Source organism: Benincasa hispida, chromosome 4, assembly GCF_027475165.1.
Source record: "Benincasa hispida cultivar pf3 chromosome 4, pf3_genome.v1.1, whole genome shotgun sequence".
NCBI lineage: Eukaryota > Viridiplantae > Streptophyta > Magnoliopsida > Cucurbitales > Cucurbitaceae > Benincasa > Benincasa hispida.
Window position 1 is genome coordinate 21977624 of NC_143481.1, and position 60948 is coordinate 22038571.

Sequence of the window (60948 nt, forward strand, 5' to 3'; positions counted from 1 at the left end):
ACATTTTAAGATAAAGAAAGAGATAGAGAATCAAGCTGTGGTGTGCAATGTCTTGCTTCCTCAACTCTAATGAATGATTGCTTCACTCAAATATTGAACAATAGAGCTCTTCTTCTTCTACAAAACACCCAAGTTCTAACTGGGTGTTTTTATGGCTAAACGAGAAGGGTTTTTTGACAGAGTTTTCTTATCAAAAATTTTGTATCTCTGTATGTCCTTGTATGTCGATTGCATGGGTATTTATAGGCACTTGAGGATGACATCTCTTCTCTGACTCATGATTATGCTGATAAAGTGCATTAAATTCCTTACCCTAACACGCTGCCTGTAACACGTCAGAAGTTCATTGAATCTTCAACGAAGTTCTCTGGTCAGCCACCAACTCAATTTGAGATTTGCCTTCCACCGCCCATGTCATATCATGCTTCATCACCTAAAGTTATCGACTTAACTGGTTATGCGATCGTGTGTTTGTTTTTTATAGTTCTTGTTTGACCGCATCATTGGGCGTTCTGCATTAAAATAACGACATTAGCTCAAAATCCAAATAGATCAAGCATTGAAGATGTATGGTTGCATACTGTGATTACTTTATGAATTCTTGAGCAAAAATGTTGTACTTTCGGAGCTTTTTATATTCTTTTAGATGAGTAAGATAAAATAACTTATATTTCTACAAGTTATCAATTGTCCATGCACCTTATGGATAGATTTGCTTATTGAATTTCTCTTTTCTGATCTTCATTGTCCAAGCGTTTCTCAATATCATTGCGTGACATTGTTCTTTACCTGAACTTTCCGCATTGTGAGAAACCTCAGTGTTGCTTGGTAGTGATCCTTGTGGTCTGTTTTTCTATTCTCCTACGTTCTGCTCTATTTGATGTTCAAGATTTCGAATAGAGGACGCTTGACTTTGCAGAACCACCTCATTTTTCTTATGCACTATTTTAATAGATTTTCTAGAGGTGAAGTTGCTGGTTGTTGCGATGAGCTTGACACTTGTTGGTGTCCATTCTATCTTTGACGGAACTCAGGTGGTCATCTCTAGGGGCACCATGATGGTCGATGTTGATTTCCATCCTAAGAGAAATTTGGGTGGTTTCGCCAACTAGGGTTATAGGTGTTCAGAAATGGGTTATTCTTGACAAAGAAGACAAATTGCAGGTTATGCGGGCATACCTCAAATGAGTGAGCTTCTTTGAATAAAAAGCATCTCTCGTTAGCCACCTGAGTTACCACATTCACTTACCCATTTTTGCCGCTAGATTTTGTCATTGTCATTGCTTGTAACAAATTGGTCATCGCAGTATGAAGCACAAATACTTCATATGAGGCAAAGAATCAGTATCAGACACGTATCGGATACCGATACTTCCACATACTTCCTAGATACGTATCTGACACGCGATTTGACGTATCTATACTTTCAGATAATTTTCAGATACGTATCTAACACATGATTTAACGTATCTATTTCTATGCGTAATTTTTTTTTAAGAAAAAAGACATGTAACTCACCTAATCTTTCCTGGTCTAAAATTAGGCAACCTATTTAAAAAGCTCACTACTCGAGTCTGATGACATGCAAAAATGCATGTCATCTTAGGCCTTTCACTTAGAATTATGAAGGTTGTTAGGCAGAATATGCGTCAATCATGATAGGAATTCATGAGAAAATGAGCTTGCATCAATCATCATGTTGAATCTCAGCTAACCCATTATTTTGCGTTATTATGTGTTCAATGTTCTATTTTTGTAGCTAAAACAGGAAATGGACGCAAACGCAAAAATCGGACCACCGCATGCGGAGAAACACTGCATCGCAAAGGCAAACGCATCGATCAACGCATGGATGTTGTGGTAACCAGCCGTATACATCCATTACATGGGAGTTGCACTCGTCAAGCGATTGTAGTCATCATGTAGAGTAGCGGTATTAAGCGCATGCAATCATTGAATGATTGTAGCTATGCGACAACGCATGCTAATGGGATCAACGCAAGGTTGGTGGAATGAATGCATCAACGCATCTACCTCGAGAAAAACCAAAAGATGATGTTGACATTTCATCTACCACGCCGTTAGTGGCAGAGGTTCAGAAAGGACTAACGCGCGAACATCAGACTAAGAGCAGTCCAATTAATGCTGTTGACGACCCAAGCTCCATAAATAGAAGTCGTTGAGAAGAAATTCAAGTTATCCGGGGATGATCCTTGTGATTCGGGGATTTTCCTCGTGATCCAGACAAACTGCATGAGAAGATGGCTGAGAGTTCTTCACCCCTTTCATTCATTCCGAGTGACGACCAGAGCTAGATCTCGAGAGAGTCAGCTCTTTCGCCCATCCATGGCACTACCGGTAGAGCCTTGACGCACATTCGCTGGAAGCAAGTCTTTGCTTCCAGCCGGTCATTTCATTTCCTTTCTTTTCTTATATTGTATTGTATGACATTTTGTAATTAAGGAATTAATATAATTTGTTTTCAATGCATTTCTCTGTTCGTTCAACTCCATCTCCATCTTCTTGTTTAGCATTTTTACTTTCATTGCAACACTTAGTGGGATTGCTTGGGTATTGCATACTTAGTCATGTGGATTAGAGATATGAAGCATGTAGCAACCCATCGAAAGGTGTGCGTTGCGTGAGTGTGTGAGTAACTTTATTTGCTTAGTGTGAAGCTGCGACAACGCCTGTCTATAGGCTAACGCATTGCTTGTCTATGAGTAAAGTCAGCAACAACCAATTGTCTGAGAGGGTAAGTGGTTGATCGCATTAAGCAATGTGTGCATTGTTCACTAGAGATAAGAATAATCTTAGGTCAGCCAAGTTCATGTGATTACCTTGTTCTATGAGCGTATCATTCATCATTTAGGCATACTTGAGAAAGTAGTCTAAAACCCAAATCTAAGACTCGAGAGAGTGGATTGGAACGCATAGGCAAGAATGGGGATCTTAGAGATAAGCTCTGTTTGCTTCACACAGCGTATGTACCCTACAGATTGGATTCACATGCGTCCAGGAAGTAGGACAAGGGGTTATGCGGCAGCCATGCTCATGTGGCGAGAGCTAGTGAGTTGGTTATGGAGGTCTAGGCAGGCATAGGTTTCTCGGCAATATTGCAGATACACCGCATATGTTCTAGAGTTAGGTTCACGTATGTGTAACATGATTGCATGGCTTGCATTGACTAAGGTTGCCCTTTGCGGTCACTCTTAAGGGTTGCAATGAAACCATCTCCGCATTTTATATATTTTCCCATACATTTATTTCATGTCAAGTGTTGTCGTATCTCTACCTCTCATGTATATTCTCACTGCGTTGTCTGTTAGATAGGAATAGGAGTAGGGTTAACTTAGCAACCTCCCTTCCATTCTTTTATTTAACCGCTGCATGCACATCACAACATACATATAGCTACAAGTCCCTATGTTCGACCTCGGATTACTCGAGAAACTTGCATTCATGTTATACTTAGCGTGAACGCAAGAAAACTTGTGACAGGACGCATGGTCATCGCATACATTTGTTGGTGCATATTCATTCCAACGCATGACCATCGACGCATGACTATCAACGCATATCTTAAGAACATGCATTGCATACCGCGTCCAAAGGATTTTAGTTGTCAAGTAAAATTGACCACTAATTTCCCGTCACCAAGTTTTTGGTGCCGTTTCTGGGGACTTGGCAGCTAAATGTTTGTTAAGTTTTGTGTCTCTGCGAGCAATCTTTTTATCTTGGGAGTATTGTAGCTTGTTCGACCAGGTTGCAAACAATATTGAAGTGTAGGCTATGCGCTGAAAACCAATGTTGACCCCAAGGTAGGAGGGCAATTCGTCGCAAAATAGCCGAAGGCAGTTCTAAGCACATGACGGCCGCCAACGATTATCAGAAGTTCCAATGGTCAAGGCAACTAGCCCAAGCAATTGAGAGCCATCTCTTGCATAGAAGACTCCTTGCGGTGACAACACTCCTATTTTTCCAAGAACGTCTTCTACTCTATCTTTACTTTTCTTTCTTAGTATAGGTTATTTTTATTTTTTTGTTATTTTGGATATATGGCCGCTTCCTTGGTTGTGGCACGCTTTCTCTTGTAGGTGCAACAATAAGTCACTTCGGTTCGTAGTTCAACGAAAGAATTCCTTTTACTCTTCAATGCATGGCTTCAATCGCGTGAATTCCAACGGATGATCGCATGCGTTGTTCCGCCTTAGGTCTTTTCCTGTTATCTTGTATGCCTTATCCTTTTGAAATTCTTTCTTTCCCGATTGCGTTGTTTTGCGATGTTTCTATGATGGTACGTATAGTTCACCGCATCTTCTAACTAATCAACGCAAGGCATCCTTTACTTTTATTAGCTTCTTCAAATTTTGAAAGTCTTAAGTTTTATTTTGTGCAAACCTTTGTTCAAACATTTATTATCGCATTTTGTAATTTTGTTTTTAGCTTTGCAGTGAGAACGTTGTCAACCTCTAAGTTCGGGGGTGGCAGCGATCTCGGAGAATTGCGTTCATTGCATTGCGATCATTTGAAAAAAATATGAAGTGAGATTTTGAGAATAATAACTCCACTGTCAATACAATGGGGAAACACATGTTGATAAGAGTTAAGCTGTAAGAGGCACTTGCTCGAAGTTGGATGTCCATATGACACACGTGGGGGCAAGCCAAAACGAAGGCAAGTCGCCAGGATCAACGCATAAGCGCAACTCCTCTGTCCGGCGCAAGCCAAAACAAATGAGACAAGAGTTGAGTTGAATATGGAACACAACCGAAGTTGGATGCCCGTATGACACACGTGGGGTAAGCCAAAACGAAGGGCATAACCAGGTTTAACACCGCATTTGAATAAGTCATCGTAAAGTTTTGAAGTATTTTTTACGAATGCATTCTCAAAAACTAAACGCAAAATTGCAGTGAATGAATAAAAGTTTTTGAGCAAAGGCTTGCCGGATCTAAACTTAGAAAAGATCTTTTTGAAAAAGCAGACAAAGTGGAAGAGAGCATTGCGGTGATGGTCAAAGGTGTGTGTAAATTATATTCTGAGAAGCTGGTCTTCGCAAAGGAAAGCATGAAGGTGAGTTAGAATTTCTTGGTCACTTGCCCATTTTTGCCGCTAGATTTTGTCATTGTCATTGCTTGCAACAAATTGGTCATCACATCTATGAAGCACAAATACTTCATGTGAGGCAAGAATCAGTATCAAATACGTATCGGATACCGATACTTCCACATACTTCCTAGATACGTATCTGACACGCGATTTGATGTATCTGTACTTTCAGATAATTTTCAGATATGTATCTGACACGTAATTTAACGTATCTATTTCTATGCGTACTTTTTTTTAAGAAAAAAAGACAAGTAACTCACCTAATCTTTCCTGATCTAAAATTAAGCAACCTATTTAAAAAGCTCACTATTCGAGTCCAAAACTAAAAAAATAATAATAACAATAAATAACGGACCAAACCTTAGACTACATCTTCACATTTGAATCCCCACAACGTCTACCAAAATATAAACCATTTGGATATCTTCAACAATAAGTTCTTTGTTTATCTTCATACTTCTCTCTTTAATCTTCTTCTTCTTCTTCTTTGCAATATGAGTCACTTTTCTATTGCATTTTATTAACTATTGTACTTCAACATTTTAGATGTTGTTTTTTTTATTGTATTTTAGTGTTTGTATTTTATTTTATGCTATTATTATTAACTTGTATGCTAAATTTATCTATATCCTAGATTTTTTTAAAAGAAAAAGAAAATGTATCTTCAAGGTATCAGTATCCTCGTTTTTTAAAAATATATATATTAAAAAAATGACACATCCTTAGACGTATCCGTATCTTAGTTTTTTAGAAACTGACGAATCGTCGTATCCGATCGTATCCGTATCATGTAGTCGTATCTGTGTCTGTGCTTCATAGCATCGCATTCTCATGCATTTGTAATGATGTGATAACATCGTTGCTATGTGAACTTTCTTTTCTTACTCTATCGCTCATTCTTGAGTCATATTTGTTCTCCTTTCAATTCTCATGGTTCTTTGAAATGCAATCAAATATATTTTTTGCTTCAATATAATTTTTATCCAATAAACTGCCTACTGCAGCAACATTTGCAGCAGTTTGAGATGCTTCAATCTGGCCATCATAAAAATTCTCCATTTGCAAAAGTCAGGGAGTACATTATGTGGACAATTTCTCACTAGCCTTTCGAACCTTGCCCATGCATCGCTCAATGTTCCATTATCTCTTTATTAAAAATTTGAGATTGCCCTTCTCCTTCTTGCATTTTATGTAGGTGGGAAATATTTCTTCAAAAAAATTCCACGACTTGCTCCTATGATGTGATTTCACCGGGTTCAAGTGAATAGACCTATTTTCTGGCGTCTTCACATAGTGAAAATGGAAATAAGATGAGCCTAACTTCTTTAGGAGTAATGTTGAGGAATATTTCATGTGTTGCATATTTCGATGAAACTTCTCAAGTGAGCATGGGGGTCTTTGCCTGGTCTCCTTCCAAATCATCCAGTTGTCTGTATCATCTGAAGCATGACATGTTTCATTTCAAGTATGGAACCATCTAGTGCTGGATGCATAATTCTAGGTGAGAAATCATATAAGATGGGCGAAGCATAAGCTCTTATTGGTCTATTATGATCATTAACTAGAAGAATGGGTTGGCAAGAACAACCACATCATCATTTCCATTGTCTCATATATTGATTATTGCATTTGGCTTTTCAAAAGTTTTTTGGTGATCCGCCATCTTCCTAGCCTTGTTCCTTTGTTTTCTTTCCTTATTTCTTCTTCTTCTTCTATGAAAAGTCCTCTTGATTTCTAGATCGTATAATGGCTCAGGCGTTGATCCTTTGCTCATAAAATGTTTGTACCTTTTCCACAGATAGAGATACAATACGCCAACATGCGAGACCTATGAAAATCATAAACAATAATTTAGCACAGGTTTAGTTACCGCAATCCCCGACAACGGGGCCAAAAACTTGATGCGTTTCTATAGATGCGATGAAACGATTCTATGCTTTGGTTTCCTTAAATGTGTAAACACAGTGTTTTATCTAATCAAACCCAAGTGTAAGTTTAACATTTAACATACAATACGCCAAAAACTATAACATTTATATATAAAGATAATGCATGAATATGCTTAATGCATGCATAAATATAACTCTTATATTATATGATGCATGAGCATGCTCTTATGTAATTTAATCATGTAAACTACTATATCATAACTCTTACAATATAGAGACGATGCATGACAAAAGCATAACCTATGGTGAGATTTCAAACTATATGGCATACTATATGACATATAATAAAAACATACATCTCATGTACATTCACCAAAAATTAATGGCTGGGGTGATTAGCGTAAAAAACTGGAAATAAAATCTATCTATTACATTAAACCATCGAGTAAACCAGTTCAACAATTGAATCAAGTCTTGAACCGCCCGGGCGAAGTCTTCTTTGTGATCGTTTAGAAAAAGTGGTTGAATAACCACGATCGTGTAGCAACGATTGAGTACCTTTGACTATGCGATGAAGCATGAAGGCCACTCGATCGTGTAGCGCACCAAGTTTAAACGCAACTCTAAACGATCATGTAGACGACTACTATGCTATGAAGCATGATCGTCTAGACGATCGAAGAACAAACGCTGAGTAACATTTATCGAGCGATCGTGTAGCCAGTGACTATGCGATGAAGCATGCTGGCCTACACGATCATTTAATGCGCATGCATCTACCTTGCAATGAGTATCCCATACTCAATGATCGTTTACCCCCATCGTCTACACGATCTGACCAACTCTTGGTGTTCTTCTTCCTCGAAGTAATTTGCATCTCCATGCCTTGAAGCTTCATCATGAGCGACTCGAACAAACTAAAACTTATTGATTTACAGACTCGATAGCAAGTTAATATGCCTAAAAACACAAGGGCCTTTACAATTAACTTTGAAATGTAAAAGAATTCATTAACAAGAAGTAATCATCCCAGAAACTCTATTAATCCACATCCACGAACACATTTAACACTTAAACAGAATGCAGACATGCTTAAACACCCACCAAGAAAGTAAATGCAATTCTACATAGCAATGGATTTGGAATATCAGAACCTGACTCTGATACCAATTGAAGGAACTTTTATTTAAGAGAACTAGTGAGCAGAAAAAAGATCTTTTCGAGTCCATTGGGAAAGAATTAAACGCATTCACAAACATATAGAATAGTTATGCATCTTAAACAAAATTACAACATGCTTTCTTAGTTAAAAACAAAAAGAATGAGAGACATATCTTTGAAAAACACTTCTTGTATAAATCTCTCGCTCTCATGAAGAATTAGACAGCAACCTCTCGTTGTCGTTAAGATCGCCTAGCCAATCATCTAGTAATCATGAACTGTTTGATCCACGCACAGAAACCCCTCAACACAACCACTCGGTAACCTTGGTATTCTCGGAGTGAGAATCCATGAGGTGTAGGCTCTGTGTGAATTTGGTAGAGGGATGGAGGAAGGAAACAATCGAACTACACAATCAAGTAAATGGGAAAAGGTTCTGTCGATCACATAGACTGAGAATGCTTGATCGTTTAGTAAATCTCGCTAGCACATGATCGTTTAGTAAATCACGCTAGATAGTTTACACGATCATCAAGTAAAACACGCTAGATTGTTTACACGATCATTTAGTAAAACACGCTAGATCGTTTACATGCTCGTTTAGTAAAAGTCGCTTTATCGCTCAGTCTCTCGTGAGTAAATGATTAGTAATGCACTAAATGAAGCGATCCCCTAACAAAATGAAAACACTTTTCATTTTATCCTTCAGTTATCAAAACTGAAAATAACCTCCCACCTTCACGGTTAATGGAAAAAATAACCAACCACAATTATCATATAATTGTTTTAATTAAAAATAAATATAATAACTAACTTATCATATTATATTTATAATCTATAGTTTTAATATCACATCATATGTAATATTTAAACCATAGTTATTTTCTTCTTTATTTAATATAAATCATATTTATATCAATTCCTCCAAATAATGTATCTCATACATCATATCAATTATATCACATATAATTGAACTAATTTAATTATATTATATATAATCAAATTTTCTCTTGTTAATTTGAACACTTTAAACTACCCAAAAACTGATTCTCAACTTGAATCCATTGAGCTACCAAGGGGACCTTATGGATCTGTAGCTTGAAGCTCCAATAGTATTGAATAACTGACTAAAATCTTTAATCACAAAATCCACCATCTGTTAATTTTCAGGCACTTCACTAAAGACCAACAGCTGCACTCTTCTCAGTACAAATATATTTCTGTGTCCATTGGATATAACTAATAAACAATACGATAATCCTTCACAGATCATTCGTAAGTACAGCTGGGCTAAATTACCATTTTGACCCTATAATTACATTTAACTCCTTAAGTACCACTGATTCCTCTAATGAACAATACATCATAGTCCTACTATGAGTGAACACCTCTTAGGCCATGAGAAAGTGTGTGGCGTCATATCGTTCAAGCCCCGAAATCAGCCCTTAACGGAGCAATCTATCTGCTTACCCCTGCTTCGGGGAAGAAGTGAATTCCATCTTGTGTAGCTGAGTTCCCAGCTCCCCAATCAGACGAATCCCCAAAGTGGCAGGTTTGAGTCGACAATCTGACCACTTGCACCCATGCAAATCAAAGGACCACCCTCATAGGCAAGAGTTCCCAACTCACTCAGGATTAACGTTATGTTACCTATGGTCATCCTAGTGAAATGAAAGTGCCTGTCATGAACGGTGTTATATAACGAGAATAAACATTTTGTGGTTCAGTCTTATACAAACTCTTTTGTATAGGACACCCTCGCTTGTATGTCTCCACATGAATGATCAAGATTAGACTATCAGTAGTACTTTACAACACTTGTAACATCTACAAAGCGGGTCGTATCCGTAGTGTCACAGGATAAGGTTTCCCTCCTTTATCCATATACTACAGACCATTTAGGTTATCACTTATGGAATGATCCATTTGTATGTCTCCACATACATGCTTAAGTCACAACGATAACCAGGGATCTTAGTTTATTGGTTTGTGGTTAATGCAACTAAAATATCTCATATTTCATAGACAACGGTGAAGAAAATATCTCATATTATTACATCACAAGCGTTTGTTCATACAGGTGTTTACAAACTACAAGACCCTACGAGATTTAGGGCATCAACCCCAACATTCATGCCTGCTACAAACTTTGATTAGACCTCCACCACTCATGCACCAATTGTATTTAATGTCTTGTCTCCTCTCGTCGCATTGAATATATGCAATTCCATTTTGGGCTTGTTTTTCCATGCGCTCCAGCGACAACAGTTAGTTCATCACTTTAAGTAGATTTTTGCGTTCAAAAAGCTCAACATAATTTATAGAGATTATGAATTTTTGTATGCTAATGATCGCGTAATGTAATTAATTATATGATTTTCATGTGAAGCTAATGCATTTTCGATGATTTTTCCTTTTCTTTTTAAATAAAAAGAGTTAACTTGTATTTCTACAAGTTATTAACGATCAACAAAGAAGAAGTATTGGATTGTACAACTATGCATGTGATGACGAACAAAATCAACAAAATGCTAAACCTCACTAATAAATCTAACTTGACCTGATAAAACATTGAAAATGATAAATAAATATGTTTCAGTTCAGGGGAGGTAAATGCCAACTTCGAGAACTTTGGATATGTCTTCATAAAGCGCAAATGTCTCAACTAGCTCAACAAATCCACCCCAAAACTTGAAAGCTCTCCATAGATACCATAGTCGCTCACATCACATCACGAACAATAGACTCAAGACCCACGTCACTGTCAAGGATAACTGCATCAAACTTCACTCTAAGAGGGGTGGCCATCCTCTAATAAATCAATATTTTTATTGTAAATTTTATTTTTAGTGAAACGTATTGCCGATAACGATATCATGTCATAGGTATGGTCATGAAATTAGCTTTCTTTTTCTTGTTAAATGTAGGATGAAATGAAATCTTATCTTCAAGGTTGACAGTACACACACTAGGTCAATTAAGCTAGGTTCATTTTGACATGAAGTTAATAATTTTTATTCATAACATATAAAATATTTATTTGTTGATTTTTATATATATATTCCTTGAAACCTTGACATTTCTTTAGGTATACATTTTAGTCCACGATTTTAATTAAGTTAAAATATATTTGACTCTCTAATTTGGTGAGGTGTCGTCTTATGCATAAGTTTCATAATTGACATATACTTTCTCAATTATAGTCTCATACCTCATATTTATTGTATTAATAAAAGAGTTGTCACACAACTATATTCTAAATAATTCATATTTTTTTTTTTTTTTTTAAGAATAGGTGATATTATTATACAACAACAAGGGGGATTCCATAGCCCGGGATCAAGACATCAAAGAAATAAAGCACAAGCAAAATAGGATTCTACCGAAACAAAGCCGAAACAAAAGCAAATAACACCATCCACCTGGGAGAAAAACAAAGTAAAGGAAACAAAACCCTACAACCTGGGGACAACAGCAAAACAAAGAACAACGACAAGAACAAAAAGAGGAAAACATCTATAAACGCATTAGATAAGACCAAGAAGATCAACCCGTTAGGAAGCAACACGAATACGAACCATAGAGACCATAATGTGAAATAGAGTAGACACGTCCTCGGATTACCCCATAAAGTCGCCGATTACGCTCCTGCCAAATGTAGTATATGGAAGCACACCAAAAGACACAAAATAGCTTACTACGCATCCCTTTACTCAACCCCACTCGGCACACCCAAGATAACCCAACATCCCAACTCGCCACTCGATGAGACGAACCCAACTGACGCAACACACCTGACCATACCTCTCTCCCAAACCCACACTAAAAAACTAAATGATCCCACGACTCCACACCTCCCCCACACAGAAGACACCCCTCCCCCCTGACAACACACCCCAACTCCTCAACCAATCCCGTGTACCCAACCTGTCCCTCACAGTTAACCATGCACAGAAGGAGTGATGCGTAATACCACCTCCAGACCACAAAAGACCTACCCAAGACACCCTAGGATGACGAGGGCGCAAACTTTCCCATGCATTAGCAATAGAAAACTGACCACTAGCACCTGGTACCCAAACCCAATAATCCTCCCCCTTCACCCTAGGCCCCACTGCCTGAATAAGACCTCACATCTCAAGCAACTCCCATGATACTATGGGCCACTTCCAACCTCCCTCACTATCCATAAACTTTGACAACTGTACCTCCATACTACTCTCTACATCATATACCATCATAGAACTATATGAATCCATAATCGCACCCCCCGGTAACCAAGGATCCCATTAAACAAAACATGACCTTCCATTACCCACCATCAAACAAACCAGATGCTTAAATCTCTCCTTACAACGCAAGATAGTTCTCAAACACCAAGACCTCCCAACCTCACACTTAATAGCCCACAAAGACCGCCCATGCAAAACATACGCCTCCACCCATGCCACCCATAAAGAGCCCGATTGAATTAAAAGAAGCCAGAGCAGCTTCATAATAGCAGCCTGATTCCAAGAAGTCACATGCTTCACACCCAACCCTCCCTCACCATTTGGCAAGCATACCTCATCCCACGCCACTCGTGCACCACCCCGACTCTCCGCACTGCCCTTCCATAAATAACTACGTAATAGACGATCAACCTCATAAGTTACACACGCAGGCAACACGAAGATGCTACACCAAAACACCTGAAAGGACTGTAAGACAGACCTAACAAGCTGCAACCTCCCAGAAAAAGATAGGGACTGAGCCGCCCAGATTCTAATACAAGTTGTAATCCTCTGTATCAAAGGCGCACAATTTATAGCCCTCAACCGACCAGCCAATAAAGGTAACCCCAGATACCTAACAGGCAGTGAACCAAGAGAGAAACCCGTAAAAATAGCAAGATCTTCTGCCTCACCAGAATCCATACCCGCAACAAACATGGAACTCTTCCCAATATTCGTAACTAACCTAGACAGCTCTGTAAACTCTGCCAGGCTCTGCACCACAAACTTCAAAGAACCCCTCTTAGCTGCATAGAAAATCATCAGATCATCTGCAAAAACCAAATGAGTTAGGCTCACACGCTCACATCGATCATGGAACCTAAACCACACAGGAGACTTATTCAACAACCTAAACAAGACCTCCATCACCACCACAAACAAAAAAGGAGACAACGAATCCCCCGCCTCAACACCTTCCTACCAGGAAAGAACCCCTCAAGGGAACCATTAATCATCACAGAGAACGTAGGCGAAGTAACACAAGCCTTCACCCAACTAACAAACTGAAGGGGCGTACCTATAGCAATCAACACACCAAACAGAAAATCTCAATTGACCGAATCATACACCTTCTGAAGGTCAACCTTCAACACACAACGCAATTTCCCTTTGCCCACCTTATAGCTCCCCACAAGCTCCTGACACAATAAAATTTTATAAAAAATTGACCTACCAGGAATAAATGCAGACTAGTTACCACTAATGAAAGAAGGCAACCACAACCGCAATCTCTCAACTAGGACCCTCGAGATACACTTATACATAACATTGTAACAAGAAATAGGACGAAATTCTTCTATACGTTTAGCTCTCTGTCTCTTTGGAATAAGAGTAATAGCAGTAGAGTTAACTCCACAAAGAAGATAACAGGACTTAAAAAAATTCAGAACTGCATCACGAAAATCATCCCCAACCACACTCCAAGAGGCTTTGTAAAAATCCACCTGAAACCCATCAGGCCCAGGAGCCTTCCCAGACTTCAACTAGAATAAAGCCTTCTAAATCTCATCCCGACTCACTTGGTGGCCAAGCACCTCTACCCCTTTCACGGACCAGCTGAACTGCACAATATCCCCAATCCGGATAGTAAGATCTCTATATCCCACACGTTGAGACCCCAAAACTACTACGAAAGAAATCCACTGCCACTCTTGACACCCTGTCATGCACTGTCTGGCGAGTCGCCCCAGCATCCACAACTGAGAACAAACCACAGCAACTACGGCAAGAACGAACACAGCGATGTAAAAACGCCGTGTTCATATCTCCTAACTCCAGCCACCTCACCCTAACCTTCTACCAGAGCGACGTCCTCTCCAATCTAGCCCCTGACCAGAACACCTTGGTGCCCCGAGCTGCCTTCACACATACTGACTCTAAAAAAGGATCCCTTTATATTTTTTAGTACATAATTTTTTTGAGTTTTAAAAATACATTTTTTAGTACATAATTCATCATCTTAATTGTAACTGCCAAACTCTCATATTCCACAGTTGGAATATAAACCCTTTATATTACGGGTAGTTGGATACAAACAGCCAATTAACGATGAAGTCATTATTTCACATTTAATTTGTTCTTCATAAAGGTGCAATTATATCATATAGTTGGGTTTTTCTTTACATCGAATTTTCCTCTAGAGAGAGGAAAAAGAAAATACACTGCGACATAGCATGGAAGGATATATATCCTACGACGTGTCGGAACACAAAGAGTAAAAGCCATGCAACTTCGACACGTACAAACTCAAAATCTCCTCCAAATTCCAACGAAATCTTCGTCTCCTTCGCATTCAATATGTTCTAAAAAAACCATAGAAACCAAATCGAATTGCCGAGTCCTCTATTTTCAACTCAACCAATCCAAATCCACAGCCTTCCCCATCATCATCATGTCCGATCGAACAAAGCCGGTGACCACCCGGACGCTCTACCACACCACTCCTTCCTCTCGCCAGACCGTCAAATTCTTGACAGCGGCTACTATCGGTACCATCTTCCTCGTCTCTTCTGGCTTGACCATAACCGGAACAGTTCTAATGCTGATACTCTCCACTCCGATTCTCGTCCTGTTTAGTCCTATTCTGGTACCGGCGGTAACTATTTTGGTCTTGGCAGCTGCCGGATCGTTCTTCTCAGCAACTTGTGTGGTGGCAGCTGTAGCGGCGTTGTCGTGGTTGTACAGATAAATGACGGGGGCGGAGCAGCTGGATTATGCGAGGGACAAGGTGGAAACGAAGGCCGAAGAGACAACTACGCAAGAACAGCCTTAAATGGCTTCCTTAGAGTTATTTTTAAGTGCTGTAATTGTGTGTTTTACTTGAGCTTTTTTGTGATGGTTTGTTTAAGTTTGAATTAAATCAAAAATTTCAGATCTTGTAAACTGAAACTACCAAATTTTGTAACATAAGTGTCAAGTGAAGAGAAACGAGTGAAACTCAAATTGTCAGAATTATTAATCCAACCACTTCATTCGAGAGCACAAATTTCTCTGCCATTGCCATAGCCACTGAGCTTATTACAGTAAAAAATGACCTTTAAATCTTGAATATTGTAGTCAGTTGATTAGAAATGGTGAAGCCCAGGATTGTGAAAAAGAGGTACAGAAATGGAATTCAAAGGGCAAGAATAAATCCCAAATTATATACAACACTGTAGACAAGACGTAAGGAAAAGGAAAAGAAGATGCTGTCTTTAGGGGAAACAAAAAGAAATGGATTTGATTACAATTGTGAATGCCTCTTCTTTTTCTTTATCTATTTTGTTTGGATTTTGAATTAAGATTTTGATATTTGATTGTTATCTACTTCTGCCCTAAGAGTCAATTTTGAGTGTGGGGTGATGATGATGAAGCTGTATTTGTGGAGAAATGGTAGAAAGAACGCCTGCCTGCTGTGGTAAAGAACAACTTTCCCTCCCCCAGAAAAACAGACAAGGTAAGAGAAAATAGAGTCTTTGTCAAGATGGGCGAATAATAATCATCAGGACTGCCAGAACATATCGAACTCATTACTGGACAAGGATCGATCTTGGATCTCGAGATTCGCAACATGCCAATTAATGAGTCGGGATTGGAGAAATTTACAAGCAACCAATCCCGCTGGGAAAATCCACCATCCGCTTTCATCCCTGCAAAAACACAAATCACGTATTATCTATCCCGTCTCATCAGTTTGGGGTTCCAATGGAAGTAAATGGTACTTATTTTCAGCACATGAAGAACCTCACATGTTAATAGTCCATGGCTGATTAGCTTGGATGTTTCGACGATTGAGATTTAGAGTGAACATATCCACAGAGAAGTGCAACCAACTGGTCAAAAAGGTAAAGAAACCATCAGATGGGATTGATGAGGAAGTTAAGAGAGTAGTGAACACAAACAGGGTTGGCTTGAATGTTCAGGTAATGGAAGTGAGAGTTATGAACTTACAACATTGACCAAGGATGTGATGTTCCACAATGCATAGATACGAGCGAGGCCTGCAGAACGCCTAGGTCCTCGGCTGAATAAGGCATTGATTCCAGCAGGAACGGAAGGAGAACGCCGAGAGGCAAAATAAACAAAACTAAGGTCCTATGAGAATGAAAACATCTAGAGCAGAGTAAGCAAAACTAAGCTGAAATCCCAGAAGTAACATTGATATGACTAAATCAACAAATTGGAAAAAGAACCATCACCACATGTAAGGTCCTATGACACACCCTCCAAACTTAAAACCATACTAACCATGCGTTGAAGCTTGGACAACGTTGAGACATGTACATACCTGGTGATCAACAGGTTTTGTGTTGTGAAGCACATAAGATAGAAGGCAAGATATATTTCTCTTCTCCTTGAGCATTTGTAGACTGCTGACATCTAAAATGCCCCCATATGACTTCTTTCGCCTTGCACGGCCTTCACCAGAAATATGGTCTTGTCTTACATGTGTTTCTTCCCTCAAATGGACAGACTGATTCTCTCTAGGAATGTTCTTCACACTGGAAAACAAGGGTAGAAGATAAAAGACAACCCAAATGATTCTCTCTAGGAATTTCGATCTAAGCTGACCAAGACGAACCAACCGTAACTGTGCATTCAGGCCAGCAACAGAATTCCAGAAGACAAAAATCTATTTAACATGATTGTTTACACAATGAAGTACTAAATTTGAGTTCGTCGTCTCTGATTAGCAAACCTGACTCATGAGACTAGTAAGAATGTTGCTGACTCATGAGACTAGTAAGAATGTTGTCGTTATGAAGTGAAAAAGAAGCCATGTAACTTCCATCGCCTCCAAAGAGTAAAGAGAATGGAAATCTTTGATTCAAACGAGGAGGAAGATCATTTCTTTTTTTGTCTGCACCCAAAAAGAAGTCCACAGATGCAAGCATTAGATCGGGTGGTGCTGCGACCTATGGTTGCACAAAAGTCCAGTCAAAATTCCCAGATGCCAGACATCATGCACCAAACTAGCTACTTCCAAATGAAGGTCGGATAGAGGAATAAAGAAAAAAGAAAGAAGAGATGGATAATATACACTTCACGATTAATAGAACAGTTTTTTTAAAAAAAAAATAATAAAAGAAAAATAAAATTTACAACTACTTTTCATTTAGAAAAATTAAGTTACAAGGGCACAAAAAAGACCCGTCCTCAAGAGCAAACCCTACCAAAAGAAAGGGTTCCAACCCGAAATACAAATACCACTACGAGGCACAAATATGATAGAACACAAACACAGTGACAAGTCGTTTTCTTAAAAGATCTAAGACATTGACACGTCTATTAAAATATAGATTTTGTAAATTATATATCATTTTGTGGAAGAAAATTTAAGTCAATAAATGATACATTTACACAAAAATAAAAATAAATAATAATAATAATAAGTTTGTTAGGAGTCTAACAAGTGTTGGACCTATGTTGACTTTGTACAATTAGTGTCTACACACCCATAAGTCTATAACTAATAAGTGCAATAAATGTCTAACATGGACACGTTAGCCAAACTTAAATATTTATACTTCTTAGGAGGCTCTAATTGTGCAAAATAGCACCCATAGAGTACAAAAGCTCTTCAAGGTTGAAGTCTAGAGAAACATGAAATCTAATGAAGGAGCGAACATCCGAAGGATCCCTCTTCGAACGTCCAAACATTTTCCTATTCCTCTCTCCCCAAATATCCCACAAAATAGAACAGACCATGACGAGTCATAAAAAGGGGCCCTTTTAAGGAAAAGGTAAAGGGAGAAATTCCCAATTGTATCACTAGTATCCTTGTGACGGACAAGCCAAAAACCAAAGTCTAAAAAATGCAATTCCAAACAGATATCACAATCACGGACAAGTCTAAAACCGAAGTCTAAAAAAAACAACTCCAAACAGATATCGCAATCTCAAATCTCTTTAAATAAAATATGATCAAAGTCTTCCTCTGCCTTCTGATAGAGAAGGCAACAAAATTGACTAACTAACAAGGTAACTTCTTTGAAAGCTGATCCAAAGTGTTAAATGGTCCACATAACACCAATCAAGTAAAAAACATAACCTACTCTGGAATCTGTCCTCTACATAGAAGGAAAGACAAGACTCACTAACGAGAGAAGGTCTAGTAAGCAACAAAATTACAAGAAAAATCACACGGAAGAGTTAGGACTCCAAACACGAAAGTGAATTGCAGAGAACGAGAAAATTATAAATATAATCCCAACTAGAAGGAAGAAACAAGACCATCAGGAAACAAAAATTTCAAAGTGTTCACATCAAATTTCAATAATTTTTCCTTCTTTTGTAAGTAGATGCAAATGACATGCAATAACGATCTTTCCAACTACACCAAAAAAGAGTAGAGTGGCGGCAATCAAAAAGATCCTGGATTAGCAACGGAAAGGCTGTAATGTCGAGGACAGATTCTAGAGAATAAGGACAGACCCCTCATATTGAATGCTAAAAAACATATAAATAAGTAGAAAACGAAGAAAAGGAGAACCAGAGAACAAAGCCCTCCAAACCGGAGTGAAAACTACAAAAACCTGATTGGAAGTCTCTTCAACTAGTGTGAAAATCATACCTACTCACAGTTATACGAAGTGAATTACAACCTGCTCACAATTATGAATTCCTCGTCGCATCAAAGGGACAAAGCAATAGACTCCGCGATCGTTCTCCACTCCCACCATAATACTTCTTAGAACTCAAAGGTGTACAACCTATACAATATATCATGCTCAAGAATGTTCCAATAAAACACTTCCCATTGGCTTCTCATCAATCCATCTCCTTCATTATCTTATAATTTTTCCACCACTAAGTTGAAGAACTCCAATTCAAGTTTCCATATAGACCTTCTAGTAACAGACTGTCATCTTGCACTTCTTTTGTCCATATTCTATAAATCCTCCACAAATCCGTTGGCTATGATGCCCTCCTCCAGGATCCATCTATTCTTAAGAAATTGCGAGTTACTGAAATTTTCTCGAAGGGCATTTCTTGAAGTAGTCTAAACCCTTGAAGCTGGAGGACATAAAACATGTGATCTTGAGAAAGGTTTTTTTTTTTAATGAGAAGGAAGTGAATACTGGATAGGAAACAATTAATCTTCAGCAGTATCGGTGATAAGGCATCAACCCAAATAAAAAAACCAAGGGATTACATAAACGTAGTTATAAAAAATGAAATAATTTTTCTGCAAGAACAAAAATGAAATAAATAAGAATCAATAAATTAGAGATAGAACTCAAATAAAAAAAAATAAAAAATCTTGTACTGAACATTTCCCAAATTTCTTTATCCTATCTATAAATTCTCCTAGGGAAGTCTATGGTTTCTCTCCTAACAGGAAATAATCCATGCAATTCATTGAAACCAGAAGCTTCCCCTGGAGCAAATCTCATGCAAAATTCTCCATGGTGGTTACTGCCCTCTTTCCTTATTCCACTTGGTGACAACACTTGTCTCTTACAACTCTTAACAGACTCCAATCATCTCACATGCCACTAAGTCATTTTTCCTGAATGGTCTACAGGACATCGAAAAATAGATCCAGGACCAACCTTTTTCCAAAAATAGATAACCAAATTAATAACCAAACACAAAGAAAATAAACCTACCAAGCCACACTTCTAGTACTATTGATCCAATGGTCCGCTAATAATTCTCAAATAAAACAGAGGATTTAACGATTCTATTAATAAACTAATGAACTTCGCAAAGAATAGTTGCAAGTTGCAACTATGCAAGGATGGAAGGTTGTAGACTGAGAAAACATCTGCTAGAAAAAAAAGACTGAGAGAATTCCAAAGAATCATGTACCTATTGAAATGTGAATTAAGCCATGTGGCAGTCAAAGAAAAAGCGTTGATAATAATAAATTATAGCGAAAAGGAAATGCAATAACTATTGCAATAAATTTTCCACATCAAGAAGTACAGTCAAACACACAACCTACCGTTTCTTTGCCTATTCCTTGTCATGAAGAGAGTAAAAGTACTTCAATTTTCTGGAGAAATCTACAAGTTACGATCAGATATTTTTGGATAACACAACTTTCAAACTCGATTGAAGGAATTATCGAGTCACTTTCTTATGTGGCAACTTGGATTCTTCAAGCTAACTTCAATGTTTTAAGGTAGTCTTGGGAGAAACCACTTGTCAAACCTTAATCAACCTACCCAATCCCTGATGCACTGATCATGGATGCTTCTCTCGTTGCCAAGTAGCTTATAGATGAGTGACTGAGGAAGAAAGTGAGTAGTAATTGTGTTGGGTGAAAATTTAACTTTCAAAATAAGAGTGAACTAACCTTTTGGTTGGAGAATTTCACATTGGAAAATATGGTATTGGAAGCCTCACTTATGTATTCCAATTTTAAGTTTTGGGTTTGGCCCCCATGTTTTGGAGGGAGTGAGGAGATAGATTAATATGGGTTCGGTGGACTTCCCACACGCGCATGCTGGGCCGTCCGGTCGGGCAAGCCACGTGTGATTATTAATTTTTTTTCTTTTAACTGGAAGAAAAAAAGAAAGGAAAAGGTCCTCCCTATTCCACTTCGTCCGTGCACGTTCTGAGGCTCACTGCCTTTTTCGCTTCATACCATTCCACGCTAAAGGCCTATAAAAGGCATGGCCTTCAGCATTTCGAAAATACAATTCATTTTTCACTTCATTCCATTTTTCCTCTCCTAACTCTTCCTTTTTAGTTTTCCAAGTAGTGGGTTTAGAAAGGGTATGTGTTCTGGCCGGTCGGTAACGGTGCATTTCCGATCGGGTTTCTTTTGGTTGTTTTATCTTGGGGACGACATGGCAAATCTTCAGACATGCTTGCACACTTGGGCAGAGCTGCGAAATGTCTTAAAGAGAGCGAGCTCCGCGACTCAGCCTATAACGAGTTTCTGTTTTGCAGGTTTTTGCTCTTTGCTTGACCGTCGTGCCTTGACAGTTTACTGTTTGTCATTCTAAGGGTCTTGCCGTTTCCAAAAATTTTAAGATGAATCCGCCACATCGTCAATGGCCCTTATTAACAACAATGACGTTATGATATCTGACCTCAACTGTCCATTCCGGTTCGAAGGAGCAAACTTCAAGTGATGGAAGCAAAAGATGTTCTTTCTCACCGTCAAGAAAGTTGCCGAAACTTGTACCAAATGTATGTCGATCGTCCCTTTAGAAGAACCAACTGAACAATAGATAAAAGAAGTTGCTGACTGGGAGGAGAAAGACTTTCTTTGTAAGAATTTAATTTTAAATGATTTGACTGATGATCTATATAACTACTACAGTACAATGAAGACAGCGAAAGAGGTTTGGGATGCCCTACAAAAGAAGTACAACACCGAGGAGGCCAAGTCGAAGAAATATGTTGTTAGCCATTATCTCAAGTTCCAGATGACAGATGACAAATCCGTGGAGGCACAATCCCATGAACTCTAGAAGATAGCCCATGAGACAATTACTGAAGGTATGCCTGTAGACGAACAATTCCAAGTTGCTGTTATTATTGATAACTGCCCCCTTTGGGGAAGGACTTTAAGAACAATTTAAGGCATAAAACTAAGGAGTTCTCCTTGGAGAGTCTTATAACCTGGCTAAGGATTGAGGAGAAAGCTCGGAAGCAGGACTAGAGAGAGGAGGTGAACGCATACCTGGGAAACCCGCCTCTGCCGTGGTAAAACTTGACCAAAAATCTAAGGGGACAAAGAGGAAAGGTCAGAACCGTGGCTTCAGCAACCAAAACCAACAGAAAAAACAGAAGCCCCTTCAAGAGAAACGGTACAGTTCCTCTGCTTTAATTATAACAAACCTGAGCACATGGCTAGGAACTGTAGGAACAGGCGTCGTCCTGCTGGTCAGGCGAACTTGACAAAAGAACTGTTAGTCGCCATGATCACAGAAATAAATGTGATCGGTGGTTGTGAAGGGTGATGGATAGACACTGGCAATATACGCCATGTTTGTCATGACCTTAGTCTATTTAAAACTTATACTGAAACTAAGGATAAGAATATTATGTTGGGAGATCACTACTCCACGAAAGTTGTTGGAACCGATGAGGTAGAACTGAAGTTTACCTCTGGGAAGACCCTCACGTTGAAGAATGTTCTACACACTCCAAAGATAAGAAAGAATTTGGTTTTGGGCTATCTCCTCAACAAAGTCGGGTTTATTCAAACTATAGAGGCAAACCAATATACCCTTACCAAAAATAATGTATTTGTAGGGAAAAGGTATGCAACTGAGGGAATGTTCAAATTAAATTTAGACCTTAATAAAATGAAATCTTCTGTGTATATGTTGTGTTCTATGAATATTTGGCATGCTAGACTCTGTCATGTGAATAAGAACTTAATTAGTAACATGATTAGGCTGGAAATGATACCTAAGTTATCCATGAATGATTTTGATAAATGCGAGTATTGTAGTCAGGCTAAAATTACTAAAACTCCGCATAAATCTATACTTAGAAATTCTGAGCCTCTAGATTTGATTCATTATGATGTATGCGAATTTGATGGCACCTTGACTAGGAACAGTAAAAGATATTTCATTACCTTTATTGACGACTGCTTTGATTTTACTTTTGTACATTTGCTGAAAAACAAAAGTGGTGCTTTTGATGCCTTCAAACTTTTTGTTTCTGAAATAGAAAATTAGTTTAATAGAAAGGTTAAAAGACTTCGTAGTGATAGGGGAACCGAGTATGACTCGGACAGTTCTAATGAGTTCTTTAACTCACATGGAATAATATACGAAAAGACCGCACCTTATTCTCCTGAAATGAATGGAAAAGCCGAAAGGAAAAATAGAACTTTAGCTAAGCTAGTAGTTACTATTTTACTTAGTTCAGGAGCCATGTCTTATTGGTGGGATGAAATCATCCTTACCATGTGTGTTCTAAATAGAATCCCAAAGTCTAAAAACAAAACTTCACCTTACGAAATTCTGAGAAAATAAGAAACCAAACCTATCCTACTTTAGAACATGAGGTTGTCTAGCCTTTGTAAGGATTCCAGACCCAAAAAGGAGAAAGTTGGCTAGTAGAGTTTACGAGTGTGTCTTTATAGGTTATGCATTAAATAGTAAAGCCTATAGGTTCTATGATCTAGTAAACCAAGTGATCATTGAATCAAATGATGCCGACTTCTTTGAAGACAGATATCCTTTTAAATCAAGGAATAGTGAGGGCTCGGATCAAATGGTCTAATCCTAGTAAGAAATCCTAACCTAGAGAGGAAACTGACCCAGAACCTAGAAGAAGCAAAAGAGCTAGAACCGCCAAAGATTTCGGAAATGACTTCCTGACCTACAATATAGAAGAAGACCCTAAAGATCTGAGAGTTGCCCTATTCTCAATAGATGCCAACCTATGGCAAGAAGCCATAAATGATGAGATGGACTCACTTAAATCAAATAGGACTTGGCACTTAGTAGATCTACCCCCAGGCTGTAAGGCAATATGGTGCAAATTGATCTTAAGGAGGAAACTTACACCTGATAGAACTGTCGAAAAATTTAAAGTTAGGTTAGTAGCAAAGGGCTTTAGACAAAGAGAAACCGTAGATTTCTTTGACACATTCTCCCCTGTCACTAGAATTACCTCAATCTGTGTCATGTTCTCTCTCGTTGCCCTTTATAACCGCGTAATATATCAGATGGATGTAAAGACTGCTTTTCTAAACGGTGAACTTGAAGAAGAGATTTACATGGAACAGCTTGAGGGTTTTGTTGTCCATGGTCAAGAAAGTAAGGTGTGTAAATTAGACAAATCTCTCTATGGACTAAAACAAGCTCCTAAGAAATGGCATGAAAAATTTGACAACCTTATCCTATCTAAAGGTTTCAAGGTGTTAGGATACTAATTCTAGACTTTATTAACGTAACGAGTTGGTGCAATCTCCCGGAATAGCAATTAAACGATGAACGAATTCTTTATTAAATGATATAAGTCAAACAGAGAATAGAATCGCTTATCAAACTCCAAACGATCATTTACAAAACTCTATACGATCGTTTATAAGTACTACACGATCGCTGAGTAATACTAGACGATCGCTCAAGAAAATACCCGTGATCGCTTACAAGATACCCACCTCACTACACCTAAGCATTGCATGCATTTGCAGAACTGGTAGGTAGGTCTGTCTTTCTTTCTCTGGATCCCGCTGAGCGCCCGAAGTCGTTACCTTAACCGCAAGGAGGGGGATGCCGAAGGCAGGGTTAAACGCAGTAGAATCACGCATACTAGAAAGCTGTCCCCGGAACAACCAGACTAATCACTTACAAAATATTACGCGATCGCTTACCAAATTCTATATGATTGCCTACTAAATGCTACACGATCGCTTAGTAGAAGAAGTAGACGATGAGCGGCACACTACAACGAATTCTACATGATAGAGACTTCCAAACTCCCACTCTCGAGAGCTCTCCTTTCTCACTCCTAATATTCAGACTTCACTACCTCCTCTTCCAGTTTCTTTCCCCTTTTTAAACCTCAACTTCTCCCAACAGAATTGAAAGTAATCCTTAATTCAACCGTCGACTTCCCCTTTTCTCCTTTATTCTTTCTTTTTTGATATTGCAACATAATTGGAGACCTATCATTACCTCCTCCTCCACTTTTACCTTGTCCTCAAGGTAAAATTATGGTTGTCAAACCACCTTTTTTACAGTCTTCTTCATTATCTCTTGAGCCAACCTCAAATACTCCTAAAGCACTCGCAGGGCAGCATCTCATGTTTTCATCGAACATTTCAGATTGACCCCTACTGTAACACCCCGCACATTTTTTTCAGTAATAATGTAATTTCAGTAACTTTATTATTTAGAATTTCAGTAATTGTTATTAGTTGGAGGGCATTTTTGAAATTTTGGACTTCAAGTATAAGTGCAGGAGTTTAATTGTTGTCATGAAATTATTCAATTTGAAATTCAAATTGAAAATTAATGGCAGGAATTAATTTTCTTTTGAAACGGAAAGGAATTTAATAGTATAAAACGGAAAGAAATTAAATGTAATTATATTTACTTTCTTTTTTGTTTTATTATTATTATTGTTGTTGTTGTTGTTTTTTAAAAGTCAAACCCCACCCCCCTTTTCTTCCTCACGTTCGTGAGCCCGTCCAACACCGCCCAAAGTCGTCGCGCAATTTCTTCTTCATGACCTCCGTCCACCACTGCTCAAGCGTCGTTCGCTTTTGCCATCACTAGATCAATCGATTTGGGTAAGATTTCTACCGTTTAGGTTGTTTTCGGTTGATTCTTGAATACTCATTTACTTTTGGCATCAAATGGTTGATACCCATTGTGTTTCAACTTTGGATTCAAGTTTGTGAAGGTATTAAGGTGTTGTTCAGTGAAGTTGGAGTCTATTTTAGCGAGTTTTGGTAAGTTTTATGCTTTGATGAACCTCTTGTGGATTATTTTTGGTTGTTGAGAAATTTTGGTAAAGTCATTTAGAAGTGATTTTTTTGGTGAAGCTACAGATGGATAATTTATTTGAGACATTGGTAGTGAAGTATGTATTTGATTCAAGCTTTAATCATGTAAGCCTAATTTCAAATTATGATTAGGGGGTTGATTCAAGAATTTCATTCAAGATGAAGAAGAGTTTGGTTTGCTAATTATTTGGGATTAAAATTGGAGGTTTGGAAGGTGAATTCGAATTGGACCACACCTTAGGTAAGGTTATCTGGAAATATTTTGTAATATTTGGGTGTTTGGAATTTGGCCTTACCTATTAATTTTAAAGCTTGGTTTATGTTTAGGCTTGATTAAGGATTCAAGAATTTCACAAAGATTCAATTGCTTTTTGGTTCGACCTAAGGTAAGTAATCGTACTACTGGAACTGCCCACAGGTCAGACATTAGATGTATGCTAGCATGTTAAATGAAGGTTATGGCAGAATGACAACATGAAAGATTGATAGTATAACATGATTAAAGTATGTTCTGTTACGAGATCTGAATTATTTATTTATGCACATAGACACTTGAATGCTAGTATGAGATGGTATGTGCTTCCATGGTTGTATTTGATCTGATGATGTTGAGGTATACATGTATGTTGTAGAACCATGATGTTGAGGTATATGTATATGTTGTAGAGCCATGATGTTGAAGTCTATATGTATGTCATAGATTCATACAGTGATGATTATGATGTCGAAACTGTGCAAATTTCCTTACTGATTAGTTAGATGCCCATTAGATTTTGTGTTTCCTTCGGGATTCACCAGTTTGTGTTTCCTTCGGGATTCACCAGTTTGTGTTTCCTTTGGGATTCACCAGTTTGTGTTTCCTTCGAGATTCACCAGTTTGTGTCTTCTTCGAGATTCACCAGTTTGTGTTTCCTTCGAGATTCACCAGTTTGTATCTTCTTCGGGATTCACTAGAGGTAGTGGGCATACTTAACTACAGTAGGATAGGACTCAGTCTCCTTCTTGTTTCATGTGCATATGTGTCCCATGAGGACTAGAGCAGTTTATATGTTTCACCAGAGGTGGGTATCTAGAGGACATAAATGCCCAGTTTGACCTCAATAGTGAAGTTACTTACTGAGTATTTTATACTCATTCTTTCTTATGTTGTTGTTTCAAGTAAGGGTAGAAATGAACCGGCGATGGACAAGCAGAATTCGTGATCGAGCCATTGGGACTAGTTTTTATGCTTCCGCATCATGAGATTTAGAGTTTTTTTCATGTTTCTCTTAACTTTTAGTTTTGATGTTTAAAACTTACTTTTAAGAATTGTTTTTCAGACTTATTTATTATCCTTCATGAATTATGGGTACCCTACTATTATTTTAGTATTTAAATTTAATGAAAGTCTGTGTAATGTTATGAAGGACTCTTTTGGAATATCTGGCGAAGTAGATGTCATTAAAGGAAGCTAAAATAGTTAGACATGACCTTGGACTTAAAGGGGTTAAAGCAAGGTGTTATTTGTTTAGGTTGAATGATTATTTTAGTATACCTAGACTAAACCCTGCACCTTATTGTGATGAGGAGATATAAGTTACGCAAATTTGAAGAAACAAAAGTCTTTTGGAGTTTAAAAGTATGCAAATTGCTAATAAATATTTCTTTTTCGATTCAATTCTTAGTGAGAAAGATAAGACTTATAGAGGAGTTAAGTAAAATATAACTTAGTAAAGAGATTATGTTCCAATTGGACAATGGAAAAAAAAAAAGTGTCTTGAATTTGGTGGTTTTATCAAAGATAAGTGTAAAGGAGAGAAAAGTATCCAAAGAAGTTTACTTTTTGGAAAGAGAAAGGAATTTAATGTGTTCAATACTCCTAGTTAAGTATGGTTTGGAGGCAAGATATGAGGGGTTACAAGATATTTATTTTGGTGTAAAAGAAAATATCTAATGATCATGTGGGACTTTGGGACAATATGTATTAGATAGAAAGATAGCTTACATAGATGATTTGGTATGGAACTTTGTTTTAACATAAGAATATGTTGCCAAAATAGAAGGTCGAGAAGGGATAAGTTAAAATGGAGTTACTAGTAATAGTAGATGTTCGAGAACTATTGATATGGTATGTTGAGGCTTCATTAGTTAATACGTAAAACATTGAGGGCATTAGTAAGATTTAAGGGATTTTGACTTTGTGTGCAAGTGTTGGAAACATGAACTAGCAAGACCATCAATTTGATTGAGAAAAGAAAATAATCCAACTTGAGGTAGACAAATAATGGTATATGCACAAAAGTAAGTAAGTTGGATCTTCCAATATAACCATTGGTATAAGGGATAGACTTGGCAATAAAGTTGAGTTGATAGTAAGAAGTTACTAAAAGTGGGTTTGGAGCATTACAAGATAGTATGTATTCTCTTGCATGGACAATGAGTTAACTAGCTTTAGGGAGTACGAGTAATCCAAGCTAGGACTTATGAATCAAGAAGGTTTTATCGTTAAAAAAAATGACTTCAAGGATCAATTACGGTTATTACGAGGTTATGAAAATGTGTTATCAATTGACTTATGCTTTAGCATCCAAGGACTTCAAAACCTCATTTTCGGGGGAATTTTGGACTCATTCGCAACAGGGTCTAAGTAATGATATGTGATTGTTTCAAGCTAAAGAATAATATGAGGATGGCTCAAGCAAGTTTTATAGTTCATGACAGCATAGAGCCTCATGATGAGTTTCTCATGAATGTGAGACTTAATTAGACAGAGTTATTCTCAGACATGTAGACCCTAGGAAAGACATCATAGTTGGCGCTTCTAGAGTAGAAGCAGTTTTCAGTTGACTAGATTTGTTCTGGTACGTATCTTCAGATGACGCATTATATAGTATGACCAGTTTCTTCACTGCACATATGAAGTTTTCCCTGTGACATGGTAGGCTCAGATATATGTTTTTAGTATATAAGACTTTCTTAACTTCATGACCGTTTTCAACAGTTCTCAGCTCGACGTGTAAAAGTGTTGATGATTTTCAACATCTTAAGTTTCATAGTTATTTATGGAAGGGGTTGTTACACCTCTTTTGGTACTAGTTTTAGCTATGTCAAACGATGACCCTCGTTTTGCATCTAGTTTTTTTTTTTAAGAGTCTCCAGTTAGCATTGGGTACTCGATTGGATTTTGGTACAATTTTCACCCATAGACTGATGGTCAAATAGAACGTCTGAACCAGATATTGGAAGATATGTTGTGCGCTTGTGCACTAGAGTTTTCAGGGAGTTGGGACTCTCACCTGCATTTAATGGAATTCTCATATAATAATAGCTATCAGACTGCCACTGGCACATTGCCATTTGAGGCCCTATATGGAAAGAGTTGCAAGTCTCCAGTATGCCGGGATGAGGTTGGTGAGAGGAAGTTGCTAGGTCCTGAGCTACTGCAGACCACGAATGAGGCAATATAGAAAATCAGGGCTCGTATGCAAACAGCTCAGAGTAGACAGAAAAGCTATGCCGATGTGAGACGTAAGGACCTAGAATTTGAGATTGGTGATAAAGTGTTCTTAAGGGTGGCACCTATAAAAGGTATTCTGAAGTTTGGTAGGAAAGGGAAGTTGAGTCTGAGATTCATTGGACCTTTCGAGGTCTTGGAGTAAATTGGCCCCGTAGCTTATCGATTAGCATTGCTTCCAACTTGTCTTCAGTCCATAATGTCTTCCATGTTTCGATGCTGAGAAAGTATATGAATAGATTCGTCCCATGTAGTTGACTTTGAGCCATTTGTTGAATGACAACTTGAGTTATGAAGAGAGGCCTGTGCAGATTCTCGCCAGAGAGGTGAAAATGTTACGAGGGAAATAGTAGTTGTGAAAGTTTCGTGGCAGAATCACCAGTTCGAAGAGGCTACTTGGGAATGAGAAGATGAGATGAAGGACCCAGTACCCAGAGCGTTTTCAAGAATGAACTTTCGAGGACGAAAGTTCTTTGAGGAGGGAAGAATGTAACACCCCGCACATTTTTTTAGTAATAATGTAATTTCAGTAACTTTATTATTTGGAATTTCAGTAATTGTTATTAGTTGGAGGGCATTTTTGGAATTTTGGACAAGTCCTTTTAATTGTTGGCATGAAATTATTCAATTTGAAAATTAATGGCAGGAATTAATTTTCTTTTGAAACGGAAAGGAATTTAATAGTATAAAATGGAAAGGAATTAAATGTAATTATATTTACTTCCTTTTTTGTTTTTTTTTTATTATTATTATTGTTTTTTTTAAAAGTCAAACCCCACCCTTTTTTCTTTCTCACGTTCGTGAGCCCGTCCGACGCTGCCCAAAGCTGCCGTGTCAATTTCTTCTTCATGACCTCCGTCCACTACTGCTCAAGCGTCGTTCGCTTTTGCCGTCACTGGATCTATCGATTTGGGTAAGATTTCTTCCATTTGGGTTTGTTTTCGATTGATTCTTGAATACTCATTTACTTTTGGCATCAATTGGTTGATACCCATTGTGTTTCAACTTTGGATTCAAGTTTGTGAAGGTATTGAGGTGTTGTTCAGTGAAGTTGAAGTTTCTTTTAGTGAGTTTTGGTAAGTTTTATGCTTTAATAACCATCTTGTGGATTAATTTTGGTTGTTGAGAAATTTTGGTAAAGTCATTTAGAAGTGATTTTTTTGGTGAAGCTACAGATGGATAATTTATTTGAGACATTGGTAGTGAAGTATGTATTTGATTCAAACTTTAATCATGTAAGCCTAATTTCAAATTATGATTAGGGGGTTGATTCAAGAATTTCATTCAAGATGAAGAAAAGTTTGGTTTGCTAATTATTTGGGATTAAAATTGGAGGTTTGGAAGGTGAATTCGAATTGGACCACACCTTAGGTAAGGTTATCTGGAAATATTTTGTAATATTTGGATGTTTGGAATTTGGCCTTAACTATTAATTTTAAAGTTTAGTTTTTGTTTAGGCTTGATTAAGGATTTAAGAATTTCACAAAGATTCAGTTGCTTTTTGGTTCGACCTAATATCAAGGTAAGTAATTTTACTACTGGAACTGCCCACGGGCCAGGCATTAGATGTATGCTAGCATGTTAAATGAAGGTTATGGCAGAATGACAACATGAAAGATTGATAGTATAACATGATTAAAATATGTTCTGTTACAAGATCTGAATTATTTATTTATGCACATAGACACTTGAATGCTAGTATGAGATGGTATGTGCTTGAGGTATATGATTGTATTTGATCTGATGATGTTGAGGTATACATGTATGTTGTAGAACCATGATGTTGAGGTATATGTATATGTTGTAGAGCCATGATGTTGAGGTCTATATGTATGTCATAGATTCATACAGTGATGATTATGATGTCGAAACTGTGCAAATTTCCTTACTGATTAGTTAGATGCCCATTAGATTTTGTGTTTCCTTCGGGATTCACTAGTTTGTGTTTCCTTCGGGATTCACCAGTTTGTGTTTCCTTCGGGATTCACCAGTTTGTGTTTCCTTTGGGATTCACCAGTTTGTGTCTCCTTTAGGATTCACCAGTTTGTGTCTCCTTCGGGATTCACCAGTTTGTGTTTCCTTTAGGATTCACCAGTTTATGTCTCCTTCGGGATTCACCAGAGGTAGGGGCATACTTAACTACAGTAGGATAGGACTCAGTCTTCTTGTTTCATGTGCATATGTATCCCATGAAGACTAGAGTAGTTTATATGTTTCACCAGAGGTGGGTATCTAGAGAACATAGATGCCCAGTCTGGCCCTAGTAGTGGGGTTACTTACTGAGTATTTTATACTCATTCTTTCTCATGTTGTTGTTTCAGGTAAGGGTAGAGATACACCAACGATGGACAAGCGGAATTCGTGATCGAGTCACTAAGACTAGTTTTTACGCTTCCGCATTATGAGATTTAGAGTTCTTTTCATGTTTCTATTAGCTTTTAGTTTTGATGTTTAAAACTTACTTTTAAAAATTATTTTTTAGACTTATTTATTATCCTTCATGAATTATGAGTATCCTACTATTATTTTAGTATTTGAATTTAATAAAAGTCTTTTGAACTTACCTTATTTAATTAGCATTTATTTCGCCATAACCGAGTGTCTTTTATAGTTTCATGCATACATGTATTTAGTAATGACCTAACTTAAGTCCTAGGGGGTCGGGTCGTTACACCTACCTTTGTTAGACTCGGATTCATTTGCAGAGTAATCTTTCGACCCTCATGAACAAACGTCATTGATAAGTTATGCCAATCTACCTTTGTTTTCCCCAAAGAATGTAGCCATTGCATCCCCAAAATCACATCAACAATCCTCAACTCCAATGGCAGGAAACTATCACACACCCTCCAATCACTCAACCTCATTTCCACATTTTTACATACTTCCTTACCCCGCACAGCAGTTCCTGATCCCAAAACTACTTCGTAATTGGTCGTGTCTGTGATGTTCAACTGCAAACAATTAGTTAGGGCCTCCGATATGAAGTTATGTGTAGCTCCACAGTCTATCAACACCACCACCGATTCGTCTTTGATTTCCCCTTTAATCTTCATTGTTCGGGGCTTCGTCAATCCCATAATTGAGTTCATAGATAGTTCTGCAATAGGTGAAATTTCCTTACTCAGCGTCAACATATTCAATTCAAACGTCTCTTCTCTGGCTTCGACATCTTCATACAACTCTTATTCCTCACCGGACGCCTGCACTACAAGAAATCTCAGTTCTCTCAACTCTCGCCCTTTTCACTGATGGCCAATAGTATACTTTTCGTTGCACCAGAAATATAGGCATTTTTCTCTCTTCGACTGAAATTCAGCATCTGTTAATCTTCTTGCTGGAATTTCTCTCCGATTATTGTTATCCGAAGTTCCTCGCAACATGACTGTCCTCATCGAAAATGTTTCTCTGGTCTTCCCTCCCTCTTTCGGTTCACTTTTGCCTACTGTCTTACTCATATTTTCTACATTGAATTTCAAAGAGTTCGAATTTTGGATCTTGCCTCCGTATGTTCGCGCTTGTCCCACTTCGACCTGCACATTTTCTCTATCTTCCACACGTTGTGCCAACAACATCATTTGCGCTAACCCGATGGGATCCCAACACTCAACTTCAACCTTTATCCACGACGCCAAACCATTCATGAATGTCTCCTCAAGAACTTCATTCGACAAATAAGGCAACGACGCTACTAACTTATCGAATAGATTTCGATATGCCTCCACATTCGTTTCTTGTTTAATAGCCAACAATCTTCCACAGATTGATCCCTCTCTTAAAGATCGATCGGAATCGCACTAACATCCTTTTCTTCAAGTTTTCCCAATCTTTGAATGGCTCACTGCCTTCCTTCGACCGGTACCAGTCTAATGCTTAGTCGTCGAAACTCACAACCGCCACTATTATCTTCTCAGATTCAATCAACTTATGAATTTGAAAATAGCGGTCTGCTCTGAATAACCATGCATCTGGATCACTTCTGCTAAACATTGGCATTTTTACTTTCTTGAACTTACTTTGGTCACTAATCGCATCTTCTCCGGCGGCTTTCACCGAACTATTTGCTCCGTAGACATTATGGGTATTCGAGCTTTCTGCCTCTTCCGTCATCTTTGCTTTTCCCTTGGCCATTTTCGTAACATAAAAAATGAGCATTTGTTGATGCTTCTCTGCCTGCAATCCCAAACTCTCAATGCTCTTCGCTAACGATGCCAAATTCTCCTCTATGGTTGGCAATTTCTGTATTTCGACTCTAAATCCAAAGATCTATTGTTCTAGTAACTCCAGTTTCTCTTCAAAACGTTTATGAACCATACTTGCCCAGGTGATTGCTCTGATACCAATTTGTTAGGATATTGATTCTTGAAAGACTTTATTAATATAACGAGTTGGTGCAATCTCCCGGAATAGCAATTAAACGATGAACGAATTCTTTATTAAACGATATGAGTCAAACAGAGACTAGACGATCGCTTATCAAACTCCAAACGATCATTTACAAAACTCTATACGATCGTTTACAGGCACTACACGATCGATGAGTAATACTAGATGATCGCTCACGAAAACATCTGCGATCGATTACAAGATACTACACGATCGCTTACTGAATTCTATACGATCGCCTACCAAATGCTACACTATTGCTGAGTTTTGCTACACGAACGCTTAGTAGAAGAAGTAGACGATGAGCGGCACACTATGATGAATTCTACACGATAGAGACTTCCGAACTCCCACTCTCGTGAACTCTCATTCCTCACTCTTGATATTCAGACTTCACTGCCTTCTCTTCCGGTTTCTTTCCCTTTTTTAAACCACAACTTCTCCCAACATAATTGAAAGTAATCCTTAACCAATTCAACCGCCGACTTCCCATTTTCTCCTTTATTCTTTCTTTTTTTATATTGCAACATAATTGGAGGCCTATCACAAGGTCAATAAAAGTGACAAATGCATCTACTATAAGTTTGGTAATAACCTCTGCACTATCTTGTGTTTATATGTAAATAATTTATTGATCTTTAGGTCGAACTTGCATGTCATAAATGATGTAAATCAATATTGAGTGCAAACTTCGACATGAAAGATTTAGGAGAAGCTAGTGTAATCTTAGACATAAAAGTAAATAGGCCTGAAAAGGGAATTTCTTTGGATCAATCTCACTATATAGAAAAGATTCTAAAGAAATATAATTACTTTGAGTGTAAACCAGCATGTACTTCTTATGAACCTAGTGTCAAGTTGTTCAAGAACACTAGTGACAGTGTTAATCAATCTGAGTATGTGAGAATCATAGGCAATCTTAGATACGCTATTGACTGCACTAGGCTTAACATAGCTTATGTTGTAGGATTACTTTGTAAGTTTACAAGCAGACCTAGTAAAGAGCATTGGAATGCTATAGACAGGGTAATGAGATACTTGAAGAAAACCCAAAACCTAGGATTTCATTATCAAAAGTTTCCCGCTGTCCTGGAAGGGTTCAGCGATGCAGATTGGAACTCTCTTTCGGATGATTCAAAGGCTACAAGTGGCTATATCTTTAATATAGCTGGCGGAGCTGTCTCTTGAAAGTCCAAGAAACAGACTATTTTAGCCCAATCTACGATGAAGTCAGAAATGATAGCACTAGTGACAGCTAGTGAAGAAGCAAGCTAGCTTAGAAGTCTGCTATAAGAGATTCCGTTATAGGAAAAGTCGATACTAGCCATATTGATCCATTGTGATAGTACTGCAGCAATCGCAAAAGTTCAGAACCATTAGTACAACGGAAAGATACGTCAAATGCGTCGTAAGCATAGTACCATTAGAGATTTTCTCACTACTGGTGTAGTTAGAGTGGATCACATATGGACTGATGAAAATTTGACAGATCCTTTGACGAAAGGACTGGCCAGAGAAAAGGTTTTCAAAACCTCAGAAAGAATAGGACTCATGCCTATAGAAAGATGAATCATGGTGAGGAAAACCCAACCTATAGACTGAAGATCCCAAGAAACAAGTTCAACAAGTAATAATTGATCACAAGTGATATATAGTGAATCATGCTAAACCAAACACAGAGTTCCATTCCTATGACTTATAGTCTAAGCATGATATCCTAAAGCGTAAGAAATGTTGAACTCAGTTCTTAATGAGATTTGTACTTGATGACAAGTGGGCTACCTAGCTACAGGAGTACTCTTGATAGACTCACCTGTGTGAATGTGGAAATGAGGGCCGCTTCCTATGGAGTTTTTAGGCAAACTCACTAGAGCATTCACTAAACCGGGAAACACATGCTAGGCCTTAAAGCATAGACTTTCGTACTACACCCTAATGACACTCTGTGTGAGATGTTGTTAGAGATAGAGTTCAAAACCAAGGATTACTCTAGTATATTCTGAATCATTGATAACAGGTAGAAATGCACGTTATTATAGTGAAAATAAGTAAAACAATGAGGGAATGCGACGGTAAGAATATACAAATCGTGTCCAAAAGTGGTAAACTGAGAATATTGTGATCGCATGCACCCATCGCATAAAAGTAGCTAATTTACTTATTTTGTGTAGAAAAATACGTTAGCGCAAGTAAAATTGCGATCCAAGGAATTAGGCGTCTGCGCGCATGGAAAGATAGTGACTACAAAGTCATGCGATCGTAAGCGCTTGCGAGAAGTTGCTTAAGAAGGTGGCTGCATAAAGACGGCGCATCAAGGTGAAAGCTTAATAAATCATGATGAGATGGAAAGCCGATGACGGTTAAATCCGAATTTCGTTGACAAGTCGTTAACGACACACTGTAGCAAGTACATTCAACTTTTCGGTGACCATTAATCGGCGCATCAGATAGAAGATTTAATGACCTCCCATCATTGCAATCATTAGAAAGAAAATCTTCTTTACCTTGAACTCTATAAATACCGAAAGCCACCATCGTTAGAGGAGTTCGCCACATATAGAAGATAGATCATATTCAAAAGGGCTAGTTGTTAGTCTGTAGTTATTCATATACTTAGAAGGTGGAGGCGAGCAAAGAGAAGAAGACGCCGAGGGAACATTCTTAGACAGCTTGAAAGACTGTCGGAAAGTACTACAAAAAGAGAGAGGGCTGACACTTGCAAAAGCAAGGATATTCTTCTGGGCAGAGTTGGAGTGAAAAGACAGTGTAAAAGCCTCGGGAAGCAAGGCATTGCTACCGGGCTTCTTATCCCTACTTTCCATTATTGTTTTGTATTCTGCACTTTATTTATAGAAAATGGAACTCTCATTTCAATATTTGTTCAAATTCTTCACAATTCGCATGAATAGCTAAATTTTCTAATGGGTTGAGAAGTACTTAGCTAGCATGACCTAAAGATCTTCACTTTATGCGATCATCTTGTCTTATGTGTGCATCATTCACCATTTAGAGATATTTAAGAGAGTAGTCTAAAGAAAGAATCGAGACTTGAGAGAATCATATTAGAATCTAGGCTTGAGAGAGTCAGATTAGAACTGCATAAGCAAGAGATAAAAACTTAGACATAAGTTCTGTTTGCTATTACGCATCGCATGCACCCTAGAAATAGGATATGATAGTATGCTGTCATCTTGTGTATGTGTGCATCATTCATCATCGCATAGACAAGAATAAAGGCTTAGACATAAGTCCTATCGACATTATTGTATACATCGCATGCATCCTAGAAATAGGAACTATGGCATTTGCATTGAGAGATGACATGTTGTTGTGTGTGTGTAGCATCAGTGCATAACTTAAACGCAATCTTAGAAAGTGTTAGCTAAATCCCTTCTCAACTCGTTCATCGCATACTCATTGTAATTCTCGATTTCATCAACTCTTTACTTGACTCCTCGCATACTTAAACAAAATACCAACCAACTTATTTGTTTTTTTCACCACAAAGGAATCAAATTCATTGTCGCATAGTAACTCAGTAGTCCCTGTGTTCGACCCTGGACTTACCAGGAAACCTAGTGAGATTTATACTTGGGTTTTACTAGGAAAACTTGCATGTGCAACGCATAACTCATCACCATAAACGTACACCAGAATCGCATCAGGGCAAACCCCATTCTCCTAGCGAATGACTGCAATAGACTCATCCGGGACTATGTGTTGCCCAAACTCTATGATTTCTCCCCAGGAATCATGAGGCTCGCTCTGGACGGATCGAGGTTTGAGATGAAGCCGGTTATGTTACAGATGATTTAGACGACCGGACAGTTTGGTGGAAGGCGTGGCGAGGATCCGCATGCCCATCTTTGGAGTTTCATCGAAATCTGTAACACTTTTGTGTTCCCAAACATCTTAGCTGAAGAAGTTCGACTAACGTTGTTCCCATTTTCGTTATGCAATCAGGTAAGGAAATGGGTTTATTCTCTCGAACTAAGGGAGATAACCTCGTGGGAATAAGTGGTAGAAAAGTTCATGAAGAAATACTTCCCTCCTACTGAGAACATAAGAAGGAGGAAGTTGATTACAAATTTTGAACAGGAAATTGAGGAATCGTTCAACGATGCCTGGGCGAGGTTTAAGAGATTGGTGCGAGATTGTCCGCACAATGGATTGCCTGGCTGTCTCCAGATGGAGATATTTTATCACGGTTTGAACCCTGCATCGCAAATGGCTGCGAATGCAGCAACAGCTGGTGGTCTACTTGACAAAACTTATGATGAGGCTAAAAATATTCTTGATTGCATATCAAAGAATCACGAAGATTGGAGGGAAAGCGATCAACGATTGAAAATTCGAGACGGTAACACAAACAACGGGGTTATCGCATCCCTACAAAATCAAATGAATGCGATGATGAATCTGATACAAGGAATCGTAATCAATAGCCCGGAACGCAAAGAGGGCATGTCAATACATTTGATCAAACGAGCACAAGTTGTGCCTCTTGTGCAGAATCGCATTCGATTGAAGAATGCCCAAGGAACCCGCAGTTAGTATACTTCATAAAGAACAACCCTTTCTCTGACAATTACAACCCCTGGTGGAGAAACCACCCCAATTTCGAGTGGAAAAATAATCAACAAAGATATCAACCTATGGCGCAAAAGGAAGGGCCGCCATGATTTTTCCCACGAATAAACGGTCAACTGCAACAACAAGCTAGTAGCTCACAAGCACCGCCATCTTCCACCCTGGAGAGCCTATTAAAGCAGTACATTGAAAAGAACGAGACAGTCCTCTTTTATCCATAATCTTGAAATTCAAATAGGACAGTTTGTGGGTGAGCTTAAAAATAGACCACAAGGGACGTTGCAAAGCTCAATTGAGCTCCTTCACAACCTAGGGAACACAGGAAAGGAACAATGCCTAGCAGTCTCCTTGCTAAGCGGAAAGACGACAACGGAAGAAGGGAAAGAGCCCACCAGGACCAATCCGAATGCGGTGGAACCTAAGAACACGTTGACACAAGAATCAAAAGAGCCCGAGAAAATGAACCTAGAAGTTGGGTCCACCTCCAAGCCTCTAGAACACAAAATAGAAGAAGTACAATAGCCACCATTCCCGCAAAGATTGAAACAGAAACAGAATGATGAAGAAAAGATTGCTACGGTGGTAGTAACGCAATGGTCAAACACCGTAATCCCATAAAAAATGTGCGACCCAGGAAGCTTCACGATACCCTGCTCTATTGGAGGGGTCTACATCGCTCAAGCACTATGCGATCTTGGGGCGAGTATAAATTTAATGCCACTCTCAATTTTCAAATAATTGAATGTGGGAAAACTAACGCCCACGACGGAGACTCTCTAGCTGGCGGACAAGTCCCGAGTACATCCTGAGGGAGAGTTGAAAGATATCTTGGTCTCAATTGATAAATTCATTTTACCAGCAGACTTCATCATTCTGGATCATGAAGCGGACGTAGATGCGCCCATCATATTGGGACGACCATTTCTATCGACTAGTCGTGCTCGAATTGATGTGCACAAGGGAGAAATCGGGATGAGCATTAATGGGAAAAAGCTCCGGATTGAGGTGATCAATATCCCAGAAGATCAAGAAAATGAGAGAAAACCTCCGTGGACGTGAAAAGTCCAGATTAAAGAAAAAACAAGCGGTCCCTGCGATGATAGGTATCATAAACTCTTCAGGGATGCAATTTTTTTTAGTATTATCTTTCTTTCATGAACTTACTTTATTATTTTTTTTTTGTACAAATACTACTCTTTGGAATTTCCAACTCCGTCTTTCATAATTTTTACCCTCGTGATTTTCAGCAACGATCGTGATAAACGATTGCGGTAAAGCTACGCGATAACCGAAAAACGCGACCAGTTCATTCAACCCATCACAAACAAGGAATCAACCGCCCACAAAGAATGATGCGATCACAAATGATGCGGGCAAAAAAACAAATTTAGGGGTTGTATCTTTCTTTAATTTTTTTTATTCCAAATTGTGCACTCTCACATCTCATTTTTAACATTGCTAATTTTATCATCACATCCTCTTCAGTTTGGCGCAATCATTGAATGTGATTACTTTATTCAATCACTGTAATTTTTTTTTTCGTACCAATTATGATTTCAATGATGAAACGCATGCCTTTATTTCTCATCGCATGCACTAGAATCAACTTAATTTCAGGATGGTAAATTCATGAAACATTTCTAGAAGTTAGTAGTCCACCAGCTTTCTTTCAAAATGATTTTTATGAAACCGGGAATGATTATTAATTTTTAATAAAAATATATATTTTTTTTTAACCGGAAGAAAAAAAGAAAGGAAAGGTCCTCCCCGATCAGCTTCGTCTACTTCATTCACTTTCATCTGCGCACAAGCATTTTGTCCGTGCAGGTTCTGAGGCTCACCACCTTTTTCGCTCCATACCGTTCCACGCTGAAGGCCTATAAAAGGCGTGGCCTTCAGCATTTCGAAAATACAATTCATTTTTCACTTCATTCTTTTTTTCCTCTCCTAAATCTTCCTTTTTAGTTTTCCGAGCAGTGGATTTAGAAAGGATGTGTGTTCTGGCTGATCGATCATGGTGCATTTTCGATCGGGTTCCTTTTGGTTGTTTTATCCCGGGGACGATGTGGCAAATCTTCAGACATGCTTGCACACTTGGGTAGAGCCGTGAAATATCTTAAAGAGAGCGAGCTCCGCGACTCAACCTATAACGTATTTCTGTTTTGCAGGTATTTGCTCTTTGCTTGACCATCGTGCCTTGACCCTTTACTATTCGTGTTCTCAGGGTCCTACCATTTCCATCAAATTCATTTCACAAAAGCCTCTAATAAAGTAAATTGAGATTTCTTAGACGTGATTTTTCTTGCCGAAGGCTCTGGCCCTTGTGGAAGAGAATGTACATTCGTCTATATTTCTAGTTTTAATTAAACCATTATTGTCATAGGCATAGACGAGCCAATAAATTAATCTCCTAACATGGGACATGGCTTTCATCCCCTCTTTTATAATTTTCATACCATCAATGAAATTAGTCCTAGAATAAAAAGTTCAAAGAGTAAGCATTTCATAGTTGATCCAACTATGACATGAGGTAAGTATAAAAATTTATAGTCAATCAAAAAGCAAATTGAGTGATACTTACATGAATACTATAAAATAAAGACAAAATTAGACGTTGTGCTTCAATCCAATCTCCAGGACTTGACAAGTTTAATAAACCTTGTCCATGGACTCCCAAGTTAGCGTTCTAAAAGACACAAAATAAATGAAGTACATGTATACATACCATTCATGTACTTGAACAATTACATGTATCTAAAAATGCATATATCTTGAAATTAGAAATGTATCTAGGAATGTGTTATCCATAATATTTCTAGCTTATTAATTTCTAACATGCCCATTTAAGCTAGACTTTCTTGACTCCAAGCTTTTCTTTCATTTTCAAGAATAAGTCTGTCTTTAATGCTTTTATGAATATGTCTGCAACTTGATCTTGTGTCTTGCAATACTTGATATATACTTCTCCATCTTTGATCAATTCTCTGATGAAATGATATATGTATTTGTATCTTCCATGAAAAACTGGATTCTTCGAAAGTGAAATAGATGATTTATTATCACAGAACATGACGGTGCCTTTCTCATAAGGACACTTCAGTTCATGTAGTACCTTTCTAAGCCAAAGTGCTTGACAACTAGCTACAGACAAAGAAATGTATTCAGCTTCCATTGTTGACAATGCTACAACATCCTGCTTCTTTGATGCCCACGAAACTACTCCATAACTAATATTAAATACATACTTAGAAGTACTTTTGAAATCATCAATATTTCCTCCCCAATCACTATCACTGTAGCCAACAAGAACATTATCCACATTCCTTTTATAGTGGATTCCATGATCAACAGTTCCAAGAATATATCTAAGAACTCTTTTTCCAGCTTCCTAATGACTTATCTTTGGTGATGCCATAAATCTACTCAATAAACTTATTGAGATCATAAGATCAGGTCTAGTTGTATTAAATACATTAAACTTCCAACAAGACTTCTATAGATGGTGGCATTAAAAGCTTCACTATCATCATGCTTGCTTAACTTTAAACCCAGTTCCATATGAGTACTAGCAGGATAAGCATTCTCCATTTTGAACTTTATCAACAAATCTTTTGCATACTTCTTTTGGGAAATTGCAATCTCATTATCACCTTGTTTAACTTCAATACCAAGAAAGTAATGAAGTAAACCCATATCAATCATCTCAAATTCTTTCTTCATGCTCTCTTTGAACTCGTCAATCATCATGTTTGAATTTCCCATAAAGATTAAATCATTAACATATAGACAAATAATCAAGAAATTACAATTTTCATCTTCTTTGGTATACAGAGCATGTTCATATGGACATCTTCTGAAACCATCCTTAAAAAAAAAAATCATCGATACGTTTGTACCAAGATCTTGGTGCTTGCTTTAGCCCATACAATACTTTCTTCAATCAACACACCTTATTTTCTTCTCCAATTTTGGCATAACCAGGGGGCTGCTAAACTAAATTTCATCCTCTAAATACCCATTTAGAAATGCTAACTTGACATCCATTTGATGAACTTTCCAGTTATTTTGTGCTGCAAGGGCTAACATCAAATGAACAGTCTCAAAGCGAGTTCTTGGTGCAAAAACTCCTTTATAATCCACACCAAACTTTTGTTTGTAACCTTTTACTACGAGTCTGGCCTTGTGTTTCTACACTTCTCCATTTTGCTTCAGTTTTGTTCTATAGATCCATTTGACTTCAAGAGCTTTTTTATTCTCTGGTAATTTGACTAACTCTCATGTCTCGTTTCTTCTTATTGCACCAATCTCTTGATCCATTGCATCTTTATGTTTCTCATCTTGAATTGTTTCTTCAAAGTATATAGGATCAACATCTGCAAATAAAGAAAAATCAGCATGTTCATCATCTTGTATTCTTCCTAAAGTATTATAGATCTCTTGAATATTTCTTGTCTTCCTTGGAGTAGTTTCTTCATCACTTGTGGTGTGTGATGAAAAAGGTGAAGTCAGTGGTTGAGTCTCTTCAAGCTCCAAGTTTCAAGCATCTTCTTTGCCATTCATGTCAACAAGTAATGGATTCTGGTCTTTATTTGGTGCATCCCATTGCCAGAATTTTTCTTCATCGAACTTGACATTTCGACTAATAATAACTTTCTTACTTACAGGTTTGTATAATCTGTAAGCCTTGGAGTTCTCAATGTACCCAACAAAAATGCATTTTTCTGATGTATCATCTAGTTTACCTCTTTTCTCATCTGAAATACGAGAGTAAGCAATACACCCAAACACTCTTAGGTGACTAACAGTTGGTTTCAATCCGCTCCATGTTTCTTGAGAAGTAGTACCTTGTACACTTTTAGTTGAAGCTCGATTTAGGAGATAAACAACACAAGTTACTGCATCTCCCCAAAATTGATCTGGAAGCCTCTTAGCCTTCCATATATTTCTTACAAGTTCCATTATTATTCTGTTTTTTCTCTCTGCAACTCCATTTTGTTGAGGAGTTCCTCAAATAGTCTTCTGATGCTTGATTCCATTTTCCTTCAAGAAATCTGCAAAGACTATATATTCAACTCCACAATCCGAATGCAATGCTTTCAATTTCAAGTTACTTTCATTTTCCACCATTGCTTTGAATGTCTTGAAACATTCGAAAGTAGAGTTCTTTTCTTTTAGCAGATAAATCCATGTTTTCCGACTATAGTCATCAATAAATGTGAGAAAATACCTCCATGTTGAGTGGTTCTCTTGGGTCCACATAAGTCTGTATGGACAAGCTCGAGAGGTTTTGATACTCTTCAAGAACCTTCAGCCGGAAATGAATTTTGATGATGCTTTCTGAAAAAATATGTTTCACAAAGTGGATCTTCCTTTTTAATATTTGGCATTCCTCTCACCATATGTTGTTGACACATGTGAGACAAAGTGTCAAAACTCAGGTGCCTAAATCGACAATGCCACAACCATGAAGAGTCATTTCCTAAAGTCTCATAACAAACAAGCTTCTCATAACATATTTTAATTAGAAACATTTTATTGTTAGTCATACATACCTTCGTTATGAGACCTCCATTCTTAGTTCTAATCTCACATATGTTATCTTTAAAGATAACATCATGTCCTCTTAGGAGAAGTTGCCCAACACTTAAAAGATTGTGTTTAAGACCTGAAACATAATACACATCAGTAATTCTTTTTGCTCCCTTTTTTGTCTTGACAAGAATATCTCCTTTTCCTTTGACCTCAAACTTCTTGTTGTCACCAGTCTTCACTACATTTTGATGAGATTCATCTAAAGATATAAAAGTATCCTTTCTTCATGTCATGTGGTTACTACAACCACTATCAAGATACCATATTTCCTCAGTGCTTGTTTCTTGGACGTTGAATGTGAGGAAGAGAAGACCTTGATCATTATCCTGTTGCTCATGCATTAGAGTGGCTTCTGCTTGATTAGAATTAGCTCTTAGACCAACAGTCTGCTTGAAAATGTTCATAACGTCTATAATTGAAACATTGTATGTGAGAAAAATCTCCACAACCACCACTTCTGCCCCTTCCTCTATTTGAACTTCTTCCCCTTCCTCTATTTGAAGAAGATTGATTGTCTTTGCTCTCTGACTCTGAATTTGTTACGACGTTGGATCGTCCATTGCCTCTACCACCACGTCCACCTCTTCTTCCACAGATCACCCTTGATAACTGGCAGAAATGTCAGTTATTATAAGCCTTTTATTTAGAATTATGAAGGCTAATAAGTAGAAAATGCGGTGATAATACTTAGAATTTGTGAAAATTGAGTTTTGCGTCGATTAATACCTAAATCCTCATTGACCCCAGTATTATGTGTTACTCTGTGCCAAAATGTCTATTTTTGTAGCTATTGCAGGAATCAAACGCATGCATTGGAAATAAGAAATCGCAGACAAACGCATGTGCTGAAGCCAGGCGACCGCAAAGACAAACGCATGCGCTGAAAGTTGGATCGCATGCATCCATCAATGGAAGTTGCGGTGATCAAGTAAATGCGGTAATCACTTGGAGATTGCGGCCACGGAGTGATAACCATAATAGAAGATCGCAAGATGGGTAAAATGCGTTGATACTTCGCTGAATCAAGCTCAAACACATACTTTGAGAGTATCAACAAGATAAGACAATGTGACAATGCCCATACCACAACAAAAGCAGCAGTGGAGCCATAACGCAATCATGATAGTTGTCGGCGTTTAACTTTATAAATAGCCCCTTGGACCTTCATTTCAAGACATCCGAACTTCTGCCTCAAGGTAAAGGTTTGCGCTTATGGATGAGAGCTTGAGCAAGATTTTCAATGAGAATTCTTCACTCCACAAACCAGACTGAGTGACGACCAAAGCTTTCGCTGGAGATAGAGCTCGAGAGAGACATCTCCACCATTCATCCATGGAACCACTAGCAACCTTGATGCAGAGTTCTTCATTTCTCTTCTAACCTCTGTATTGTATTACATTTTAGCTTAAGATATTAAGACATTTTGTAATCAATGCATATTTTGATTCCTTCAACATCATCTTCTTCATCATCTTTATCTTTATCATCGTTTACCTTCATCATATATTTATCAAAGACGATCGCATACTCAATTGTGTAGCCTAAAGATAGGACGCATGTAGCAACCCACCGAGAGGTTTGTGTTATGCGAGTATAGTGAGTTAATCCTCTTTGCTTGGTGAAAGGCTATATCAACGCTTGTCTATAGGTTGTTGCAATGCTTGTCTATAAGTTAAATAGCCGCGTCTAACTGCCTGAGAAGGTAAGAGATGGAACATACTAAAGCAAATTATGCATTGTTCCTAAAGATAGGTACAATCTTATGCTCGACACAACTATGTACTATAGAGATATAGTCATGTGGCTGATCACCGAGAGGTGTGCGATGTGTTAATATAACGAGCTGGGATTACTCGGGCGATTTAAGATAATAAAAATTACTATGCATTAATGGTTGTTGTGTATCTACCTATTCTCATCGTAAGTCTTCTATTGCTCAATCTATTTAGTTAGGAGTAGAAGTAGTGTGTAAATTCATTAAACTTTCTTCTTTTTATTTGTATTCATCGCCTCAAACGCATTGCTTCACAAACATTATTGAGTGATAAGTCCCTATGTTCGACCTCGGATTACCCAAGAAACTTGCGTTCGCATTATACTTGACGCGAGCGTAAGGAAACTTGTGATAGAAACGCGTGGTCATTGCATACTAGATTAACGCATTTTCATTCCAACGCATGACCTCTGACGCATGGGTGTAAACGCATAACTTAAGTCTAACGCATGATTGCGTTCACAATTACCCCATCCCCAATTTTCAACCAACAGCCCTCTAGGAGGATTGCATATGAAAATCTTTTTCTGAAGGAGTAGAATCAAACAACTTCAATTTGAGCTCATGAGATTGAAGAGATCCCATTAAGCTATTGATGGAGAGAGTTGACAAATCTTTGGATTCTTCAATTGCTACAACAATATGCTCATATCTTCTAGTCATGCTTCTAAGGATCTTTTCAACCACCCTTTGATCTTCGATTATTTCTCCATTTGATCTCAATTGATTAACAATTAAGAGAACACGATTGAAAAAATCTTCAATAGTTTCAGCATCTTTCATTCGAATGGTATCAAATTCAGCTCGAAGTGTTTGTAATCGGACCAATTTTACCTTTTCTTCTCCTTCATACAAATTCTGCAATGCATCTCATGCTACTTTAGTGGAGACTCTTGATATTCTTTCAAAAATATTTTCATCCATAGCTTGGTAGATGAAAAATAATGCCTTCTTATTTTTTTTTCCTAATATCTCTCAACTCATTGAGTTGTTATAGTGAAAGATCATCCTCACTTTCTGGCTTCGGATATCCTCTGTCAACAATATCCCAAAGATCTTGAGATCCATAAAGAATCTTCATTTGTTGGCTCCACTGTCTATAGTTTTTTGCCTCAAAGCGAGAAAGTTGAGGCTGCAATATGTTAAATGATATCTTTCAATCTTTTTGCTCTGATAACACTTTGTTGAGAGCGTTGACGAGCCCACTCTAAATTCATTCTAAATCTCTCACAAGCGAGAAGAGAGGAAAGCTTGTGTTAAATGATATCTTTCAATCTTTTTGCTCTGATAACACTTTGTTGAGAGCATTGACGAGCCCACTCTAAATTCATTCTAAATCTCACAAACTTTTAAGAGAAGAAACTTGTAAACTCAAGAAAGCACAAGAGAAGAATATTGTTCTCTTGAAACTCAGTTTCTTTTCAAACTTCAATTTGCATCTATTGATTTTGATTCTTTTCTCTTGCATACAAATGAGAGAAATGAACTCTTTATATAGTACTCAAGAGACACTTTTTAAAAGACACAAAATAAATGAAGTACATGTATACATACCATTCATGTACTTGAACAATTACATGTATCTAAAAATGCATGTATCTTGAAATTAGAAATATATCTAAGAATGTGTTATCCATAATGTATCTAGCTTATTAATTTCTAACTGATTCCTATATCAAAAGTAAAAGAATCAGATAAAATAAAATGGAAGGCTACGAAAGATAAATGTCAAGGAAGTTATGATTAAATTACCCGAAGAACTATCAAGTTACTGGCCTCAAGCAAGGATATCACGACGCCAGAATCCCCACCTCCATCTATAAGCAATTTAGATTCCACATCAAAAACATTTTCACTGACATGCGTAGAGCCCCATACACCTGGAATTGTAGAATTCTCAAATCACGACGTAAATAAATTATAATATATTGGAAATTGACAATTCCAAAGTGCTATATACGCGAAAGATCTAGAATAAATTACCCTGAGCCGATTGCATATACAAAAGAACACAAAAATAAAGAGAACTCGAAAGCATATAATATTAATACTACCGATGCAGTGCACTTATTTTCAGTGCCAAGAAAGGAAAAACTTATTTCTCCTTCCTTGTTAAATAGCTATTTCTTACACCACCACCACTAAAAAAAAGTTTCAACTTACAACTAGGATTACAAACAGTATCGAGGATCATCCCCTAGTTACCCATTTTCTAAGTAATCATATTTCAGATACAGCGAAACTATACTTGTTGGAATGCCTTGAATTTATTTGTTGGTGCTTCGAACAACCAACTACGGGGTCTCCAAAATCTATTCAGAATTCATATTTAACATATTTATTTATTTGTAGTTATTTACGATTGTGACCCTAGGATTTAGAGTAGTGTGCTATATAAACTCTCTAACCCTAGACACGTCATTTGTTGTAATTTTCTGAAAACATTCTCCCTAATAATACTATTTGCCCTCTGCTCGTGGACGTAGCTAATACACCGTTAGTGAACCACGTATATCTGTGTGTCGATCTTCTCTATCTCTACGTTCCTTCTTGTGTTTTTTAATTGTCGATTTCATAACAATACTAAGGATTATTTCCATGGTACCGTGTGCATGATTGTATAGACAAACCATTAAGCATTATTGCTAGGGTTTCAACATCATTCAATAAGTTGAAATTTGACAATAAAATAGAAGTACAAGCACACAATATAAAAGACAAGCAATGAGAGAGAGAGAACAACACATGCATGAAACATAAAAGATTTCACCCTAACAAACATTGATGGTTAAAAATAATTTTTGGTTTCTAAACTTTCACAGAAGTAACAATATTATCCCTAAACTTCGATTTGTAGAGATTTTGTCCTTATACTTACAAATTTGTAATAATTTAGTCCTTGAATTGTAGCACGTAATAATTTAGTCCCTATACTTTCAAACTTGTAACAATTTAATCTCTATCATGAAAAATCACATCAAACTTCCTTGTTAATTTTGATTATGTAACGACTAGGTGGTGCATTTGTAAACGTGATGCGATTATGGTGTGAAGTTGTGGTGATGTGTTATGCATTGCATATGCAAGTTTTCCTAATAAGACCCAAGTATAAGCCTCAATAGGTTTCCTGGTAAGTCCAGGGTCGAACACAGGGACTACTGAGTAAATATGTGACAGCTATTTTGATTCTCTTACGGTGGTGAAAACAAATAAGTTTGATGATGTTTTGATAAAGAATATCTCCTATACGACAGAGTTCGAACAAAGAGTTGATGAAATCGAGAGTTACAATGAGTATGCGGTGAACGGGTTGAGAAGGGGTTTAACTAACACTTCCTAAGATTACGTACAAGCTATGCGATCATGCTACCCACAAATAACAGCATGTCATCTCTCAATGCAAATGCCATAATTCCTATTTCTAGGACGCATGCGATGTATACGAAAAAGTTGATAGGATTTATGTTTAAGCCTCTATTCTTGTCTATGTGATGATGCATGATGCACACATAAAACAAGGTGACCGCATACTATCATATCCTATTTCTAGGGTGCATGCGATATGTAAATAGCGATAGAACTTATGTCTAAGTTTCTATTTCTTGCTTATGTGGTTCTAATTTGACTCTCTCAAGCCTAGATTCTAATCTGACTCTCTCAAGTCTAGATTCTATCTTTAGACTACTCTCTCAAGTATCTCTAAAGGGTGAATAATGCATACATAAGACAAGATAATCGCATAGAATGTAAATCGTAGGTCATGCTAGCTAAGTACTTCTCAACCCATTCGGAAATTTAGCTACTCATGCGAAGTATGGAGAGATTGGACATAGTTTGAAATGAGATTTCCATTTTCTATAAATAAAATGTTGAATATAGAAGAGCAATGAAAAATAGAGATAAGAAATCCGGTAGCAATGTCTTGCTTCCCGTGGCCTTTTACACCGTCTTTTTCACTCCAACTCTGTTCAGATGAATATTCTTGCTCTCGCAAGTGCTAGCCCTCTCTTTCTTTGTAGTGCTTTTCGGCAGTCTCTCGATCTGTCCGGGAATGATCTCTCGGCTTCTTCGTCTCTTAGCTCGTCTCCGTCCTCTAAATCTAAGTATGTATGTGAACAGACTAACAGCTCTCTAACTCATATATATCGCTATCCTTATTACAATGGTGGCCTTCGGTATTTATAGAGCTCAAGGTGAAGCAGCCTTTCTCTCTAATGATTGCAATGATGAACGGTCATTAAATCTCCTGCTCTGATGTGCCAATTAATGGTCACTGAAAGTTGAGTGTACTTGCTACAGTGTAGCTTTAACGGCTTGTAAACCAAATTCGGATGCAACCGTCATTAGCTTTCCGTCCCATCATGATTTATTATGTTGTCACCTTAATGCGCAGTCTTTATGCAGCCACCTTCTTGAGCAACTTCTCACGATCGCATACGATAACATGACTTTGCAATCGCAATCTTTCAAGCGCGCAGACGCCTAATTCCTTGGATCGCAATTTTACTTGCGCCAACGCATTTTTACTACACAAAATAAATAAATTAGCTACTTTTATGCGATGGGCGCATGTGATCGCAATTTCTTTAGTTTAGCGTTTTTGGACATGATATTGTATATTTTTACCGTCACATTCTCTCATTGTCTTACTTATTTGCATTATAATAATGTGTATTTCTACCCGTTATTACTACGTCATTATAATTTATAGAAAACCTTGCCTTTAATTAGTTTATCAATCTACGTGTATAAAAAAATTCATCAAATCTTTTTAGTATTCTCATCATTGGGAATAAATCATTACGAAATTTTAAAATACAAGGACTAAATTGATACTTATTAAAATTCAAAGACTAAATTGTTATAAATTTGAGAGTACCAAGATTAAATTGTCACAAACTTAAAGTTGTCAATTGAAGTATTACTCCATAAAATCTCATAGACTAAATGTGATTTTAACCAACATTGATTCCCATTTTTAAATCATGAACAGGCGAGAAAATAGATGTACTGCGGGCATGAAGAGCATAATTGTAAGCCATAGAGAAAAAATGTTACTTTGATTTCTGAGTTGCTCATTAAAAGTTCTTCTGCCAATAGCTCAAACTTTGATGAGGCATAGTGCGCCAGCCCAAAACTTAATACTCCGCCAGATAAAAGGCTAATCTGACCTTAAACCTAGTTAATAATATTGAGAACCAAGATTAAGATTGTTGATGGAGCTCATTTCAACATAATGAGAGAGAGAGAAAATATACATCAAAGAATCGAATGAGAACTTGGCATGTACAATATGATTCTAGTATCATTTTTTAAACCAACGACCAAGCCATCCACAAGAAATGATAATCTACAAAATAGTGCAAGGCACATGAGGCTCAAAAATCAACATCGCCTAGAATACTATGTTCAGTAAAATTCACCTAATCTATGAGCTAATTTGGTGAAACAACAAAAACCAAAATCATATATAAAGTTGTCATTAGAAGTACAGGAGAAATGCATAGAGATGGTAAACTTTAGTCATCGGTCGACCATATAAAGGAAACAAACAAGAGCTGAAGAAGAGTTGATAAGAATAAGGGCATAGGCCATTATTGTTAGAGAAAGCCACATCAGCAGCTCAGTCAGCATTACACATATACAAAGGGCACCTCCAAGTCAGTTGCACCATTGCCAAATCCTCCCTCTTCTAGAAGAGTAATTGGTTAGAAGTAATATTTCATTTAACCAATCACAAGTGTACATCTATATTAAATATATTCTATTCATTTTTTACATTTTTCTTCTCTAACGGCTATATAAGCCTTATATCATTTATCATACAATATAGAGAAAATACATAGGCATATTCAATCCCAATGCTTTCTCTCTCTTTTCTGTTTTCTTACTTGGTATCAGAGCCATCAATGGCCAATGCCTTTTCCACCGGTTCGTCTTCTTCATCCACCACCACCTTCAATAATCCACCATTAAACCAGCTGCTAAATCAGATCACTACGATCAAACTTGACCAGAGCAACTATCTGCTATAGAAAACATTAACACTACCAATCCTAAGAAGCTACAAGCTGGAAGGCCATCTCACAGACGAAAAACCATGTCCCTCAAAGTTCATCACTACAACAACTGAAAAGTCAGGCCTCCTTCAAAGTGGAGACATTACCGAAAGTGTCGATGAAGCCTCGTCAAGCTTCGCTCGTTCCAAAACAATCAATTCTCTGATCGAACAATGGGTCACAACAGACCTTTTACTCCTCGAATGGCTGTACAACTTGATGACCCCTGAAGTGGCTCTACAACTGGCTTCAACAATGCAAAAGACTTATGGGAAACCACTCAAGATCTCTTCGGTGTGCAGTCGAGAGCAAAGGAGGACTTCCTCTATCACATATTTCATATAACAAAGAAAGGTAACTCAAAAATGGAGGATTACTTGCGTATTATGAAAACTAATGCAGATAACTTAGGACAGGCCAGCAGCCCTATACCTAGACGCTCATTAATTTCTCAGGTCCTCCTCAGCTTGGAAGAAGTTTACAACCCAGTGATTGCAGTCATACAAGGAAAACCAGACATTTCATTGCTGGATATGCAATCCAAGCTCTTCATCTTTGAAAAAGATCTAGAACATCAAAACTCTCAAAATAATTTAGGCAACATTGTACCTACTGTGAATGTAGCCCAAAGTCGGAATCCCAATGATGCTAGACAAATGAACAACTATCACTAGCCAAACTCTCGACCTCAGTTTAATCAGCAACGAGGAGGAGGAAATGGTAATTCTAACTCCGGTCAAGGACGAGGTCGTGGACGTGGAAACAAACCCACATGCCAAGTCTGTGGTAAGTATGGACACTCAGACCTTGTCTGCTACAATTGGTTTAACAAAGAGTTCGTCGGAAATTTTGGGCAAAACAGAGGTAGACATAACACAAATACTGGAAACAATATTGGACTCAATCCCACTGCCTTTGTAGTAACTCAAAATTCGAACACCTTTGCCGGACCTGAAACCGTTGTGGATCCAAACTAGCATGTGGATAGTGGAGCCACAAATCATGTTACAGTTGACTATGTCAATCTAAATAACCCAGGTGAATACTCAGGTAATGAAAATTTCATTGTTGAAAATGGTAACAAACTACAAATCTCTTATATTGGTAACACCTTCTGTCTGATGGAAACAACGTTGTTCTGCTTGAAAATGTGTTGTGTATGCCGGAAATTACAAAAAAATTAGTGAGTGTGTCAAAGTTAGCTAAAGATAACGACATTTATTTTGAGTTTCATGATTCTCATTGCTTTGTTAAGGACAAGGGTACGAGTCGAACTCTTCTGAAAGGAAATCTTAAGGATGGACTATATCATCTAGATCGAGTGGCTGTGAAGATGAATGAGGATTTGATTAGCATCGTTATCCTAAGCACTGAAGGCTTATAGACAAAAATAAAAACACCTCTGCATTGATTTTGTCAGGAAAAATAGCAAGCATTAATGTAGCAGTATCTAAAGCCCTCTGGCATAGACATTTAGAACATCCTTCACAAAAAATTTTGAATTCTGTCATTAGTGATTGTAATCTACCAATTAAATGTAATAAAGAGTCTCTGTTTTGTGAATCCTGTCCAATGGGTAAAGTTCATAATCTACTTTTTCCTACGTCTGATCCTGATCATTCATGTATTAGACATGCGAGTAGGGATATTCTATATAAAGGAGTTTGTATAAGACCAAACCACGAAATGTTTAGTCTCATTATATAACACCGTTCATAATAGAGACTTTCATTTCACCAGGATGACCATAGGTAACATGACCTTAATCCTGAGTAAGTTGTGAATTCTTGTGTATGAGGGAGATCCTTTGATTTGTATGAGTGAGAATGGCCAGATCATCGACTCAATAAGCCTACCATTTTGAGGATTCGTCTAATTAGAGAGTTGCAAATTCAGCTACAAAAAATAAAATTCACTCCTTCCCCGATGCAGAGGTAAGTAGATAAATTGCTCCCTTAAAGACTGATTCTGGGTCTTGAACAATGTGGCACCACACCCTCTCTTGACCTGAGAGGGGTTTAATCATAGTGGGACTATGATCTATTGTTCATTAAAGGAATCATGGTACTTAAAGAGTTAGATGTAACTACATAGGTAAAATGGTAATTTGGCCTGGCTATACTTACGAGCAATTTGTGAAAGGTCATTGTACTGTTGATTGTTATATCCAATGGACACAGAAATATATCTGTAGTGCAAAGAGTGCAGCTATCTATCTTTAATGGATATGCCCGACAGTTAAGGATGGTGGATAATGTAATTAAAGAATTTAATTAATTATTCACATATCGTTGGAGCTTCAAGCTACAGGTCCATAAGGTTCCCTTAGTAGCTCAAAAGGATTTAGTTGAGAATCAGTTTTTAGGTTAATTTGAATTGTTCAAATTAATTAGAGGGAATTAAATTATATGTGATATAATTAAATTAATTCAATTATATATGATATAATTGTCATAATTTATTTGATACATTATAGTTTAATGGAGGAAATAAATATTTGAATGGGATTCATATATATTTCTATGAATGAGATTCATAGTTGTTAATTTGAATATAAATATGTTTTGTATTAAACACCAAAAAATAGAGAAAATGAACTATAGTTTATGTTGTATATGATACAATATTAAAACTATAAGTTATAAATATAATATGATAAGTTGGTTATCATATTTATTCATATTAATTATTATTTTGACTAATAATCCTTTTTTTCTCTCCAACCATCTTAATGGGTGGTTAAGTAGTTTTTTATGGCAAATGGGATAAATGAAAATAAGTTTCTATTTTTCCCTAATAAGTCAACACAAAAAATATAGAGTCTACACAATAGGCTGATACACTACACGATTGAGAAGCTTTCTATACGATAGTGTCTTCCTCAATCTTCTCCCTCCTCCAAACTCAAAATCCCTCCTTACCAAAACAGTTAGAGACCCCAACTCCTGGACTCTCACCCCAAGTATACCTATGGTTCTAAGTGGTCGTGTCTTCTATTTTGGTTCGTGATTTTCTTGAAGAGGGTCTTCAAGTTCTGTTGTTGTTTGTAGAGTTCATGACAGTTCGAGGGTTTTACGAGAAGAAGTGTTCTTCAAATGTATAATCTCTTGAACTCTATTTCTTGTTTAAAGAGCATGCTGTAATTTTTCTTAGAATGCATAATCTATATGTTTTACTGTAAATTTGTGTTTTTCAATCGAAACGGAATATGGACGATCTGCTTTCGCTCATGGATCTCTTTAAAACGAGTTCCTTCAAGAATATCTTTCAAAAATTTTACATAAGATTGCATTTGTTCCTACGCCTCAATTAATGGAATGTTGATATGAAGTTGTTTCAACGTTCCAAGAAAACATTGAAATTGCCCTTCATCATTCTTTCTCCTCAACCATTGCAGATAGGGAGGGTTAAGCACTTCTGATGCATTTAGAGTTGAAGTTTCCTCAGTTGAATCTCTATGTTCCTCTAAACTTCCATTTGATGGAGTTTGTGTGACCAAATTTTGTGTTGATCGTTTGTCAGGCTATTGATAAAGATTGTCCATGCACCTTATGGATAGATTTGCTTGTTGAATTTTCTCTTTTCTGATCTTCCTTCATTGTTCAATCACTTCTCAATGTCACCGCGTGACATTATTCTTTACCTGAACTTCCCGCATTATGAGAAACTTCAATGTTGCTTGGTAGTGATCCTTGGAATCTGCTTTTCGATTCTTCTACAATTTTCCCTATTTGAAGTTCAAGATTTTGAATGGAGGCTGCTTGACTTTGCAGAACCACCTCATTTTTCTGTATGCACTATTTGAACATATTTCCTAGAGGTGAAGTTGCTGGTTGTTATGATGAGCTGGACGCCCATTGGTGTCCATTCTATCCTTGATGGAACTCAGGTGGTCCATCTCTAGGGGCACCATGATGGTTGGTGTATACTTGTTGACACAGAAATATATTTATAGTGCGAAGAGTGCAACTATCGGTCTTTAGTGGAGTGCTCGACAATTAACGGATGGTGGATATCGTGATTACAGAATTTAGTCAGCTATTCACATACCGTTGGAGCTTCAAGCTACAGGTCCATAAGGTCCTCTTGGTAGCTCAATGGGTTCAAGTTGAGAATCAGATTTTAATAGGAAATTTTATTATATGTGATATAATTAAATTGATTCAATTATATGTGATATAATTGATATGATGTATTTGATACATTATTAGATTGGAAGAATTAATATAAATATGATTTATATTAAATGTCATAAAATAGAAAAAGAACTATGGTTAATATGTTGCATATGATGCAATATTAAAACTATAGGCTATAAACATAATATGAGAAGTTAGTTATTGTATTTATTTATAATTTATTAATTATATGATAATTAATAATTCTTTTTCTCTATAACCAACTTGAGTGGGAGGTTATTTACGGTTTTATGGTAATCATGAGATAAAAGAAAATTTTGTTTTCCAAATCAGTCGGTCGTAACATCTTACAAAGATTAACTATCAAGTAAAAAGGTTTTACGAAACGATAGTATTAAAGAGCATAAACGATCGAGCGTCAAGTTATTATATGATAGTACTCGTTTACCACACGATCGAGTAGCAAGTCTATACGATAGGCTTCTTCTTCTATATGATCGTTTGATCGCATACTCAATCGTTTACCTCCTTCTTCCTTCTATCCAAAGTCATACAAAGCCCACAACTTCTGGATTCTCACTCCAAGAATACCAAAGTAGCCCTATGGTGATGTCGAGTTTTCTTCAAGGGTCGAGGATTGAGTTATACTCGATTGTGATCAAGGATTTTCCAATTCGTGTTATTTGTTGAATTGTTGGTTATGTTCGAGTTTTTATTTGGACGCGTTGGAGATTGATCAAAGGAAATACGTGAAGAAAGAGTTCTTCAAAGGTATTATACTTGATCCCTTTGTATTTATTTTGAAGAAGCATGTTGTAATTTAGTTTTTGTGCATAATCGATTCTTTTAGACTATAAATGTCTTTGTTCTTTCATAATGGAGTTTGGAACGATCCGCTTCCGCTCACTGGTTCTCTATTTTAGAGTTCCTTCATTGTTGATCTAAGCCCTGTTCCTTTGTTTTCTTTCCTTATTTCTTCTTCTTCTATGAAAAGTCTTCTCGATTTCTGGGTCGTATAATGACTCAGGCACTAATCCTTTACTCATAAAATGTTTGAACCTCTGCCACATATAGAGATACAATACACCAATACTTGAGAACTACGAAAATTAAAAAAAATTAAAAAAAAAAACACAGCTTTGGTTACCGCAATCCCCGACAACGATACCAAAAACTTTGATGTGTTTCTATAGGTGCGATGAAACGATTCTATGCTTTGGTTTCCTTAAATGTGTAAACACGGTGTTTTATCTAATCAAACCCAAGTGTAAGTTTAACAGAGTCCTGATGAGTCCAGGGTCGAACTTAGGGATCGCGCTCTAAAGATGCGGTGAAATGCTTGTTAGGAATGCCCTAAACTCATAGTTCGTAAATGTTGTTAATATATTCTATTTATCAATAAAAAAAATGGTGTTGAGTATTTTATTCAATTATTATCGATATTGCATTCCTTTATGAAAATCCAATAAACAAATCTATGGTTATAACATGAATACTTTAACTTTATGCGGTGATATAAAAGAGAATTAAATTTTATATGTAGTCAAAATGGTCTATAAGTATACGGATGAGATTAAGTACCTCGTTCTAGTGACACTATTGGATGCGGCCCATTTTGTATACTGATACAAATGATGTGATCCAAAAATCATTCATGTGGAGACATGTGAGTGGAGACATCTTGTGCAATGACTTTGAATAAGACTGGACCTTGAAATAGTCACTTTTCTTTATAACAACCGTTTACTGTTAAAACTGACTATCTTAAACTCAATTACCTAGGGTAACTCGATCTTAATCCTAAGCTAACTATGAACTCCTATTTATTTGGGATTATCCTTTGATCTGCATAGATGAGAGTAGTGCAACAACACTACTCAATAAGCCTCCCATTTTGGGGATAAGATGGGATAGATAGCTAGGAACATAGCATTGCAATATGGAATTCACTCATACCCGATTTAGGGTTAACAGATGGCTTCTTCTCTTAAGCATTGATGCCTTGTCTTGAACAACAGGGCCCTGCCCTTTCATGAAAGAGAGGGTTATGATTTATAAGTTGGACTATAAATCAATTTTTCAATAGAGGATCAATGGGAGCTTAAGGAGCAAAATGTATTTATAGAAGTAAAATGGTAATCTTTGACCCAGCTGTAAATATGAACGACTTGTGAATGATTGACTTGTCGATTATGGTTAAAATGGATATAAATATATCTACAGTGAGAATAGTGCAACTATCGAGCTATAGAGGAATGTCTAAATAGTTAACGAATAGTGATTAATTCGATTTAAAGAGTTTAACCAATTAATTGCAAATATCTAGAGCTCATGATCTGTATGTCTATAAGGTTCCTCTACTAGCATATAATTTAGATTAGTAAATTAAGTAATCTTGATGAGATTTGAAATTGGTTTAGAATTTGAAATGTTCAAATTCAATTAGAGTTTCTATTAATTGTATTTGATACAATTGAAATGTTTAATTTTATCATAATTAGACAAATTGGAGAATCAATTAATGTTTAAATTATGATTTAAATATTAATTATATGAAATTAAATTCATTGTAGTGATGGTATTTTATTAATTTAATATTAGATATTAAATTAACAAAATTAATTAAAAGGTTTAACTAACTAGTTTTATTTAAAATTAATTAATTGAATTAATTTTTATAAAACTAATAAACAAATAAATTAGTTCATTAGTAAATTGATTTTAGAAATCAATTTTGAAAACAAATTTTAAAAACACAAAATGGAAATTTCCAAAAGTTGGAAATCTCCACTATAGGTGCAATCACCTTATTCATCCAATTCCACTCAATTCATAAAGAATGAGATGGCCTTTATGCAAGCTTTGAGATTGCATGATGAAGCTTTATAAATTAGATTGTTAGGCTGAATCATAAGCAAGCATTTAGAATTTCTACAAGAATTCTGCAAAATGTGAAACCCTCTCCAAACCTTCTTTAGTCTTAATCAAAACCAACTCAATTTAGTGTTTTCACCACATAATCCTTGCAAAAGAATTGTAGAGAAGATCTTCATGGTGGTCTACTTGTAGATTGAAGCATCTTTTCATAGAGCTGGTTGAGAAAAAGATTCATCAAAGATATTGTGTTCAACAAACCCTCTTACGAATTAGTTATTCTAAAGCATGTTTTAAACTCAAAATAAGTGTAATTTGTGTACTTATTGATTTTGATTTTCTCCACTGCATGTTAGTTTACTCCATCAATTGGTATCAGAGCATGATTTATTCACTCAATTATCGTTAATTTGAGGTTAGTGAGTGTTTTTTTTATAAACTATATGAAAATGGTGAACTAATATGGTTTTTCAATGTTTTGGCATTTAAATCTTTTCAATTATGTTGTAACTCTTGTAATTGGCTCTTGTTTGATGAGCCTTGATGAGTGTTAAGTGTCTGATTCAGTTGGAGTCATTAGAGTTGAAATTATGATGTAATTGAAGAAAGAAGTGAAAAAGGTCGAGCAGCAGGAACTGAAAATTCAAACCACTACCACATACTCAATGCTCGAAGGAATACTCGATGGTATTTCATGAAATACTTAATGCACAATGCCATATTCGATTGTACTCAATGTGTTTACTTGATGATATTTCATGAAATACTCGATGCTCGATGCATGATGCCTTACTCAATGGTCGATGGCATCTACTCGATGGTATTTTGTGAAATACTCGATGTTCGATGATGCTTGATGTCATACTTAATGCACATTAGCATACTCGATACTGGGTGGTATGCTTGAAAGTATTCATTGCTTGACGGTACTCAATGGGTTTTTCTCGGTTCAGCCCATTTTTTACATTGGAGGCCCGATTCAAGGCGGTTTGAGCGGTCCAGAAGGTTAACAAAGCCAATTTTTGCTTATTTTTGTAATAGTTAGGCCTTTGATTGCTTGAAAATACCAAAACTAAAACCATATCAGTTTGTGTTTAATTATTTATGCATTTGATGTATGTTATAATTAAATAAATCTTGATTGTGCATAAAGTATGTCATGTAGAATTAAAATCTCACCATAGGAAGCATGTTACATGCATTGAAAGTATGTTATATGTTACGAAAACGACAATTAAAGAACACAAAAAAGAACATAGAGATAAAGAAGATCGACACACAGATATACGTGGTTCACTACCAGTGTGTTAGCTACGTCCACGGAAAAAGGGAGAACAATATTATTTGAGAGAATGTTTCAGAAATTACATAAAAAAAAAAAACGGCGCCTCTAGGGTTAGAGAGTTTATAGTGCATTACTCTAAAATGTTATAATGTATAGTATGCATGTATAGGGTTTCAATTGTTTTAATATAAAGGTTATGTTAAATATTGAATGTCTTTGATGTATGTTATGGATGATTAACATGTCTATTTTTGTAAGTTGTTATAAAATTAAATTAGACATTAAAATCCATAACAAAGATAAACAACATGTTCACTTAGGTTAACAACTTATTTTAATAGTTAAAATAGGTTGTTATCTTATAAATTTGGTTACAAATTCAATCAGTTCACAATTTTGTCTAAGGTTGGGGGTATTTAGGTTGACAGTTTATGTAACACCTCCTACCTAGGGATTATGACTGAAATGACGATAATTTTTAATCTGTTTTATGAGCCTGCATGAGCGGTGTGAGATTTAAAATTAGTTTTAAAACCTAGACATCGTTGGTTAAATCTAAATATAAACGTTATACTTGGATCATAAACATATAGACTTAGGTTGTTTTAAATTAGCCGTAATAAACCTAAGTTAAAGAATATTCAAACATTTAGAACACTTAAGTGGAAGATTAACAATATAATTGATATATCGTTTTTAGCTCTCACGTCCTCAAGAGTTCACACCGTGAGATCCATGCTCAGCTTCGTGTCAATTTTACCTTGACTGCTCCATTTGGAAAGTGTTTGCATAGGTCAATAACAAGGTGAATGGGAGAAGTAGTTCATAGTAAGTGGGTGAAGAAAATGTGTCAACGTATCCTACAGTCTCGTCCATTAGTTTGAACTGTGAGATTCTTATGTT

At 37.0% G+C, this 60948-nt stretch overlaps 1 protein-coding gene and 1 non-coding gene across 7 annotated transcripts; both read right to left on the minus strand.

Moving 5' to 3' along the window:
• Nucleotides 1-15368: 15368 nt before the first annotated feature.
• On the minus strand, nt 15369-20496 carry LOC120074977 (uncharacterized). Of its 6 annotated transcripts, XM_090312650.1 has the most exons (6): nt 20029-20496; nt 18990-19432; nt 16704-17276; nt 16367-16528; nt 16165-16248; nt 15369-16065 (listed from the first exon to the last, which is right to left on the minus strand). In XM_090312650.1, exons 3-6 carry the CDS (start codon nt 16793-16795, stop codon nt 15918-15920), a joined length of 486 nt encoding a protein of 161 aa, XP_090168776.1. In that variant the 5' UTR covers nt 16796-17276; nt 18990-19432; nt 20029-20496; the 3' UTR covers nt 15369-15917. The 6 variants fall into 6 exon arrangements, 5 of the variants coding, with proteins under 5 accessions (XP_090168776.1, XP_090168778.1, XP_090168775.1 ...); XM_090312652.1 differs by lacking the exon at nt 18990-19432; XM_090312649.1 differs by lacking the exon at nt 20029-20496 and having other exon boundaries at nt 18990-19999.
• A 17301-nt stretch (nt 20497-37797) lies between these two features.
• LOC150036574 (small nucleolar RNA R71) lies at nt 37798-37904 on the minus strand. Its single transcript, XR_016529446.1, has one exon. It is a non-coding gene; the product is annotated as a small nucleolar RNA R71 (small nucleolar RNA).
• Nucleotides 37905-60948: the final 23044 nt, after the last annotated feature.

Bases quoted from the DNA above. Each gene is read 5' to 3' on its own strand.
- LOC120074977 (XM_090312652.1), bottom strand. From the start codon at position 16,795: ATGTCAGCAGTCTACAAATGCTCAAGGAGAAGAGAAATATATCTTGCC. The intron at 16,529-16,703 runs GTATGTACATGT...ACTCTGCTCTAG, and splicing joins CAAAACCTGTTGATCACCAG to ATGTTTTCATTCTCATAGGA. The intron at 16,066-16,164 runs GTGAGGTTCTTC...GTGTTTTTGCAG, and splicing joins CAGCCATGGACTATTAACAT to GGATGAAAGCGGATGGTGGA.